Source organism: Dromiciops gliroides, chromosome 3 (assembly GCF_019393635.1).
Source record: "Dromiciops gliroides isolate mDroGli1 chromosome 3, mDroGli1.pri, whole genome shotgun sequence".
Classification (NCBI taxonomy): Eukaryota; Metazoa; Chordata; class Mammalia; order Microbiotheria; family Microbiotheriidae; genus Dromiciops; species Dromiciops gliroides.
In genome coordinates this window covers 270,968,195-271,036,605 of record NC_057863.1, presented here as the reverse complement: position 1 = coordinate 271,036,605, position 68,411 = coordinate 270,968,195, and the positions used below count along the sequence as shown (strand labels likewise).

Below are 68,411 nucleotides of genomic sequence, written 5' to 3'. Positions count from 1 at the left end.
TAATCCTCCAAATTATGGTTGAAACATGGTGGTTATTTGAAATCTACTGTGCAAGACAATGTGTAACATCCTCAATCTTTATCTTCTTCTCTATTCAGTGTCCTTTGAGTTCAGATGGAATAGACTCATAGGAAATAAGTGATAAAGCCATATTTACTGTTTTCAGGCCTATTTCCTTTGCCTTGGTCTTAGAAGATATTAGCTTCTGCAGCATCAAGGCTTCATTCTCCTCACAAGTGCATATATCCTTCATATGGTTATCTTTCCCCCAGTTATAATGGAAGCCATTCTGGTTTTCTTCTGATGGTGATGGTTGTATATTATCCTAATATAGTCCATCCTTTTGTTTCATTACCTTTCCAAGTATATTGGTTTTGTCCAGGGTTCTTTCCTTCACAAGGTGCTCATAAAACTGCTTTTGACTCTGTCTTTGGTATGGCTGTCTTGCTCTGTTTCTGTAGCCTATACAGTCATGTATATTCCAGAGTTATTTACAGATGAGACTTTCCAGTGGAAATACTTGGCTTTGTTATTACCTTTTATTATGTTCCCTGATTCTAGCAGGCAGCATTTCAAAATCTGCTTCATTCTGTAGAAGTCCTAACTGCCCAATTGGGTTCTTATTATTTTGTAATGTAGCAGGTCATTGTGCACTCATTCTAGTATGATTGTCTTCTCTTCTTCAGACGTTACTATCCCTATGTCCATTAGCTTCTGAATTATGGAATTCATGTTACTTATAATAGAGGACCTTGCTCCTGTTATGCTGAAATGTAGATTCAATGAATGGCATTTGTTTGGGCTGGTGTTTCACTATCACCATGATGCTTAAGTTTCTGCAAACAAGTCTGCCATTTGATGGCAGACCTGAGACAACTTGGCAGACCTTATGCCTCCTATTGGCCTCAGAAATAGTCATAATTATTAATCCCTTTTGATTCTACTGCCTTCCTTTTTATCCCAGCTGTTCAATAGATTGATCCATGATGGAAGTATCCAGCAATCTATAATGTGACAATGAATCAGACATACAACAGTGATACAGTAAAGCAATCATCTAAGCAAATGACACATAGCAAGTAACAGGGGAGCAGATATGTAAATTAGTAACAATGGAACAGTAGTATTCCATTTTAACACTAACACTGGCACTAAATCACATTTAATGGCACAATTTATTGAATAGCAGACTTTCATATTTAAATTTGACATAGGAATGCAGCAGTTTGAATACAATAGAGGGAAATACAGGAAGCCAGAAAACAAAATGTAAAACAAATAAACCTAAAATAGAAAAATGGTTTTTTAAAACTTAGGCCTTGGGGAGGGAGGGAGAAAAATTTGAAACTAGAAATCTTATAAAAACAAATGTTGAAAACTCTTTCTACATATAACTGGAAAATAATAAAATACTTTTATAATTTTTTTAGAAACCCAAAAACTTAGGCTATAAAATTTCAATAAGAAACAAAAATCAATTTAAAAATTGTGTGTCAAAAATTATAAAATTTGGAAACCAACAATTCTTCCCAAAATAACAATAAATTGTACTTTAAACACAAAGTATCAAAGGAAAATTAACACATAACAAAATATTTTTTTAAAAATAGAATTTTTGTAAGTAGGGTATCTGCAGGGATTACAGCAAGAATGCTGGAAAATTTTGCTTAAAAATAACCACCAAGAGCTGTGAACTGATCAGCCATTCTGGAGAGCAATTTGGAATTATACCCAAAGGGCTATAAAGCTGTGCATACCCTTTGACCCAGCAATACCACTTTTGGGTCTTTTTCTCAAAGAGATCATAAAAAGGAAAAAGGACCCACATGTACAAAAATATTTATAACTGCTCTTTTTGTGGTGGTAAGGAATTGGAAATTATGGGGATGCCCATCAATTGGGGAATGGCTGAACAAGTTGTGGTATATGATTGTGCTGTAAGAAACTATGAGCAGGCAGATTTCAGAGAAACCTGGAAGGACTTGCATGAACTGATGATGAGTGAGATGAGCAGAACCAGGAGAACATTGTACACGGTATCATCAACATTGTGTGTTGATCAACTGTGATAGACTTGATTCTTCTCAGCAATACGATGGTCCAAGATAGTTCCAGAGGACTCATGATGGAAAAGGCTCTCCAAATCCAGAAAGAAAGAAAAAAAAAGAACTGTGGAATATGGATGCAGATTGAACCATACTATTTCTTTTGTTTTTGGTGCTGTTTTTCTTTTTTGAGGTTTTTCCTTTTTTCTCTGATTCTTCTCTTATAACATTACTAATGTAGAAATATGTTTAATGTTATTGTACATATATAGCCTATATCAGATTACTTGCTGTCTTGGGGAAGGGTGGAAGGGGGGAGAAAAATTCGAAACTAGAAATCTTATAAAAACAAATGTTGAAAACTATCTCTACATGTAACTGGAAATAATAAAATACTTTTATAATAAAACAAACAAAAACATTAGCACCATATAAAAAATAATAACCACCAAGAAATAGGAAATAAAATAGTATCCAAGCTCCCAGAGCAGAGGGAAAAAGAATCCAAGATGGGCTCCCACTTCTACTGGGGGTGGGAATGTTATGTTTTGCTATGCTGAAGAAGTCTAGTAGTTTCCTACTGGACTCCACCTTGGATCTTTACTTCCCAGCTACTTCCTCAGTTTTCCCATTGGGTGTGAATTTTCAGCAAACTCCCTTGACTCTTATGCCCAGGAATGCTTTGGTTTTCCTTTCTAGCTAACTGCAGGAAAGCAGTTGTGGGAAGAGGAAGTACGTAGAAAGCCACCTCTCATACCAATTCCACATGCCCACAACCAAAGTTATTAAACTTCTTTTTAGGAAGATCCATGTCTAAATTTTCTTTCTTTCTTTCTTTTTTTTTTGCAGGGCAGTGGGGGTTAAGTGACTTGCCCAGGGTCACACAGCTAGTAAGTATCAAGTGTCTGAGGCCGGATTTGAACTCAGGTACTCCTGAATCCAGGGCCAGTGCTTTATCCACTGCGCCACCTAACTGCCCCCAGGTCTAAATTTTCTATCCCTGCTCTGGGAAGTAACAAAAAATGAATTAATTTTCCCCCTACCTTGAGCCCACAGGCTGGACAATTGTCCTAGAAATATATGTTTTAGTTGTGAAATCTATTTCTTTCTGTTCCCTTACATTGTCTTTGCTACTTTTGAGTATTGAAAACTGTAGTTCTGTAATACAATACTCATCCATATTTATCTTAGAATTTGTGTGTTGTTCAGTCATTTCAGTTATGCCTGATTCTTCATGACCCCATATTGGGTTTTCTTGGTAAAGATGCTGGAATAGTTTGCCATTTCCTTCTCCAACTTATTTTTACAGATGAGAAACTAAGTCAAAAAGGGTTAAGTGATTTGCCCAGGGTCATATGGCTAGTAGGCCAGATTTGAACTCCTTCTGACTCCAAACCTGGTGTTCAATCCACTGTGCCTGCCCATTTACCTTAGAAAACGGGCTTTAGGAACAAAAGGGAAACAGAAGCTCTTAAATAATTATTTGGGGATAATACACCTGTTCTCCCAAAAAGAGGTGAGAGAAAGGAATGAGGACCATGAAGAATCACCAGCCTTGGTTTCAACAGTTCTGTGACTGGCACATGGCTTGATCACACAATCTCTTGTCCTGTATCATGGCTAGTCTTCTTACATAGTTTCTTGGGGCACTTTTTTTTTTTTTTTAGTGAGGCAATTGGGGTTAAGTGACTTGCCCAGGGTCACACAGCTGTTAAGTGTCTGAGGTCGGATTTGAACTCAGGTACTCCTGACTCTAGGGCCGGTGCTCTATCCACTGTGCCACCTAGCTGCCCCCTCTTGGGGCATTTTTTTTGGTCTCTGACTCAGCTATTGGTGGTGGTGGTGTTGACAACTCTGCTTTCCTGAAGCCCCAAACACATTCCTCTCATTCTGGTAAGAAATTCCCCTAAGATTACTTTCCAACTTTATTTACAGTTGTCCTTCTCCTTTCTGGGAACGGGAAAGGGTAAATTTTGAACATTTTTATCTTGATCAGCAGTCATCCATATGCAGTGTCTATATCTCTTTGGCAACCCCAAAGGACACTATATATTCATTTGCCTTTGACTGTCATTTCATTTTATTTGGTTTTTTTGTTTTTGTTTTTGTTTTTTTTTGCGGGGCAATGGGGGTTAAGTGACTTGCCCAGGGTCACACAGCTAGTAAGTGTCAAGTGTCTGAGACTGGATTTGAACTCAGGTACTCCTGAATCCAGGGCCGATGCTTTATCCACTGTGCTATCTTGCCGCCCCCTGTGCTCTTTTGATAATGTTTTGATGATTATTTTAAACTCCCCTCAGAAATGGCAGTATTCACAATAAATATCTTTACATACATATTTAATTCCACTTAGTAAATTTGCCACATTCTGTCTTATTGAGAAATTTTTGGATTCTGGTTATCAAAATATTTGTAATCCCTTCTAATTTTGTGTAATCTGCACATTTTAAAAACATGCCATCTAATCCTGTGTGACAAAAAAAAAGTTGAACATCAAGAACAGATCCCTGAGCATTCCATTAGAGAATTCCCTCTATGTTGATGCCCATCTGTTAATGACTACTCTTTGGATCTGTTAATTCAACAAGTTCAGAGTGTACCTCTGTTATCTAGAATTCAGAGATGTCAAATTCTCAGGCAAGCAGCCCATAAAACTCCCAGGAAAACAGATTAAAATGTAATTGGGAAATGTCTAAAAAAATAATTAAAAATACAATACAACATTGGTAATGTTAACTTGCTATTTTTTAGTATGTGGCCTGAGGGAATCCATTTCTGTCTGAGTTTGACACCACTGATTTAGACCAACTGTTTCTTTCTTGTTCAAAAGAATACCAAGAGAGACCTTATCAAGTACTTTGCTGAAATTGATGTCCAAGATCAAAAGTGTTTCTTCATGATCTAATCCTGTCAAAAGGAAAGAAAGGTCATGTGGCATGATGTTCATGATGAAACAATATATTTAGCTTTATATCCCATTCTAGTCATCCAACAAAATACCTGGGCCCGATGAGTGTGGGCCTCTTGTTATTTGCCCCCTGCTCCTTTCATTTCTTGCCTTTGCTTTGGGAACAATAATTAAAATAGTAATTACATTGCTGCTGGAAAGCTCATATTGCCCTATGCTTTCATTCACAATCTTTGTGAGTGCCTATACAAAATTCCCTTTCCTGGCTATCCTTTTTTTTTGTGTGTGTGTGTTTTTCTTGTTGTTATTTTGGGCAGGGCAATGGGGGTTAAGTGACTTGCCCAGGGTCACACAGCTAGTAAGTGTCAAGTGTCTGAGGCCAGATTTGAACTCAAGTACTCCTGAATCTAGGGCTGGTGCTTTATCCACTGCACCACCTAGCCACCCCCTGGCTATCCTTTTTATGTTGCATCCCCTTATTAGAATGTAAACTCTGGGAGGGCAGGGTCTCTCAGGTTTATATTTGTATCTCCAGTGTCTAGCACATAGCAGGCACATAAATATTTGTTGACTAATAAATGTTCACAAACCCTTTTATAACACTAAAGTTTTTCCTTGAATCATAGAATCATGGCTTTTGAGCTGAAATGAACTTTAAAGGTAATCAAAGATCATTAGATCATAAATTTAGAGCTAGAAGTGATGATAGAGGCCATGGAGTCCACCCCCTTCATTTTATAGATGAGGAAACAAGCATAGAGAATTTGTCCAACCTTATTATTATTATTTTTTTTTTTGCAGGGCAATGGGGGTTAAGTGACTTGCCCAGGGTCACACAGCTAGTAAGTGTCAAGTGTCTGAGGCCGGATTTGAACTCAGGTACTCCTGAATCCAGGGCCAGTGCTTAATCCACTGCGCCACCTAGCCGCCCCAACCTTATTTTATAGATGAGAAACTAAAGACCTGAAAAGTTACTTGTCCAAGGTCAAGTTCAGCACTTTGTAGTTTGAAAGATCCATTCTCTTCCCCTATTTGAAGATCAGGATAGCATTTAGCCATCTTCCATAACTACTGTGTCTTTTAAATTCTCAACAATTTACTAAAGACTACCTACCAGTAATGAATCAATCACCTATCACATCAACCAGGTCTTAGACTACCGTGAGGGCCAAAATTTAATATACGGGTTATCACACTACCCTGGATTGTAGTCCATTTACTGGGGGCAATTGAGTGATAGTAGTTAGATGCCCTGTTACCACTTTTTAATTTTTTCCTGAGTTACAATTCTGAATTAACCATTTGTTTTATTTTTTCTGAACCCAAAGACTGACCTTGACTGTGTTTAAAATATGTGTAAGAATTTGGTCAGGGAACTTCCTTCAGTCAATTTAATAAGCCTACATAGAAGTTATTTCTTTTCCCCTATTGACCTTGGACATACCTATTAGCTCCTGGAAAAGGCAAAGACGGGGGGAATCTCATTCAGTCTCATGACTGGGGATGCCCCAAGATGAATTAGATGATTGAGCCATTCTCGATGTCTCGTAGGGGATAGGCTTCAATGATTGGGATTGCCTCCACAATGAATTTGTTGACTTGGACTCTTGGGTAGACAGACTTTGGGAGTAGCTACCCCTTTTGTAATGGCCTATAAAAAGGAGCTGAAAGAACTTCCTTGCTGTCCTTCATCATCTACCTTTCTTCTGCAGAATTTCACAGAGCCCAGGAGTAGAGAGGATTTTCACACACACAATAGCCTAAGAGCCTAGCGGTTGTGTTGGAAAAGAGTAACATAGGTGCTACACATGCTTGGTCAAGCAGTCTGAGAAGGGAATTCTTGACTGTGTTTTGCTTTTCTTCTTTTCTATGAGCAAATGTCAGAGACCTGAGAGTAGACTTGTCAGTGATGAATGATCCTGGGAATTGCAGCAGAGCTATGTACATTGCACATGTGGCTTAAGAAAGACATTTATAGGGGCAGCTAGGTGGCGCAGTGGATAGAGCACTGGCCTTGGACTCAGGAGGACCTGAGTTCAAATCCAGCCTCAGACAATTAAGACTTACTAGCTGTGTGACCCTGGGCAAGTCACTTAACCCAATTGCATCACCAAGAAAGAAAGGAAGGAAGGAAGGAAGGAAGGAAGGAAGGAAGACAGACAGACATTTATAGACAATGTCTTCCCTAAACCCCTGACTCCTGGTTAGAGGAGGTGTGATTTCTTAGTGCTATCTTTAGCAATTTTCTCTGTGAGTAACCCAGGTGTTTAGAGGTCTGGGCCTTCTAGCTTGAAAAAGGGTATTTCCTACACAGTGCATTTTAGCTAAGGGAATTGTCTGAACAGCTATTCTGAGAAGAAGATGAACCACATGCCTGCCCCACCCTAGCACTGGGGCTAATAGTAAAGACCTTGGCCCAGAGGAGCAAAAAGCCTTGGCTTAGTCTTACTGTTATTGTTATTAAGATACTGCAAATGGAAATTCACTGAAATATTGGGGCATTTCTCCATTGACAACCCCAAGATCGGTTTCCTTGTGAGTGAAGTCCAAAGCAAAGTCTAATAATTCAATTACCGTGCAGTAGTCACCTTGACTGTCTTCTCACTATAGACTACAGCATAAACCATCTCTCATTGATCAGAAAAAGCGTTGGAAGAGACATCGTGTGGGTTCTTCAAAGAAAAACTATTATTACCACTGGAAAAATAATTGAAAGCCGTAATTCTAGAGCTAAGTGAATTACTAGAATTTCTTTTGAATTTGAAGGACAGAATATTTGACCCAGGGGGAAAAAAAGACTAGAGGTCAGCCTGACACAGAGTAAAAGATGAGGATGTATATTCTGGCAGCAGTGAAGATGAAACAGGAAAGATGACTACCATGATCTAGTTTGACTGGCTCTTCTAATTATCATACTGGGGGAAATGGATTGGGAATTCTCTGATCAATTGAGTCCCCTCCCCCCAACCCATTTGATGAGATTACAGAATATAAGGGGTAGACCATATTTGGGGTTTTCTTGGCAAAGATACTGGAGTACTTTGCTATTTCTTTCTCCAGCTCATTTTACAGATGAGTGGGACAATTAGGGTTAAGTGACTTGCCCAGGATCACACAACTAGTAAGGGTCTGAGGCCAAATTTGAACTCACTAAGCTGTCTTCCTGACTCCAGGCCCAGCACTTTATCCACTTCACCCTGAAACTGTCCTATAGGGTAGCTAGCCATTGGTTTGCTGAAGAATCGGCCATACTTTCTAATAAGTCAGTACAGACAGGAGGAGCCCAGTTAGTTGAGGGTGGTTCATCCCTGGCAATGAAGAAAGCCAACTATCCTCTTGGGAGGATATTATTGTTGCCTCTTGGTGAGGAGCAGGCTTTCCCCCTCTTTCTTCCCCCAATCTCCAACTAGTAGTATTTTTCAGAGGAGCAGTTTACCCCAGAGAGACCAGGTGTGGCATTGCAGAGAGTAAGCTCAGGGAACCCAGTTAAGTGACTTACCTAGCAGACATTGTGCCTGGGGGTAACAATATGAGAACAACATGAGAAAAAAATGGATATCAGGGTCTTAGAGTAGGAGCATAAATGGCTTGATCACATGTGTTTCTAAGTATGTGTGTCTATACTACTAGATTTGTACATGGGTATTCTCATGTATGTGTTTGTGGCAGAATATGCTATGGAAGAAATGTTTTATACTATTTTTCCTGTTCCATGATTTCAGTAAATATTTCTGTTTTGAGCTAATTGTGTCAGTTGGCCGACTGTTGAAGGCAAACACATCAGTGGATACCTGTGATCCATAGTTTTAGGAGTTCAGACTTGCAGAATACCCTAAACCTCAGGGGACCAAACCTGTGAATGTGACTTGGGAGAGAGTAGCCCAAGAGAAGGTATTGCATTACTGTGTAACCAGGACTGAGTTACTCTCTTTAAGCCTTAAGTTTTCTCCTTTGCAGAATGAAGGGGTTGGACTAGGTCAGTGACTCTCTCTCTCTCTCTCTCTCTCTCTCTCTCTCTCTCTCTCTCTTCTCTCTCTCTCTCTCTCTCTCTCTCTCTCTCTCTCTCTCTCTCTCTCTCTCTCTCTCTCTCTCTTTTTTTGGTGAGGCAGTTGGGGTTAAGTGACTTGCCCAGAGTCACACAGCTAGTAAGTGTTAAGTGTCTGAGGCCGAATTTGAACTCAGGTCCTCCTGAATCCAGGGCCAGTGCTCTATCCACTGCGCCACCTAGCTGCCCCTATCACTGACTCTCAAAGTATGGTCTAGGGACCCCTGAGTGTCTTATCGAAGTTCATGAGATTAAAACCATTTTCATAATGATACTATGATGTTTTAATTTCTAATACAATAAAACCAAGAGTGTGCTGATAAATGCTTAACAACCAGCTTTTTCTAAAAAAAAAGTGTGTACAACATATTTTGAAGTCTAATTTGCATTACTGACATTTTTCTCAATCACTTTATTAAATCTAGAATCTGGACAATCCATTAAATAATAAATAAATCTGAATGTAGCATTTGTGGATTTCCAAGGTATAAATTCTCACATAGAAAATTTTAAAGTTATTTTAAAAATAATTTTTAAGAGTTTAAAGGAACCAAAATCCTTGAGAACCTTTGGAACTAGATGATCTCTAAATCAAATCAAGACCTAAAATATTGCGATTCGAAATTTAAAGAGTAAAAGTCAGGGAAACTTGACTATAAGTCTCCAAGGAGTGGAGACATATACATGTATAATGTATCTTTGAATGTATATGCTTTGTGTTCATTTGTGTCCCATGCTTTGTGACTTGGCCATTGGAACAAATTTTTCTCATCTGCCCATTCTTCTGGGGGACATCTTCATGTGCTCGAGGTAGCCTTAACATATTGACAGGTTTGAAGCCTGTCTGTTAACCTCTACCTGGTTTAGCCCATCTGCTGAGATAGTTTTACCAGGGTGTGGCCAATGCACATGCTATAGCTTCTTGGCAAGTCTTCAAACCAGAGGTGTTAGTCCTCCCTTAACACCCTTTGCCAAGAAAACCCCAAATGGACTCTGGAAGAGAGAGTGAGGCTGATGGCTTTGTGCAATTCACTTAAATCTAGTTTGCACATACAACACATCACCCTATGATGTCATTGGTCCTCTTTGAAAATGAAGAACAAACAACAACAACATGAATATGCACATATACCTATACATTCAGACATATATATATATATAAAACTATGTGCACGTGCAGTTTTATGTACATTCATAAATTATATACATATATGTACACTGCTATACTCAATGGATTAGACATTCAAATGCATGCCATAATTTGGACAATGACTATTTTTCACCCATCTAGTTTTTCCCGTATGAATGGTTAGGCCATTCTATACTGATTAATCATGAATGTCTTGTACTGTTCTGGGATTTGATGTGTTCAATACAGTATCATCTCCAAAAGGAGCACATGAAAGAGCCCACCATCGATAAGGTATCACTCTTCCATTTAGAACTTGCAGAATAACTCCTCTGTAAAAGGGAAATACACCTCTGGCAGGCATTTGTCTCTGTTTCATCAAGTAATAGTAACATATACACAAGGATAGGTGTTTAGTCTGTGTTTTCCCTGATGCTTTTTGTAACAAACAATATAACTCACTAACACTGTGAGCCCTTGTATTCTCTTAGCCTTTAAGTCAATTGTCTGACCATAATGATGTAGTCTGCTGGAGAGCTGTATGTGAAAGCTTGCCTCTTTTCTTCATCTATACATACATACATACATACATACATACATACATACATATATGCACACACACATATATAAAATCAAGAATTCCTTTAATACATATGTAGACCATTCTCATAAAATTGTCAAAAAAATAAGAAAGTAGGCATATGGATTTGTGGTTATTGTTTTCTTGATTGCCATTTTGGATATGAATATATGTGATTTTTTTCCTGTTTTTTAAATCTTTTCCTCCCTGAGCTATTTTAGAAAAGAATTCCTCAGTTCTTTAAAATTTATGCCCTTTTCCTGCACTGATTTCTTTTTCAGTATGTATGTAGGTTTGGTATGGCTATTCTTGAATTTATTGTAAGTGCCATTTCTATATATAATACACTGGGAACCAAAGTGTTAGAGTCCAGTTATGGTCACTTTGTCATTGATGATTAAAATAGATACTTTATAGAAATGTGGTACAATTTGTTTCATTCTATGGCTCTTTGTGGTCATCCTGTTATTTTCATTTTTGTATGCTCTTAGGATGATGTGGCTCATTTGGGTCTCATGCCAAGATTTTTGTAGCTTTATTTTCCCTTCTGTTGCTTTTTGCTCATAATTTTCCACCATCTTACTTGGCAGCATTTTAGAAATGAACTTGTAGTATAAATTGACTTCGCTTTTGGTTCCCATTTCTCCCTGCATGGCAAAGGTATAATAAATAATAATTTCTGAAATCTTTTAGCCTACTTGTTGTAATTTGTAAGGGGCTAAAATTCTAGCTAGTCTGTCTAAAATATCTAATGAGTGGTCACCAATAAATTATAAGCTTTAGCAAGAGTTAGACTTTTAAGCATTTATTAAGAAGAATAAGTATTTGGTGAAGAGAGAGAGAAAGGCATAGATTCATCTATCTATCAAAGGGAGAGTGCATCTTTAGCTCCGCTCTCCACCAGAGTCCTCACGAAAGAGAGTGAGAGTGCCAGCCTCATCCCCTCTTCCTCCCACAAGCAAGTGTCACTTCTTGACACCAAAGAAAAGCCACATGTCTTGCCCTCAGGTGCCTTCTCCTCATGGCGGAGCTTTCCTACAGTAAGTCTCCAGCAGGTGGCATCATTCCAATTGTTACAAATTGTTTTATGTTAAACTTTTGCAGAAAATTATGACAATTAAGATTAGTATATTTTCCTTTATCCATTTCCCATTTCCTAGCATCAATTTTAATAGGTTGAAGTTGTTAAGTTGTAGTTATTTACCGTGGCATCTCATCTTTAACCTTTTATTTAACTTGATGTTGATTTTGACTTTTTAATTTTTTAATTTTTTGGTGAGGCAATTGGGGTTAAGTGACTTTCTCAGGGTCACAGCTAGTAATTGTTAAGTATCTGAGGCTGGATTTGAACTCAGGTCCTCCTGAATCCAGGGCTGGTGCTCTATCCACTTTGCCACCTAGCTGCCCCCGATTTTGACTTTTGCCCTCTTGTTTTTTTTAGTCTGTGGTCTGACTGTACATAAGACAGTTGATTTTGATATTACACATCAGTAACTAGTAGTTCTCTGCCTGTTGAGATACAGTTAGCTTAATTTTCTTTGGTGAGTTTTTTGGAGTTTGTTTTCTCCAGTAGCATCACGCTCTCTTTTCATATCTCTATCTCTATGTCTGTCTCCTTAGAGAAATTGATAGAGGTATAGATGCATATATGGGTACATACATACGTACATACAGAGAGACAGAGAAGAGGAGAGAGAGAGACACACAGAGACAGAGAGAACATATTTTAAGCATTTAACTTCGTCAGGCACTCTGCTATAGATACAAACAAGATAATCCCTACCCTCATGGACCTTACATTCCTGGAGGGAGAGAACAACGCATAGAGGGGAGCTGGAAAACAAAGGGGCAAGGCAACGTGTTTGTGGGTATTTATAAGGTCAGAAGTCCCTCAATGATCTATGTCGTACAGATTAACCCTATTTTGTTAATATTTCCATCGAAATTGATCACAATACAATATCAATAAATGAATGTAACAATATAGCTTTTGTTGCTTGGGATGGAAAACATTTTGAAGTAAGAAAGGTAAGGAAAGTTATTTGTGATACTGGCAACGTTTTCAATACTGTATGATTTCAAAGAAGATTCCCCATTGAAAAGAGCTGTATCCAAGAATGAAACATATAAAAATGTTTGCCTGTCTGTGGACAATTTAGGCTTATCTTCCTTAAAGTCCCTGTCACCACTGCTGTGTATCAGTAGGCTTTGCTCTGGGAACTGATCTTTGACTTCTGTGTTGATTCGAAGTCTCTTCAGTCCCCAAATAGCCAGATACTCTGTTGGGAGGGTAGTGGTGCTGCATAAGGAGAGCTTCAGGTCCCTAACCAGTGTAAAGTTCAGTAGGAAGCCCAGTGCAGTGGTGTCGGTGAACCAGATAGTCAGATCACTGTCATAGCTGGCTCGCTCCATTGTATAGGGTAAAACGGTTTTACAAGTGCACATCAAATTGGCCAAACTGTAATCACAATCCCGTATATCAGCAGAGCAGCTGCAGTTGCGAATGATGTTTTCCTTGGTGAAAATCAGTGTGTTGTTCTTTTGACCTCTTACAAAGCTGCTGCATGCAAAGAAGCCAAAGAAGCTAATTAGAAGGAGGTGCTGACCAAAGGGCAGAGCCATCTTTTTCACAGATAACACAGTGACACTCATTTCTTGGGTTTTCTTTCATTCGGTGAATCAAGCCAATGCCAACCACCTGGGAGAAAACAAATAACCTCATCACTACAAATTCCTCTTAAGAAAATAATTTGAGAAAATGAAGCACCTGTATATTCCAATTCTGGCCTTCAGTTTCTGGTTCTAATGAGGGCATAGAATACTGAAAATACCAAACCACAGGCAAGGGGCTATTCCCAGAACCATACACAGGATTACAACCACTTTATTGTGCCTTCCAAAAGCCCAGGACACCACCCACTGATAGCAGCTGTCATTGCAATAATGTGCCAATGAAGGAGAAAGAATGCCAGAGCTGAAGTCTGCCTTGGAACTGCTGAGAGAAGCTTTTATTATCTGTAGGGAAAACAAGTGATTTGCAACTATTGGAGTAATGCATCTTACAGGCATCTAATTGTTAAGGTTTAGTAATTATTTGATCCACGGATTACTTTCTTCCCCACTTGCCCTAGAACACAGCTTTTTGTTGAATTCATCTCATTCCCCATATTCTTCCTAGTGTTAAATATTAGACAACATACCACCAATGCCAATTAAATGTTTAGTTAATGGTAAACTTTAACTTGATTCGCCCTGATTTTTTTTTTTAGTCGTGCTCTATTTTTCACCCCTTTGTGTTATCTAATGATCTAACTCACTATCTACTTGGTGCTTTCTCAAGGTGACTAAAGATTGAAAAGTGGTGGGTTGAATTAATATCTTACATTTGTTACTGTGTATAAATAAACAATGACAAAGCTAATGAAAGGATAATAAACCATAATTACCTTTACCCGTACCATTCTTTGCTCAGAATAGTATCATGCATTGGTTTTTATATCTATATTTATATGTATACATAACATATATGCTATACACAATCCATATCTATCTATTGGGCAATAAGTAGTATTATTGTTGTTCAGTCAGACTCTGTGCAACCCCATTTGGGGTTTTCTTGGCAAAGTTACTGGAGTGGTTTGCCATTTCCTTTACAGATGAGGAACTGAGGCAAATGGGTTAAGTGACTTGCCCTAGTCACACAGCTAGTAAATGTCTGAGGCTAGATTTGAACTCTTGAAGAAGAGTCTTGCTGACTTCAGGCCTATAACTCTATCCACTGCACCACCTAGCTCCCCAAGTAGCATTAAGCATTATGTAAAATATAATTATTGTGGGGAATTACAAACCTTTCTCTTCCTGCCTTGTGGGGTGGGAGAGTTGGGGGGAGGAGTGGAGAATGAGGGGAAGAGAAGTTCCTGGCTCCTTATTCCTTTTCCTAGATAATTTGGGAAATAGCTCTGCATTTTAATCAACACTCCTACCTCCTCCAGGGGAAAGATAGGGAACCAAAAGATGTTTGGGAAGAAAGTGGAGTGCTGTCTCCAAAGTCTTAGACCCAGTGGAAAGTGTTGACGTGAGTACCACTCAGGCATTGGGGGAGAGGGAATGCAAATTGTCCTAAGTTGCTTTGAGCCAACTGGAGGTCAGAGAGACACCAGCTTATAAGGTACATGAGGAAATGACTCTTTTCACCCTTGGAATATTTACTTATTCATGAGGCTTTGGGCTGTGAGAACCAATGTAAAAAAGGCTTTTTAAAAATGGAAGTATTCTTGTGTGCAGATATATTTTAACTTATAAACACTCCGGGGCAAGACAGAGAGTCTGAAATTTTCTTCCCTAACCATTTTGGACAGCTGGTCCTCTGGAAATGGGAACAAGTGCCATATGCTAGAGGCCAAGGAGAACTCTAGGGAAAGAGATAGTAGGAAAAACTTAAGAGCAACAGAAGATAGACACGGGGCCCTGCAATGAATGATCATAACCTGCTGAGAGATGGAAAGAATTGTAGGACAAGATGTTACAAAGGAGAATGACAAGGTGCAGTGAGCGATAAGAAAAGTAACTAGAGTTAAGAGCTACTGGAAAATAGCAATGAAATTCAGACATGCAAAGGACCTGAGGCAGGAAGAATGAGAATGGAGGATCATAGTCAGATGTCTCTTTCTGAAGCCTTACTAAAAGCTGTATTATAATGAAACTTTAGGGTTTGGGGACAGGATTGCTTTCAGGTGGGGATAATTTTCTGTGGGTTCTGATTCAAGTCCTACTTGTTCTCCTTGACTTGTAAATACATCTTCTTATGATTTGTGCCCTGGGAGCCTATTTGCTGGTGAGGACAGTTGGTGACATATACCCTTAAAGTGTAATTTGGGTGGGGGCAGAGAGGCAGATAAATGAGAGGTCTCCAAAGCCTAACCTTGCTCTTTCTATCAGGTGGAGCCTGTCACACAAAGATTACATAATAAATAGCAAAATAGTCATATTAACAGCAAAATCAGTAAATATTGTTAACACATACTTCATAGTCTCTCCAAGGCACTTCTTTTCCACACTGTCAGGATTCTGTCAGAGACAAACTCCCTAATACTTCCATGTGAAATGGTTCCATCAAGCAAGGAAACTGACGGGGTCTGTACATTTGCCACACCCCAATTACACTTATTTAAGGGTAGAGATATTTGTGATTCACTGAAAAGTTGGCCAGTGGGTGAGGATTTCATGAAGACCTATGAAATGGAAAATACAAACCAATACCTTTACCTCTGCCTTTATAATAGTAAAAGAATGATGGAAAAGGGAGCGAAGAGTATTAATTCTCTTAGATCATCTACAAACACTAATTTTCTTTATGGTACTCCTAATGCAGTTGTCCAGTCACTGAGTCAACATGTTCCTGGATAAAATGAACCACATTCAAATTTTTATTTACTTTATTCCTGCTTATTGAAGATAGGGACTTCAAAGGAGAAAGATGAATATAGGAAGTGATCAATAAGGTAAGAAGATTCTGTCTGAAAATGGAATTTGGGTTTCTGTATAATAATTTAGGATGTCACTTAACATCTCAGCTTCAATTTCTTCCCCTATAAAATGGGGGTAATAAGACTTTCTTCACAGGGCAAATAGGATAGTGTCTAGAAAGTGCTTTAAAAACCTGGAAGTGCTGTATAAATATACTTGTTTTTATAATCATTCTCATATTATTCAATTGGGTTCAGATAGAAGTGGTCCTGGGGCAAATAACTATCCTACTATTATTCTTTTCTATTTAATGTTCTACAATAGTGTTACACAGGTAGATAAAATAATTGGTTTAGGGGTTTTTTGTAGTTAAACAAAAGTATTGGTACATGAACTTACCTTCCATAGGCTTACTGAGGATATTATTTTTTTTTAATTTTTATTTTTTTGGTGAGGCAGTTGGGGTTAAGTGACTTGCCCAGGGTCACACAGCTAGTAAGCATCAAGTGTCTGAGGCTGGATTTGAACTCAGGTCCTCCTGAATCCAGGGCTGGTGCTTTATACACTGCGCCACCTACATGCCCCCATCATCTACACCATATTTAAATGACATTATTAATATAACTCCAGTAGGGAAACAAAGATGAATATACTTCATTCTGTTTCCACAGAAACAGAAGGGTCTATGCTGCTAAGTTTGCATTTTGACAACTTCTTGTTTCATGTAGTTTGGAGATATCAGCCCCCCTATGCAATAAATTCCAGTGGCTCCTTATCACTTTCAGGATCAAATATACAATTGTCTGTTAGATTTTTAAAGTCTTTCATAACCCGGCCCCTTCCTACATTTCCAGTCTTCTTACAGTTGCGGCCTGTTAAGGGCTAAAATTCTAGCTAAACTGTCTAAAATATCTAATGAGTGGTCGCCAATAAATTATAAGCTTTAGCAAGAGTTAGACTTTTAAGCATTTATTAAGGAGAATAAGAATTTTGGTAAAGAGAGAGAAAGGCCTAGATTCCTATCTATTAAAGGGAGAGCACATTTCTAGCTCCCTTCTCCACCAGAGTCCAGAGGAAAGAGCGCGAGAGTGAGCGCCAGTCTCTTCCCTCCTCCTCCCACTAGTCCGCGTCACTTCCTGATGCCAAAGAAAAGACTCCTGGTCTTGCCCTCAAAGACCTTCGCTTCATGGGCAGAACTCCTCTACAGTAAGTATCCAGCAGGTGGCGTTATTCCAGTCGTTACAGGCCCACCATGTACTTTGTGATCCAGTAACACTGGCTTCCTTGCTTCCTCTCACAAGACATTCCATCCCCAGACTTTGGGGCATTTTCACTGGCTGTCCCCCGTGCTTGGCATTATCTCCCACTTTATCTCCCTCTCCTGGCTTTCTTCAAATCTGAGTTAAAATTCTACCTTCTCCAAAGAGCCTTCCTGATCCTCCTTAAGAGGGAGGGCCTTCCCTGTGGGATTATCTGAAATTTACCCAGTATATATCTTGTGTGATAATAGAATTTTGTGCTTAATTTTCTTACCACCATTTACCCAGAGCCCACAGAATCAAGCAGAAACATCAAATTTTAGCTCCAGTGTTAATAGTCAGTTTGCAAATTCCAGCTATAACCTTGGTGTTTACTGCCTAGTTTACCATTTTACCTGATATAGATCTTCCCTTTCTGCTATCCATTCTTTGTATAAATCATTATATCCCCTTCCCATAGAATTTCATTGTACTCATCCTTCCCATAGCTGAAGCTTCTGCTTAGGGCCTACTGATTTTTTTTTAATACAGTGAATCTATGCTCTGAACATAAAATACATCATTTTTCCAGATCTCTCTGTTGATAGATATAATTGCAGTACTTATCAATGAACCCTTGGACAATTTTTGTATGAATTGTTTGTGTATAGTCACTTGTATATTGTTGCTCCAATTAGACTGTGAAGTCCTTGAAGGCAGGAACAGGTTGTTGTTTTTAATCCCTAGCACTGAACCCAGCACCTAGGAGGCACTTAATAAAATGCTTGTTGATGACTTGAGAGTATGAGGATTTGGTATGGAGACATCTACTAAAATGTTGCTAAAGTTTTTGTGGATCATTGTTATTTCTTGGTAGTTTTGGGCAAAAATTTTGTCTAGTACGATTTATTTGTTGAGTATATATATCTATATGTATATAATGTGTATGTGTGTATGTGTATATATACATACACATACATTTTTGAGACTATGTGAGGACTTTGAAAGTGGTGTTAATGTGTCTTGTTTCCTTGACTTTTATTCATAATTTACTAATTGGTGTCCCAGAAGGTATTTGTCATTTTTCATTTGTAAAAGTACTGACAAACCAGAAGGAACAGGTTTCCCCTCAAAATCCCCATCATTATGAGAAAAGGATAAATCCAGTGCTGTGCCAAAAGCAGCTCCCTAATCAATCAACAAACAGTTATTAAATGACTACTATGCACCAAGCACTGTGCTAAGTGCTAGGGGATACAAAAAGAGGTAAAAGATAGTCCCTGCCTTCAAAGTAGCAACCTAACAATCTTATAATCTAGAGAAACAATTTTACAATGTAGAGAAAATATCCGGGGCTGAGAGATGGAATATCTTGCTCATGTAACAGCTCAGAGACTGTTGTCACTGGATTAATGGGTATGTGTTGGGGAGTGAGCTGTAAGAAGATTGGAAAGGTAGGAGGGGGCTAGATCTCGAAGGGTTTTGAATGTAAAGCAGCATTTTGTATGTGATCCTAGAGGCAATAGGGAGCCATTGGAGTTAACTGAGCGGAGGTAGTAGTGAAATGATCTATCTAGTTAAGGGCCTGAGATTTAGGAAAAATCATCTATAGCTGAGTGGAGGATGGAGAGAGGATGGAAGATGCAGGAGGGGGAAACGAGACAGGAAGACCCTTGTACCTTCCATATGGGGATATTCCATCTCAGGTGATAGGGACATTCCTTATACCTCTATGATGTTATTTATCAGTGAGATTTGGTGAGCTATGACTAATGAATGACTGGACTATGGCTTTGGAAGGGCATACCTTATTTATTTTTATTTTCTATTTATTTTTTTGTGAAGCAATTGGGGTTAAGTGACTTGCCCAGGGTCACACAGCTAGTAAGCGTTAAGTGTCTAATGCCGGATTTGAACTCAGGTCCTCCTGAATGCAGGGCCAGTGCTCTACCCACTGTGCCACCTAGCTGCCCCCTGGGCATACCTTATTTAAAAGGAGCTGAATGATTGAAAGGGAGCAGTAGAATAATATTATATAAAGACAATAGACTTGTGTAAGGAAATCCACAAACTAGGGGGGAAAACTTGGAATGTGTTAAAAGAGAGGGACGTGAATCTTAAAGAGGGACATCTGGCAAATCTTTCCCAGCTTCTTACAATTTTTGTGCCCTTGAGGAAGTGATTTAATGGTGCTTCAAAGAGCAACTCATGCCCCTGGCAACTTTCTATAACCTGCTCTAGAGGAATGAGTTTCCACAATGAGACTTCCTATTCAAGTAAGATACAGACTTGGGTTAAAATATAACCCTATGACTGTCCAGATAACTAAAGCAGCTATTATAAATTCAGGGATTTAACCTCAACAGGGTGTGTCACTAGCTATAGACTGAGGGACCTTTGGTATATGGAAAATAAAGGGCACTATGATTTTCAACATCTCATCTCTTTAATGATTTAAGTAGGCAGATTTAACAAGTTATAAATTAATGTCTGTAGTCTTCTTTAGTATTTTTAATATAGGAAACATGTCAGATGATAGCATTTTAAAATATAGCAAAAGGGTAGAATGCTGGGTCAAATCCAAGAGGATTAAAATGAATAAGAATATTGTATCGTGCTAGGATTAGGTTCAAGTAGGGTGTTGTGGAAGTAGTGTGGCATATGGAAACAGAACCACAGCTCAGATCTCAGTTGTGCTACTTAGGGCTGGTCATTGACACCTCCATACTTCAGTTTCCTGATCTATTAAATAAGCGAGTTGGCCTAGATGACTGTTGAGGACCCTTCCATCTCTAAATCTGTATGATTTTATTCAACCAATGTTTATCAAGTGCCTGATATATGGAGGGCATTAGATGTATGGACATACAAAGATAAAAGGAGTTAACATTCTGTGGAAGGGGGACCCCAAACCTTTATTCTTCATCTTGACTTGGAGGAACTGTGGGTTTGGAAACTACTGTTCAGATAAACAATTCATCTGTAACTTTTAGTCTTAATGCTTGGGGGCACTGGGAAGTTAAGTAACTTGGTCAGTGACCCATAGCTAAATAAATAAACATAATAAATAAAAAATAAACAAACGAACGAATGAATCAATAAATACAACAAACAAGCAAATAGACAGATAAATGAATGAATAAATAGATAGATAAACAAACAAATAAATAAATGAGTAGTTGGGTGGGTGAATAAAAAAATATATAAGTGGGGCAGCTAGGTGGCGCAGTGGATAGAGCACCAGCCCTGGAGTCAGGAGGACCTGAGTTTAAATCCTGCCTGAGACACTTGACACTTACTAGCTGTGTTACCCTGAGCAAGTCACTTAACCCCAGTTGCCTCACTAAAAATATACATATACATACACACACACACACACACACACACACACACACACACACACACACACATATATGGTAAGTTGACTTGGAAAGAACAGAAGTATTCCCAAAGGCAGAGGTGAGGAAAGAGTGAATTCCAGGACTGGAGAATAGTCTCTGTGAATACATGGAAATGGGAAGTGGAATGAATACACACTAATTTTAGGGAAGTTAGTAGGGCAGTTTGGTTGAAACATAGCCTAGAGCAGGAGTTCAGAGAAACCTGGAGGGTCTTGTGTGGGCTGATGATGAGTGAGATGAGCAGAACCAGAAGAACATTGTACACAGTATCATCAACATTGAGTGTTGATCTACTGTGATGGACTATATTCTTCTCACCAATGTAATGGTACAGAAGAGTTCCAGGGAACTCATGATAGAAGAGGATCTCCAAATCCAGGAAAAAAAAAAAGAACTGTGGAGTAGATGCTGAATGAACCATACTATTTCTTTTGTTTTTGGTGCTGATGTTTTTCTATTTTGAGGTTTTTCCTCATTGCTCTGATTTTTCTGTTATAACATGACTAATGCAGAAATATGTTTAATGTTATTATGTATATATATATATATATATCCTATATCAGATAACCTGCTGTCTAGGGGAGGGGGGAGGGAGAAAAATCTGAAATTAGAAAGCTTGTATAAACAAAAGTTGAGAACTATCTTTACATGTAACGGGAAAAAAATGCTTTATTAATTAAAAAAAAAAGAAACATAGCCTAGAGGGCAAGTTGGAGTCATAACGTGAAGGGCTTTAAATTCTAGGGAGTTTGTATTCTTAGAGGCAACAGGAAGCCACTGAAGATTTTTAAGGAAGGAGTGACATGGTCAGACCTGTTCTTTAGGAAGATCTTTTTTGGCAGCTGTATAGAGGATAGATTAGAGAGGGGAAAGACTAAAAGTAGGAAGGCTTTTCTGAAGCCATCCTGCTCATTTTTTCTTATTGTACAATGGCATTCAATCACAATCAAATACCACAACTTGTTTGGTCATTCCCCAATTGATGGGCATTCCCTCAATGTCCAATTCTTTGCCACCACAAAAAGAACTGCTATAAATATTTTTGTATAAATAGGTCCATTTCCTTTAAAAAAAATCTATTTGGGATACAAACCTAGTAGTAGTATTCCTGGGTCAAAGGGCAAGCACAATTTTATAGCCCTCTGGGCATAGTTCCAAATTGTCCTCTGGAATGGTTAGACAAGTTCTTAACTCTACCAACAGTACATTAGTGTGTTCCAATTTTCCCACATCCCTTGTGACATTTGTAATTTTTGTTTTCTGTCATATTAGCCAATCTGATAGATGTGAGGTGGTACCTCAGAATTCTTTTAATTTGCATTTCTCTAATCAGTAGTGATTTAGAACATTTTTCATATGACCCTAGATAGCTTTGATTTCTTCATATAAAAACTGCTTTTTCATATACTTTGACCATTTATCAATTGGGGAATGACTTGTATTGTTATAAATTTGACTCAGTTTTCTATATATTAGAGAAAGGAGACTTTTATCAAAGATACTGTATTTTATGTAATCTTAAAATATGATGTCTAAGCTCTTTTTTGATCATGGCTTTAAGATAATCCAGTGATTCTTAAATTGTTTCTCCTAAATCTGTTTTCTAAGTATTTTTTTTTCCTTTCACTTGTTTAGTCTTTTGACTTTGTTTTAGTATTTCTTGATATCTCATGGAGTCATTAACTTCTGCTTGGAAAATTCTAATTTTCAGGGAGTTTTTTTCTTGAATAAAGTTTTTTACCTTTCATTTCAAGCTGTTACATCTTTTTATGTCTGTAGCTCTTATTTCTTTTCCAAATTTCCCTCTTCAATTCTCATTTGTTTTTTTAATCATGTTTAGCTCTCTTATGTCTGTGATGCATTTTTCTTTAAGGCTTTACTTGTGGATGTTTTAAAGTGATTCTCTTCTATGTGTCTTGAACTTCCCTGTTGCCATAATAGCTCATTATATTGGATTATTTTTTTCTCATTCTTTAGTCCTACTTCATAACTCTCTGCTTTATATTAGGTTTAGACTGAACACTTCTTGGGGATGGGGTCGGGGATGTCTGACCTGAGTTTCTATCTTGTTATGTCCTTTTGCTGCTTTCACAGATCACACTGGAGGCCTGAAAGCTTTCAGGGCTCTCAAAATAATGTGATCCAGGACCAAGGCTGCTTACTGACTCCTCATATGAGCTTGACAGGTTCCTAAATGAAGAACTTCCGTGTGTGGGCTTATCTCTTATGATGAATTTCAGTAGACTACTTCTGGACTCAATGACTACGACCAACAGGAATGTTCTGCAGGTTCATAACAATTAAATGACAGGTTCCCCTTTGGTGTTGGGTTTCTGCCCTCCCTATGCATAGTAGGCTTTCACCCTGGGCTTGAGGCTAGAACTAAGTCCCCACTCTATCCTAGGAACAGAGATACATAGCCACTGTTTGCTTCTGAATATCTTTCTTGCTTAATACATAGTGAAGGTCCACTAGCAACCATTCTTCACCACTTCTAAGTCTAATGTAGAATTGGATAGTGAGTGACAGAACTGCCAGATGGTACCGGTTCTCATACCTTATGTAGTCTCCTGCTATCACTTCCTGCTCTGGTGTTTCCTGCCCTGGTGCCCAGTCACTACTCTTTCTCAGTCCCTGGTTTCTGAAATGCTTTGGGTACTCTGTTAAACGCTGTCCTCAGTGTCCCTGGATCTCTCTGTCTTTCTCTCTAAGTCACTATGGGCTGGAAAAAATGACTCACTTTGACTTTTTCTTGGGTTTCCTGATCAGAATTCAGTCTGATATATTTTCTAACTCTTTGTGTAGTAGGTATGGTGAGGGAGCTTAGCTCTACTTCCTGTTACTCCACAATTTTGACTCTACCTCTGTGGCAAATGGTTATGAATAAGTAGTTCTCAAAAAATTTGCAAACTGTTGCTCCAAATCATTAGTAATAAGAAAGAGAAAGGCAAATAAAAACATCTTATTCCCAACAAATTGATAAAGATTGCAAAATATGAAATAGTCAATTTGGAGGGGCTGCAGAAATGCAGGCACAATACATATTGGTGAAATATTCTTGAAAGGAAATTTGAATTATACTAAGAAAGTGGCTAACATATCTATATCCTTTATTTTAGAGAAACCCCCTAACTATTAAATATATTCCCTAAGGAAGTCAAAGACAGAAAAAAATATTCCATATATACCAAAATATTATAGCAGCATTCTTGTGAGAACAAAGAACTGGAAACAAAATAGATGCTCATTGACTGGGCAACAACCAAGCAAACTGTGGCACATGAATATAATGTAATATTACCAAAATGTAAGAAATATCACTGAAAAATTCAGAGAAGCCTGTGAAAACATATATGAACTGATGCAGAGTATAATAAGCAGAATCAGGAAAGCAAGATACAATAACTACAGTAAAGAATAAAAAGCACTAAATTGAAAACTGTGCAATTGTATTGACCAATATTGATAATGAAAAAAACACTTCCCTTCCTTCTTTGCAGAAACAGGAGAATATGAGTATGGAATATTTCAAATACTGTGGATGTCCGTTGATATACTGGTTAGTTTTACTAAACAGTTCTTTTTTCTCTCTTTTTTAAAAACTCTGTTATGTACTGGGAGATTGGTCAAATGGGCCTCATCCCTATGGGCATGTACAGAGTACCTGGATACAATTTTCCACATGGTGGGGGCTAAGGAGCCCGCTGCCAGAGAAGTTGTGAAGATATGTATTGGGAATGTCTTGGAGAGACTTTAGGAGCTTGTGTAAATGCTCTGTAACAGGTTCCAATATGCTAACTACATGTTGAATAGATGCCTCTTGATTTTCTATGACTTTGGAATTGGAACTAGGGAACAAGGGATATTCAAAGGGATATTCAAGAAATATCAAGGGATATTCAAGGCCTTAATTGGTATTGATCTCTTTCCTTTGGGTTAGGACTTCTCATAGTTTTGACTTCTTCCTGTCTGGTTGTATCTGATGAGAGTTAATGTTGTAAAGGTAGTGACCATGTGCTCTCTGCTTCCAAGACCAACATTTGGCCCTGTGAATAGGGGCCTTAGTTCTTTGCCTTGGCATTTGCCCTTTCATTTTGAATGAAGGAAGTTGGAGGCTATGGCCTTCTGAGTTTTGAAAGGTCAGGAGATCAAGCCACCCTGGTCCAGGAGTCTGAAAGTGTAGTCCATGCTAGGTTTTGCAGCCAGCTCAGTACAAACAACTTGAAAACCTTCAGGATCCAGCCCAGAGATAGTTGAGACTAGGACTCATCTCTACCACAATACCACATTTGGCATCAGTGAACATGGTGGGACCAATGCTCTGTAAAAACTGTGCTAAGGAATTATGTTTAATGTGATTGTACATAAACAACCTATATCAGATTGCTTTTGTCTTGGGGAGGGGAGAGGAAGGTAAGGGAAGGAGAAAAATTTGGAACTCAAAAGCTTATAAAAACAAATGTTGAAAACTATCCTTATATGTAACTGGGAAATAATAAAAATAGTTTTAAGATTTTTTTAAAAGTAAACTGTGGGGCAGCTAGGTGGCACAGTGTATCACCGGCCCTGGAGTCAGGAGGACCTGAGTTCAAATCTGGCCTCAGACACTTAACACTTACTAGCTGTATGATCCTGGGAAAGTCACTTAACCCCAGTTGCCTCATCCAAAATAAATAAACAAACAAACAAACAAATAAATAAATAAACAAACAAACTATGCTGGGGCAGCTAGGTGGCTCAGTGGATTGAGCACTGGCCCTGGATTCAGGAGGATCTGAATTCAAATCCAGCCTCAGACACTTAACACTTACTAGCTGTGTGACCCTGGGCAAGTCACTTAACCCCAATTGCCTCACCAAAAAAACAACAACAACAAGACAAAACAAAACTGTGCTAAGTCTGAGCCTTCTTTCCTCAGAGACAACTTTTAAATATATCACACATGGGAGTGATATATTTAAAAATGAAGGTGACGTAAAAACAGAAGATAGCAATAAAAATGGAAAAAAAACAAAACAAAGAATTCCTAGCTTCCTTCAGGATTCTTAGGGCTTAAATCTCTTGCTTATACCCTTTCTTAATCCCCCTGATGATTAGTACTTTCTCCCACCTCTAATAACCTTATATTTCCTTATTTGTGTACCTTTTCTTTCTTTCTTTTTCTTTTTCTTTTCTTTTCTTTTTTTGCTTGAGGCAGTGAGGGTTAAGTGACTTGCCCAGGGTCACACAGCTAGTAAGTGTCAAGTACCTGAGGCCAGATTTGAACCCAGGTACTCCTGAATCCAGGGCCCATGCTTTATCCTCTGTGCCACCTAGCTGCCCCCTCTGTGTACCTTTTCTATTCCTCAGTAGAATGTAAATTCTTTTAGGGGAGGGACTTTCATATAATAGGCTTGAAAAATGTTTGTTGAACTGAATTTATGTATGTTGAACTTGGCCTTCTCAAAACCTTTGTCTGTGACTCTGGTCTCCCCAGTATGAGTTTATCTTACCCTGGGAAGACTTTGCTTTTTTGCTAGAACAGTCTACCAGGACTTTTCTCTCATGAGGCTTCCCTAATTCTTGTTCCAAGTCTTTCCTCTTGAGTTGCTCCAGTGGAGACCAATGGAGGACTTCCTTTACCTTTACATATCAAACTAATTTCTAGTCTGAATCTTATGGTTATTTAGAACTGCCTGCTTTTTAGCACAGCTTTCTTCTTGGTAGGCCCTGTTTGGTCCTCTTGTTTTCCCCCAGATTCATCATTTGGAGTGTTCTCCAGATGCTATTCAACTTGTAAATAAAAAATTACTTCTGATTTGAAAGTGGCAAAGAATATGAGCCCTGGAATTTTATAGCTATGTCTTTCTGCTTTTTATTTCAGAGTGAAGCAGAGTATAACTCAAAACATGATTTCTGAGAATTTCACATCATTTTGCTAGGCAAGTCGTCCAAATGATATCCTCCCTTTGACAAGATATCTCCTTACAAGTATTATCTTGTGCAAACAGTACCCATCCTATCTAACTAACATTCCTTTTCAAGACAGATATAAATATTATCTAAAAAATGCTGTTTAAACCTAGATTTAGAAGGAATCTGGTATGGAATTTGTTTCAAAATAAGTAATATGTGTGCCCACCCATGCTCCAGGGGGGCACAGCTTCTTCTACAATGCACAGCAACTCAATTCTGATGTCTAGACGTCATCTCACTGTCACGCAGACTCATACTCAAACTGCATTGTGTATAATATTTTGTTCTGAGGACACTTGTAATGCCCAACTGTATTAGTGTTTCAAAGGCTTTCAAGTTCAAGTCATGTTCTATAAGAGTAAGAGACACTTTCAGTAACGTAAGTGGAAATATTGTGAGATCTACACTGCTTGAACATTTGTAATGGTTTGGTATAGCATCATTCCTCTCAGGCTAGAGAAATGCCTCTTCAAGTTTTCAGGGAAAATAAAATATTCCTTTAGTAATTTTAAGAAGGGCATCAAAGCAGAGAAAGAAAAAAGAAGGTGGAGGAGGAGGAGGAGGAGGAGGAGGAGGAAGAGGAGAAGTGGGGATCTGAAGAGGCAGAAGAGATTCCTGACCACTATGGGGTGGCTGGGAGGTGGAGGAATATGATCCAAAGGAGGATGAGAAAAAGAAAAAAAAATCAAACAACTGGAGCTAAGTATTGGGTATAACCCATGACCACCTCTCAAGTATGAGAGCACCTGGGTTGGATTTGATATTGGTGTGTACCCTCAAGAATGGTTCAGTTACCACCATGGGTATCCCCTGGGAACATAAAAAAACCTTGGCTTATGTCTTTCCCAGAGCCCTATTCCCTGCTCCCCTGTTATTTCCTATGAGCTGTTTTTGTTGTTGTTGTTCAGTCATTTCAGTCATGTTCTACTCTTCATGACCCTATTTGGAGTTTTCTTGGCAAAAACACGGGAGTGGTTTGCTATTTCCTTCTCCAGCTCATTTTACAGTTGAGAAAACTGAGGCAAACAGGGTTAAGTGACTTGCTTGGGGACATATAGCTACTAAGTGTCTGTGGTTAGATTTGAATCCAGGAATTCCTGATTTCAGGGCTGGCACTTTATCCACTGTGCCACCTAGGTGCCCCCCTATAAGCTATGTCTCACAAATATTTCACAAGGACTAGGCTTACTATGGAAAAGAATAAAACAGGAAAAGCAATAGAAATACCATCTTTGAGCTCCCTCTTCACTGAGGTTTCAGGACTCACAAGCCCCTAACTCACACTCTTCCTTTAGTATCAGTCCAATTAAGGGCTTTGGGGACAGCCTTTTGTCATAATTTGCCTGCCTTATTCTACTACTCTTGGGCTGCTCACTTTCTTCTCATTTCAGTTGCTGCCACTGTTATGCTAGACATCCCAACTCCCTCTCAGGCTGAAGTCCCTGCATCAGCCAGCTCAGCTGTCTGTCTTGGCACTGTGGTCACTTTAGTGGCATGGCTCCTACAATGCCAATGTATTTATAAAAAACTAGGTAGAATTGGAAGGTACCAGAGACTTACATGGTATAGGAAAGGATTATGCCCCTACATGTTGCAATGGTTGTATATTTGTTCTTATTTTATCTTTAAAGCAAATATTCCTTTGTAAAAACTAATTTATTAAATGATTAAATGGAATGGGGGCAGGGAACCCTTAAAATTGGGGGGACACAATCAGTGGGAGCTTGAACCATTGGCAAGGAGACTAGATACCCTCAAACCCTTCTTTTGTACAAGAGAACCCTTGGGAATGGGTAAAATGTTACATACCTAGCCTTCAGGAAGTAATAATCCAGGGTAATCACTGTTACATGTTCAAGAAAGAGCAAGGAAGCCAGTGTTGCTGGATCTTTGAGTATATGGAGGGAAGTAAAGTATGAGATAGAGAAGATGGAGGCATACAAAGGGACCTTTTCTACATGGGAAGGGGTCAGGTTATAAAGGACTTTAAATGCCAAACAGGTGATTTTTTTTAAATCCTGGAGGTAACAGGGAACCGCAGGAATTGATTTAGTAGGGGAGTGACATGGTCAGACCCAAGCTTTAAGAAAATCACTTCGGCAGCTGAGAGGAAGATGTACTTGAGTAGGGAGGGACGTAAGGCAGGCAGGCAGGCCAATCAAAAGGCTATTGCAATATTCCAGAAATGAGGTAAGGAAGGTCCATACCAGGGTGCTGCCTACATCAGAGGAGAGAAGGTATATATGAGAAATGTTGGGAAGGTAGAATTGATAGGCCTTGGCAACAGATTGCATATGGGAGATGAGAGTGACAAGGTGAGGGTAGCACCTGGGTTGTAAACCTAGGTGACTGAGAAAATGGACATTATCCAACAATCATGAGGAACTCAGGAAGGCGAGAGGGTTTTGGAGGAAAAATAATAAGTTTAGTTTTGGACATGTCGAGTTTAAAATATTTACCAGACATCCAGTTCTTAATATTCAGTAAGAAATTGAAGATGCAAATATGAAGGTTAGGGCTGTATAAAGAGCTCTAAGAATCATCTGTATTTTAAACCATGAGAGCTGATGGAATCATTGAGAGTATAGGAGAAGAAGAAAAGAGCAGCTAGGGCAGGGCCTTGGGAGATACCCATAGTCAGTGGGCATCAACTGGATAAACATCCAGTAAAAGAGACTGATAATGATGCATCAGACAGGGAGGAGAAGAACCAGGAGAGAGCAATGTTACAAAAACCTAGGAAAAAGAGAATATCCATCAAAACAGCATGATCGGGGGCAGCTAGGTAGCATAGTGGATAAAGCACTGGCCCTGGATTCAGGAGGACCTGAGTTCAAATCTGACCTCAGACACTTGACACTTACTAGCTGTGTGACCCTGGGCAAGCCACTTAACCCTCATTGCCCTGCAAAAAACAAAAAACAAACAAACAAAAATAGCATGATCCACAGTGACAAAGGGGGCAGAAAGGTCAAGAATATGAGGTCCTTTCCTCATCAAGTAGCCCAAAATGTGTCCGTCAAACAAGTTTGTAATGCATTATGTGAAAATAATGCAAGAAGTTTTATGTATTAATATGAAACAAAATGAGATAATATATGGTAAGGGCTTTGTAAACCTTAAAAAGATATATAATAAAAATTATATAAAGATAAATAATAAAGACAAAGTTTGTTTAGTTGGAGTGTTGATAATGCTCATTAGATCCTAAGCTCAGATATTTCTATGCTCCTTAAAGAGTGTTCCCATTGTCCTGCCCTAGTTGTGACTCTTCCTGGAAGGGCTAATTCCTTTCGTTTGGGTGAATAATTTAATATCAGGAAATTTATTCCTCCTTTTGTATGAGCTATTTTATCAAATAGAATTTATTTCTACCTGATGCTGAGGGAAAAGAAACTTGAAGAATATATATCCTTTTAAAATTCCATACATAATGGGTTTCATATCCATTAAGTTATGAACCTCTATACTTTCCTTAAAACAAAGTCCATAATAGTCCCAATTCTTTCAAAGAATAAAATGTTGTTGTTTTTTTAGTTGGAGGGTACTTTATTAGCTTATCAAGTTCAATTCCTTTATTTTGCAGATGAGAAAATTGAGGTTAGCTCATTTATTTAGTGATTTCCAAAACAATGCTTTTTACTATAGTATTCTCCCTCTTGGTTAAATTTATTGTTGCTTGGAATAAAAGGGGAGTCTTCAGTGACTTGAAATTCACTTGTAGAGATTTTCACTATAATTGAATTTGTTATAATGGGGTTTGATTTGTAACCTTTGTTCTCAACTATCCATATTTAATTGTTATAGTTCACAGGAGGCTATTTGGCAGTGTGGATAAAGGGTTAGATTAGGAATTAGGAAGTCAATTCAAGTACTTTCTCTGACATTTACTAGCTTTGTAACCATGGAAAACTTCCTTAACCTCTCTCTGAGCCTAAGGCAACTCTCTAAGACCAAAAGTTTTAAACAGGTTGTGATCTGCCCAAGACTAATTTTCTTTCTTGGTTCCATGCCCCCCCTTCCCCCTCCCCCCAAACATCCTCTTGTTTTTTTTTCCGGGGCAATGAGGGTTAAGTGCCTTGCCCAGGGTCACACAGCTAGTAAGTGTCAAGTGTCTGAGGCTGGATTTGACCTCAGGTCCTCCTGAATCCAGGGCCAGTGCTTTATCCACTGTGCCACCTAGCTTCCCCCCATCCTCTTGCTTTTTAAACTTCCTTCAACTAAAATCATTTAAGAAGGTCTCCTGTTGTTGTTTGTCCTTCATACTCAAAGAACAGCAATAACATCACAATGTCGAGGTCAAGGTACAGTGTGTTCGGCTGTGGCTGATCGGTCCAGCATGAGCTTGGAAGGCACTACCACAGCCAGGTACGAGTAGTCCCTTATAATATTTGGGATGGAGATGTCTCTAGATTTGCACTTCTTACATTTCCTTTGTGCTACTGCAATTCTGTTTTACTCTTGGAATACAGCATCTTCTTTGATGCTGGTACTCCATGCTGGGGGTTCTGTGCCAGGGTGCCCCATGTCTCATAGTTGATTCCAATGTTCTTCAGAGAGACCTTGAGAGTGTACTTGTACAGCTTCTTCTGATCTCTGTGCCAGTGCTTGTCTTGTCCAATTTCTCCATAAAATAATCTTTTAGGTAAACATTTGGGCTATGTGGCCAGTCCATCAGAATTGTGCTCTCTGCAATAGAGTTTGAATGCTTGGCTGTTTAGCTCAAGAGAAGTGTCAGGTATCTTATCTTGCCAGGTAATCTTCAGAATCTTCCTAAAATAATTCAAATTGGGAACAATTCAATTTTCTGGCATGGTGTTGGTAGACTTCCAGGTTTCACAGGCGTACAACCCTGAAGTCAGCATAATAACATAGTTTGGTATGCAGCCTAATACCTCTTCTCTCCCACACTTTCTTTCAGAGCCTCCCAAATGCTGAACAGACTCTGGCACCAACTTCATCATTTCTGTGGCATCCCTGGAAAGCATACTGCCACGGTAAGTGCACTTATCCATAGCATTCAAAATTTCTTCATTTGCTGTAACCAGTGGTTCCACCTATATATGATGTGGTGCTAGCTGGTACAGAACCTCTGTTTTCTTGGGATTGTCAGGCCAAAATTAGCACAAGTGGCAGAGAACTGATCCCCACTCAGTTGCATCTCAGTCTCAGAGACTATATTGAGTACACAATTATCTGCAAACAAAAAATCTATTGCTATGTCCAAACAAGCCACATTTTAAAACTACTTCTCTTCTTAACTTTCTCTTCAAATTTCTCTATTACATTTTCATTGCTTGTGGATTTTCCAGTCCTTTTCTATTCCCCTTTCCACTTGATTTACTAGGTCAAATACATCTGTTTCTCCCTTCTCTGCCTTTCCCTCAATCAACCTCCATAAATTCTTCCATGTCACCACATTGTCATGTCACATTCCATTGCTCATTTATATATGTTTTCTTTTTTGTTGTTTTGGTTTTTTGTAAGGCAATTGGGGTTAAGTGACTTGTCCAGGGTCACACAGCTAGTAAGTGTCAAGTGTCTGAGGCCGGATTTGAACTCAGGTCCTCCTGAATCCAGGGCCAGTGCTTTATCCACTGCGCCACCTAGCTGCCCCCTAATTTTTTTTTTTTTTTAGTGAGGCAATTAGGGTTAAGTGACTTGTCCAGGGTCACACAGCTAGTAAGTGTTAAGTGTCTGAGGCCAGATTTGAACTCAGGTACTCCTGACTCAGGGCCGGTGCCCTATCCACTGAGCCACCTAGCTGCCCCCATTGCTCATTTATATAAAAAGACCACTTTCAATTAAGAAGGCTGTTCAACACAATGATCAACTATCAAAGGACTAATTATGAAGAATTCTACCTGACAGATAGGTGATTGACCTTGAACATGTAGAATGGGACACATTTTGAGGCATGATCAATTTGGGGATATATTTTGCTCAACTATGCATGTTTGTTACAATGGTTTTGTTTTTGCTTTTTCTTCCTCTAAGGGGTAGAAAAGAAATATCTGTTAGTTGAAAAAAGTCAAATTTAATTTAAAAATAAAAGAATAAAGAGTTACTTTTTATTTATTTTTTAAAGTAATAAACATTTTTATTTATAGTTTGGGGTTCCAATTTTTATCCCTCCTTCCCTCCCCCCTCCCTGAGGCAGTAAGCAATCATATATGGGTTATACATGTACAATTATGAATTTTTTTTAAATGCAAGAGATCTCATTCTTCCTCAGGAAATGTCAATCTCTGCTTTGACAGAGAAGCTAGAATGATGGGCATGCTCATAAGATGGGGAAGAGTAAGTTTAGTGTCAGTAGTATCCTAGCCTGCCTGCCTCTCTCTTGTTAGGGGTGGGACAAAGTTGTATTAGATTAGTGAGAAGTATATGTCCCCTCCCCTCTTTCTGTATAAACCAGAGATTACCATCTGGCTGCCAGGAATTCTTTCTGCCATCAGCTCCTTTGGATCATCAACTTCTTTGCTGCTGTTGGGGCCACACTACTCCAGTAGCCATGGACAATGCTATTTATTCATGGCCTCTGGGAGTACCTTTGAAAGGGGCTCTGAATCACCCAAACTCACAATGTTACCTGGGTGCTTTCATATCAAGCTACGTATCTGCCTAAGATCAGGAAAGAATAAACACAAAGAGAAGTGTCACAGCCACCAACTGAGCTGCCATATTTCCCCCAGCTCACTTTTGGGGTTGATTCTAAGAAGTCCTGCCTCCTTGTTTTTTTGTTCTGTGGGACAATGAGGATTAAATGACTTGCCCTGGGTCACACAGCTAGTAAGTGTCAAAGTATCTGAGGCCGGATTTGAACTCAGGTCGCCCTGAATCCAGAGCCAGTGCGTTATCCACTTTGCCACCTAGCTGCCCCCACCTCCTTGTAATTGTGAAGGAAAATAGCCAGAGATGAGTGTGATACCATTTTTATATGCACACTCAGTTCAGCAACTCTTGAGTCATCAGTTTATCCAACTACTGAACCAATTGGATGACTTCACATCATCACACAGTGCTAACCCTTGAGCAATCATGACCAGGAACTGGCATTTCCCTAAATTTCCATGTGGTCATTTGGAATGAAACCACACAGGAATTATCTATACATACCTCAAAGACTAGCACTCATATGCCAGTTCATCTCATTATACTCTATTTTTACCTATTTCAATATCAATCAGTTCTTTTGTTGTGGTGTTGTTGAATTAGTTTTTAATTGTGTCTGACTTTTCATGAATTCACTTGGGGTTTTCTTGGCAAAGATACTGTAGTGGTTTGCCATTTCTTTCTCTAGCTCATTTTACCAGTGATGAACTGAGGCAAGCAGGGTTAAGTGATTTGTCCAAGGTTACATAGCTAGTAAGTATCTGAGGATGGATTTGAACTCATGAAGATAAATCTTCTTGATTCCAAGTCCAGTGCTCTATCCACTGCACCACCTAGCCGCCCTCATGTACTTACCTGAGATATATTTTATTTTCAAAAGAACAGTGAAGAATTATGGAAAGACTGCTGAGCTGAAAGTCAAAATACGTAGGTTCTTCTCCTGGCCCTTTCATTTAGCTTTAAAACCATATGTAAATATTCTAGACTTCTTATTTAGACAATGGTGACCATAATATTTTTACTTTATCTCACAGGGTTGTCATGAAGTATGTACCTGCTAGGTGGTGTAATTTACAGCACTGGTCAGGAAGACTTGTGTTCAAATCCTGACCCAGGCATGTATTAGCTGTGTGACCCTAGGGTCTCTTTCAACCTCAGTCTCCTCATCTGTAAAAAAAGGGGGGAAGGGGGCGGCTAGGTGGCGCAGTGGTAAAGCACTGGCCCTGGATTCAGGAGTTCCTGAGTTCAAATCTGGCCTCAGACACTTGACACTTACTGGCTGTGTGACCCTGGGCAAGTCACTTAACCCCCATTGCCCTGCAAAAAAACCAAAACAAAACAAAAAATTTAAAAAAAGGGGGGAATAATGGGGCACCGGCCCTGGAGTCAGGAGGACCTGAGTTCAAATCTGGCCTCAGACACTTGACACTTACTAGCTGTGTGACCCTGGGCAAGTCACTTAACCCTCATTGCCCTGAGCCCTCCGCACCCCCCCCCCCAAAAAAAAAAGGAAAAAAGGGGAATAATGATAGTACCTACCTTACAGTGCCATGAAGATCAAATGAGGTGATACATTTAAAGAACTTTATTGTTGTTGTTGTTGGTCTTTTGTTTTTGAAAACTACCAATAAAGTCACAATGTTAAGGTACAATACTGTATGATGGGTATTGTCTTGACTTGAGTGTGAATTGGATGAAGTGAGTCAGAGTTACACAAAGTCATCAGCCTCATTCTCTCTTCCAGAGTCATTGGCGTCCAGTGGCATGACAAAAGACAGGATGACTGGCAGTGGCCAAGGATTCAGTGGATGACCTTGGCATCTTCAATGTCTGACCAACCTCTAAGTGCTCCATAGCACCTGCTTCAGCTGCCTTCATGGCCACTGGAACAAATTATTCTTTTTTTTTTTTAGTGAGGCAATTGGGGTTAAGTGACTTGCCCAGGGTCACACAGCTAGTAAGTGTTAAGTGTCTGAGGCCGGATTTGAACTCAGGTCCTCCTGACTCCAGGGCCAGTGCTCTATCCACTGCACCACCTAGCTGCCCCCTGGAACAAATTATTCTAATCTGCCCATTCCACAGGGAAAGTCTTCACATGCTTGGGGTAGATATCTTCCTAACTCATCGATGGGTTTGAGGTTACTTTCAACCTGGTTTAGCCTATCTCCTGAGACCATTTTGCCAGGGTGTGGCCGCTGCACATGCTACAGCTTCTTGGAGCCACAGGTGATAGTTGGGGTGAAAGTGGACAATAGGAGCAGCTAGGTGGCACACTGGATAAAGCACCAGCCCTGGATTCAAGAGGACCTGAGTTCAAATCCAGCCTCAGACATTTGACACTTACTAGCTGTGTGACCCTGGGCAAGTCACTTAATCCTCATTGCCCTGCAAAAAAAAAAGTGCACTCCAAAGGTGGATGAGCAGCCCTGAAAAGGGCTCAGCAAGTCCTTACAACAGAGGTTCTAGTCCTCTCTTAACACCTCTGTATAAAACTTAAAACAATATAGAAATGCTAAATATTATTTTCATTTTTATTGTGAATATCAAATGAGGATATGGATAGAGAGGCACTTACAATGTAAGGTGTTATTTAATAGCTAGAAGGAAGGAGGAAAATTGATGACATTGGGGGACAAGTACAACCAAAGTAATAAAGAGGAAGAAGCAGATGGTGGGAAGGAAGAAGGCCAGCACTGATTTGCACTGAGCCAGTGGATCATGCTGTACTTCACAGCTCTTTTGGAACTTTCCTGTGAATCTGATGGTGGTTAGGCTGCCAAGTTTGAGAAACCAAGGATGGTTGTAGAAAGTCATAGTCTCCATATCTCTGCTCCCCACATCTCACTTCTGAAAAATTTCTCTGGTTTAAGGAGACTGAGATGAATAAGCTTCTCATTTCTTTCTTTCTTTTTTTTTTTTTTTGATGAGGCAATTGGGGTTAAGTGACTTGCCCAGGGTCACACAGCTAGTAAGTGTTAAGTGTCTGAGGCCGGATTTGAACTCAAGTCCTCCTGACTCCAGGGCCGGTGCTCTATCCACTGCGCCACCTAGCTGCTCCAAGCTTCTCATTTCTAACCCAATTGAATATCACAGTACTTCATTGACCAGGTCAGTGAACACCAGATCAATACTACGAAAGGCCAAATGCTATTGATTCCATCTCTGGTTCTTGAATGAGAATAGATACAGCTTTGTAGTTTTTCCACAAGTCTGAAATTCAAGAGCACAATTCTCTGGGAACTCTAAGGTAAATCTTGGTTAGGAAGGAGGAAGTCAAGGAAAATGAGTCAAATGCTATTCCAATCCTTTTGGTAAGTAAAAAGTAAAAAAGTGAAAGAAGTCAGCAAACTAGAACAATTTAATCACTCCTTTCCAGAATAATAAAGGAGAGTCCATTTTTACATTCTCATAAACTTTCTCTATATATTTACCTCAGGATAGAAGTATGCGGATTTATATTTTTTTCTTTTCCTTTTATTCTTTCTCTTTTTCCTTCTCTTTCCCTTTCTCTCCCTCCCCCTTCTTTCTTCCCTCCCTCCTTTCTTTCCTTCCTTCCTTTTTTCCTTCCTTCTATCCTTCCCTTTTCCCTCCTCTGTTTTCTTCCTCTCTCTCTCTCTGTGACCTCTCACTCTCCCTTTTTCTTCTGCTTTACTGAGGTTTTTCCTCCAGTTTTATATAAGTGTACAAAGAGAAATTCAACTCTGTAAGTAGTTGAGCCCAAATGCAGCATCTGAAGGCCATCAGACCCTTGCTGATTTCTTGAAAGGTTCCCTTAGTGTCTTTGTCCAAGTACAAATGCCCTCTCTTCTCATTGATCATTTTATAAAGGCTATTTTTGTTTTGATAGAAGGATCCAAACAAACTTTCTGGGCATTTTTGTTTGGACTAAACTGTGAACTTGTGAAATGATGTCCAGGCAGGAATCCAAGTGAGCTCTGCTGGATTCCTGGCAACTGAGAAAGGGATTCTGGTAGTTACAAGGCCTCTCTAATGACCTTTGAGACCAGGCCTTTCCAGATGCAAAGTAGATACTGATCCAAGTACTTCTTTTATGGGATACTGATCAAACTCATCCATTTCCTAACCATTCACTATATAACAAAAATTGTTGTTTTCTTGTGAATTTTGGGAATGAACTGAGTTCAATCACCACCTCCACCCCTTTTTTGGTGGGGGGAGGGGAAAGTAAAACATATAACAGTAATATTATCTTTTCTAATTTCCTACTCCGCTCTACAAGTCAATTTAATATTGCCTGGTGCTTTGAGGGAGCAGCATATTTCCCATCAACTAAGATACTGCCTTTCCCTCATTTATACCTTTCTCCAATCCCACCTCTTTCAAGAAGTCTTCCTAGACTCATTGATAGATGCTTACCTCTCACAAACTGACATGTTTAGCCATTTACCTTCCCAGTGAGTACTAATCAAGTCTAGAAAATTAGAAATATCTGAGGGAAAAACAGAAATCCAAACCAGAACATTAAAACCAATCATCACAGAGTAAAGATTGTGTGTGTTTCCTTTTGCAGCATCCTATCAATACTCTGTCTTCTTGTGTTCAAATCTGGCATCACACACTTACTTGCCAAGTGATCCTGGACAAGTCACTTAACACTATTTGCCTCAGTTTCCTCATATCTAGAATGAGCTGGAGGAGGAAATAGCAAACCACTCCAATATCTTTGCCAAGAAAACCCTGAATGGGGTGACAAAGAGTTGGACACAACTGAAATGACTGAACAACAAAAATCATATTGGGTCATGCTACTTTAGCCTGTATCTCATGCTACTTTTTTTTTTCAGGGCAGTGAGGATTAAGTGACTTGCCCAGGATCACTCAGCTAATAAATGTCAAGTGTCTGAGGTTGGATTTGAACTCAGGTCCTCATGAATGAGGGCCAGTGCTTTCTTTATCCACTGCGCCACCTAGCGGCTCCTCATGCTACTTTTGAATATAAACTTTCCATGGGAAGAATTCTAATCACCAGACAAACATTAAACAGTAATTATGGTAATTTCACATCTTAATAGGGAATAGTAGGCACTTTAATTGCTATTTTACATGTAAGGAGAACAGAGCAAAGGAAAATTCTAACTCTTAAATGAACTAAAAATATTTTTTTTTAGTTAAAGTCAGAGAAAGCCAGAATTATTAGGTTGAAATTTGGTTGCTCTTTAAGGCTCTCTTCCTTTAAGCAAGCTTAGCCAACCGCTAAGAAATGGTTGTTAATGAAAGGCAATATCCTTTAAAAACAAGGAGAAAAAAAGGTGAAAAGTAGATGCAAGTTGTTTTTGAGGTGTAAACTGAGACTGCAGTATATCCTATTGCAAAGCTCCCAGTAAACTGTGGATAAACAGATGATGGTTATCTGTCCTTAGGACACCATGAAGACAATGATGCTGTGCTTATATAAGAATATGTAAGAATTTGTACTAAGATAGTGGCCAAGTGAGGTTCTATGGCTTTTAGCTCACTGTTCTATTCATTACTGGATACTACTAGGGAAGGGAAGGAAAGGAAAGGAAATTTAAAAGGGAAGGGGAAGGGAAGGGAAGGAAAAGGAAGGGGAAAGGGAAAGGGAAGGGGAAGAAAGGAAGGGAAAGGAAAAGAGTGCATGTGTGTATAATAGTCATGTTCACCTGGGGGTGGCACATAGCATGTTCAGAGCTGCTCTTCCTGCTTCTGATCTGCCATGTGCATGACTCGATGTTGATAGTACTTCATACTTTGAGAAAATTATGTGTCTCCAGGCTAACTATCAAAGGTAAATGCAGTGTTGAGTATTGATGAGAAATATTGACCCACAGAGGAGAGAGAACTTCGGGGAGCTGCGCTAGTCTGGGATATATTTAGGTTGTCCACTTATAAGGGCCCACTGGAGAGAGTCACCAACTAGGATCTTCATCTGAAACAACCTAATTTTTCAGGGATCCACCCGAGTCAAAAAATGCTTTTTTCATTTTTCTATATTCTTTTGTTTTCAGACAACAACTAGACAGTTTTTTCATATGTTTCTTTTATAAGTCAGAGCATTTCCCTTTTTTATACTTTTTTTTATGAATTGAATGCTTAAAAACTGCTATCTGTTGCATTACCTTGTCCATTCCAAGTAAAAAAGCCAATATGAGCAATATAGATGTTGCCTCCTTAGGATGATGTTGCCTGGCAATTTGCCTAGAAGCACATTATGGGAATCCATGCAGGTTTATTTTTTCAAAAATGCTTTTGAGCAGGTCTTAACTGCTTGCCTTATTGGGACATGTGTGAGGACAATTTCCATGAAATCCTTATGTACCACAGGATAAAGTGTGCCTGATGGCCTAAAAATCCCAAGGAATCAACCTCAAATCCTTAATAGATTTTTTTTTTACTGATGCCCTATTTAGAAAAAAAACCCCAATACCTTCCCCTCCCTTTTCTACAATGCCCTCCATGTCCTTGTGTCTACCAGCAATAGAAGTGACACTTAGTCCCTGGTGAAAATAAATCACTCCAACAACCACAAAGCCCATAGGTACAATGTGCTCTTCTATACTTATTTTGGTACTTTTCTGTTAACATGACTATGTATTGTTGGGGTTTTTTGTTGTTGTTGTTGTTTTGTTTGTTTGTTTTTTAACTTGTCCTGTCTTTTCTCATGCCCTGAAATGTTTGGTCTAACTGTAAAGTCAGAATCTGTAAGGCTGAAGTGAGGAATATGTTTCACATATATGAATCATAATATTACTGGAATTCAATAGATTACAAATAGATCATATGCTGAATTCCTTTGTAACACTGAATGATTTCTCAAGCGAATCTCTGCCAGAAGGCTATTTGAATGGCAGGTATGTTCACTGTGTATGCTACCTATCAACTGCTACCATGGCTCTTGTCACCATAGCACTTACTTCTTCTGCTATGGCAGCCAAAATCCTTAATAGATTTTAAAGAGTTCCATCCCTCTTTGGGGCTTTTATGGGTTTGATTTCTTCATAAACTAGAGACAGCTAGGTAGTGCAGTGGATAGAGTGCTGGGCCTGGAGTCAGGAAGACCTGAGTTAAAATCCATCTTCAGACCCTTACTAGCTGTGTGACCTTGGCTAAGTCACTTAACCCATTTGCCTCAGATTTCTTGTTTTATGGAGATAATAATGGCATCTACCTCCCAGGGTTGTTGAGAAGATCAAATGAGATAATAATTGTATAGAAAGGATTTGATCCTTACTTCTTGGATTGGCCATGGATTTTGCAGTGGTGCTATTCACCAGTCAGAGGAACTAGCAGCTAGTAAGCATTTGAGGGGTGAAATAGCTTTGAGGAGTCCAGAAGACAGCCTACTCCAGCTGTCAGCAGTTGAGCTGCATGAGAGGAATAGGCCCAGGGAGCCCAGCTAAGTGACTTGCCTAGCAGAGATGCTTCACACAAGGAGTGAAGCATGAGGACACCATGGAAAGGGAAAAGACATTAAAGACTTTGTGGGCCCTTCAGTGTCAGAGATAAGAGTTGCCTTGGCCACACTGTGTATTCCCTAGTATCTGCCTTTTGACTAGTGTGTGTCCACTCTTCCTACTGACATCACATGCAGTTGTGGGAAAAATGCAACCCAGATTTATTGGGGGGAGTTTCATTATTTTCGTCCATTCAATGATATCTCAGTAAAATCCTTTGCTTTGAGCAATTTGTGTCTACTGGCTGACTAATAAAGTTAAGCACACCATGAGGACTACTTTCAGGGTATATCCACAGAGTACTTTGAACCTGAGAGTACTTGCCTCCTAGGGACCCAGCGTGTGAGCATAAGTTAGGAGTAACCCAGATGGAGCATTACATATATGTAGGAGGGCCTGTCCCCTGGGGGAGATGGATTTTCTCTAGCTCAGCATATAATTACAAATGATGATGTTTTAAACTAAGTATAAATATAGATGTCTCACAGAAAGCAAAGAAGGTGACAAAGATGGTATTAATGTGTTAACATTCTGCTAATCTTCTATAAAGTATGAATTCCTGGCTGATCATTCTAGAGGGGCAGCTCACTGGTTGCCTTTAAACAGTGAGTTTGCTAAATTCTGCATGGCCAGGAGCAGCTTTGTGGAGTGTGGTCCCTATGTTTATACCATAGAGCAACAGGAATAGGAAAGGATTTCCTTCCATTCATTGGACTTGGCAGTGGTGTTACTCCACAGGGACACAGAAGGGAGAAGAAACACATCTTCTCCAGAAAGACACAGTCACATACACAGAGAGGGAGTTGAGTCAAGCCACTTGAGACAGAAAGTAGTTTCAAGGATCAAAGACTTCTGGCAACAAAGAAGGGAGCCCATTATGGACACAAGAGAGAACTAGCCTTGGCAATCGAGAATGGAGCTAGGGGGAGGAAAGGACTCTGGGAATCTAGCTATGTGGCTAGTACAGCAGAGACACTGTGTCTGGGATAGGAAATGAGAGTCGTAGTCTGAAGACTCATCAAGTAGAGAAAGGATATTGAGGCTTTGAAGAGCAGAAGCCATGAGGCCCTTGGTGATATTTGTTACCTAAATGTGTGTCTCACTACAATTATACTCTAAATTTGTGCCTATTATCCTTCTGGACACTGTTGGGAATATCCAAATGCTGAGGTGCCTTAGAACTTAGGGGTAGCATCTTCCTTCTGGTAATACAACCTTCAAGTTAAGGAGAGGGCAGTTACCTAGAGGGTCACTATGTATACAACAATATGGTTTCATTTGTTCAGTGATTGTCTATATCATACACATTCATTCAATCAATAATCAACCAATCAGTAAAGATTTATTAAGAGCCTACTATGCGCCAGGCATATACATTGACAGAAGGGCATCTGCACATCAATTATTTTATTTTATTTTATTTTATTTTTTGCGGGGCAATGGGGGTTAAGTGACTTGCCCAGGGTCACACAGCTAGTAAGTGTCAAGTGTCTGAGGCCGGATTTGAACTCAGGTACTCCTGAATCCAGGGCCGGTGCTTTATCCACTGTGCCACCTAGCTGCCCCCTGCACATTAATTATTAATGGTAAAGTTGTATGTCGCCTTTAGGTGATTAAAATAAAATTGTATGTTAGAAAGGACATCTGGAAATACAAGTTAGCTGTTGAATATGACTCATTTCCTCAGAGTTTGTTGAAACTGTTAGTCTCAGTTATATGCCAGATTTCTGACAGAATGAAAACATCTCTCTTCTTCCAAACCAGTTGCATCGTTTTGTCTTTAGCAAAGAATTCTTTTCAGAGATAATATTAAGCATCATCCTTATCCTTCAGTTAATTAAAATATACATACACACAAACACACACATGACCTGGTGTTGTTCCTGGTGGTTAATAAAGGATTTTTTTTTCAGTAAATATTATGCCTACTTTTTATGCTGTTGAAGCAGCTTCTTTGATAAACAACATATGTATCACTATATAATGATGAAAACCTAATTAACTGAATTTTCAGATATATCTGTGTTTAAGGATTTTGACTGACCAAAAAACAGTCTTAAGAGCTCTTTTTATCATCCAAATATATTTTTTTAAGATTGAAAAACAATTTCAAAACCCATTTGAACTGCTACAGTCAGATATTCATCTAAATTTCCCTATCAAGTATTTTCAATATTCATGTAGCAATCATTAGCTTGTCTTCAAGATGGAAACAAAGCTAAGAATTTGTAAGTCAAAAAGATGCCATGGAAGTTTGTTTTCTTTCAGGGCTCACATAAGAAAAATATCAGATAGTAAGAGTTATTTTTAAAGTCGTGATAACATCTTATCAAGGAGAGACAGAAGTTTTAAAATGAAAACCATAACCTAATTTATTTCAATTCAACAAGCACCCCATAAGCATCTATTATTTTCTGAGTCAACATGCTAGAGATTCCATGCCTGGTACTTAGTACATACTTAATAAATTATTTTTGATTTTTTGATATTTTGGGATCATTGAGGAATTTCCTCACTTGGAGACTAAATGATGAGGTCCATCCACTTTTTGGCTTAAGGTATGGAGTTTAAGACTAAAGAAAAGCTGTTGACTTTTTTATTTTCTCTGTTACCTCCTTCCTGGGTTCTGTTTTAAAGGCAGAATTCCTAGAGGGAATAGTTTTTGTCTGTAAATATCTTAAATGTAAGCTATTTAAACATTTCATGGCAAGAATGACATACTAGCTTATAAAACCCACATTCAAGTAACATAAACTGTCCCGCACAAAGAAACCAAAAGGAGTGAATCTTAGATCCAGGAGAAAACTTTCATACTCTGCAACATGAACAGGAGATGTTAAAAATGGTCCCAGTTAAAACTAGACATGCCTGTCTGAAAATGAGAAGAAAGAAAGTACTTACATATAGGGGTTAAAATTATGGCGCTCCCCTTCTTCCCTTGGAAGATCGGTCTGACCATTGAGGCTCAATTTTGGCCCTAGAGCTTGGTAAATCTTCAAGGCTGTGTGGAATGTGTGGTCTTGCATTTGCTGTTGGTTTATGCTAACAGAGGGCCGGCAGCTCTTGTCGTTGCCATGACAACAAGGAAGGAAGCCTTCAGCCTCCTGCTTTCATTAAGGACCCAGAAGGATCAGTACCTGTATTATTTTGAACTTGGGTGTGCACAGCTTGAAAGTTTACAGGGCAACAGGGGAGGTTGTTGTGATAGGACAGCCTTGAACAAACTCACTTTAGTACAAGAAAGCTTACTTAACAGGAAATTGCATGATTAATTTTGGAACACTAAAACTCCTGACATGTTTTCCTCATATGACTATTTCACTGTCTGACAATTTGCTTTCTGAGTTATCCACAGTAAATGTCTGCTCTCCAGCACTAATTGTCCCTTCACAAATGCTCTGTTGATTGTGTTTATTGCCATCTCTAAGGATCTGCCTACTTCTCAGTATTTTCTATTTCAGTTATATGACTAGACAAACATTCTATTTCATTTACAATCTTTTCTCAGTTTTTCTTCATCCTATATATTTCATAGAAAGTTAGAACTGGAAAAGAACTTAAAGGGTATTTGTACCCACCCAGTCACCTTAAAATTAGAAAAATGGGGACTGGAGTGATCATGACTTCTCCAAGGTCACAAGAATAAATTTTTTTTAAACAGACTTGAACCCAGGTTTTTGGACTTTCAGGCTACAACTCTAAATGCTTCCTTTCAATATTTAAGAAACAAAGCTTCTCAAAATATGCAGGTTAGTCAGTTGGCAAGAGTAAAATTCATTCAACATACTTTTATTGAGCTTTATTTTTATTTGGTAATATTGATTAGATTACAGTTAATTTTGCTTTGATTTTTTCAAAGTTTTTTCCTTTAAAATAAAATTACACAGTTAACTCCCTGTTATGACAAAGGGCTAGTTAAACAGATAAAATATGGCATGAGTTGAGAGTGTAGAAAGTTAAACATTTACAGTAGGATTTCTATTTCCTCATGTTTTCAAGCATCTGAGGTTACTCTATTTGTTTTCTGTATTAGCTAAAGTAAGCACTTAAAAGTTGGTTCAGCAAGAGTGCTGGAAAGAGGAATAAGCCACTTACTTGCTGTGTGACTGTGAGCAAGTCATTTCTCCTCTTTAAATCTGTGTCTGCCTCTATAAAATGAGGGAAATAATGTTTTTACCTCCTTCCTGACAGGATTCTTCTGAGGAAAAGTGCTTTATAAGCTTGAAAATTTAAGAAGCTGCTTTGGGGTGGGACAGATCCTGCTCTCCCATGATGATTATGGGAAATGTAGGTTGAGGTTTGGACAGAATGACCTTGACGTGAACTAGATTTGGAGGCTGGAAAGCAAGCCAGTGGAATCTGGAAGGAGGAAAGCAGCGAGAGAGGGAGAAACAGAGGCACTATGGGAAGAAATGGGACAGTGGCTGAAGGCAGTTAAGTTCTCATTCCCCAGCTTGGGAGACAGCAGTGGCCATAGGTGAGCTTTAGAGACTGAAGGTTCACCAGAGTGTGGACCAGCAGGCAATGGGGAGGAATTCAACTGTCACTATCCCAAACCGCCCCCTTCTCCAACTTGTTTGTTTGCAATTCGTACTCCGGGTATAAACTGTTCCTTTTTACTGCCTCTTGACTTTTGTTGCTATAAAAGTTTGGTCTACAAAGACGTGCCTTTGCTCAGCATGACTGTAAATGTAGACTAAGGATGCTAAAGGGGGTGAGCAACTCTGAAAAGTATCTGAAATAATATTTCCAAGAATATACTAAAGAGGACCCCATAGCCTGGCTTTGTGGTCGAGGGGACCACCTGGAGGCATATTTTCAAGCCATTTATTCTATTTGTGTTTCACAGTGTTTTAAAATCCAAAGAGCAGAAATGAGGTGAAGTCTGAGTCTTTTCCTCCCCTGCCTATCCCTCAGATTACAAGAGCTGGTTTTTCATTTTTATTGGTTCTAACAACCAAATGTGGGTCGATGGGAGAGAGCCTGGTGGGCCCCTGAGGCTGTGGGAGTAGGAGACACATAGCTGAGTTGCTACAGTGACACCTGGGGGTTATAGCTCTATAAATGTAAATGTAACAAGTTCTGGGATATTTGTTCCACTCGGGTACTTTTCTTTTTTTCAGTAGCTGAAAATAAATTGTCACCCCAAGGGCTATGCAAGGGGTGTTGCTGGTAAGAAGGGGGAGTGGGGAACTAAAGAAGGCAGTGGGGAAGAAGGGCTTTATGGAAGGAAGGAGTAGCAACTAGGAGAAAAGCAGACAGGAGGGTTTTCACCCTTATCTTCCACTTGGACTTGGCATGGTAAGCTTGGGCAATGGCACAGTGGAGGAAACTGTGCTGGAGCAAAGCTTCTTAAACTGTGGGCCTCTATGCCATTGAATGTGGGGGTTGGGAAATTTTGGCAACAGTAAAAGGTAATGTATACCTATTTTATATACCTATGTATTTGGAGTCACATAAAAATTTCTTGAGCAAAAAGGGGTTGCAACTGGAAAAAATTTAAGAACCCCTGTGCTAGAGAGCTATGAGAAGTGGCAAAGAAAAGTGGAGAGGGGTGAGAAAGAGAGGAGAGGAAGGAGACAGAAAGCCAGAGACAGAAAGACCTCCCTTCCCTTTCCACAAGGAAAATCCAGGAACTGTCAGGACAAGGCAACAGGAATAGTGGCAGAAAACCTCTTCCAGAAGAATCCACATACTTAGGATTGTAAGTGATCCTGAGGTTCATATTCGTAATAGCAAGTCCCAAGGTCATTCTAAGGCTTTGGCCTCCCTGTTTATGAATATCAAAAGGCCATAAATGCTGTTATATAGTAGGCAAGTGGCCTGGTTGCCCGGCTTTAGTCCACTCATCTACATGGAACAACAGAAGAAACTTAGGCAGGGCTATACTGGAGTCAATCTGAACCTGGTCAAGAGAGCCAATTATTAAATTTTCAGTGTGAGGATGCAACCCTCGGAAATGAGGGAAAGTTACAAATGGGGTTTGATTTGTTGTTTTCAAGATTGTCTAGAATTAAGAAAATAATGGAGAAAGTGTTAATATTGCAAATTACACTTAAAAGTATGTCACATACATATGTTATAAGGCAGGTAAGTAGTGAAGTGAATAGAGCACTCTACCTGAGCAAGTCACTTTACAGCCTCAGTTTCTTCATCTGTAAAATGGAGATTAATGAGGATAAAATGAAATATTGTTTATAAAGTGCTTTTCAAAATTGAAGGCACTATCTAAATGAGGTCATCATCATTGCCATTGTATTTTTTTGTTTTTACAACAGCCTGACATGCTTCCTGATCATGTACAAAATAACTCAGATATAGACAGTCTGACAATATACTCAGAGGAATGGGGTGGAGTGATACTTGTGCATGTGTGCCCAGGAATAAAGGTGAGATTGAATGAATATGAGATGCTTTTTTCCCAGAGGGCACTCAAGCTTCTAGGATTCAAGCTTTCCTCCCCACATTGTTGCTAGCTTGAGTTCTACATGCTCAATAAAATACAAAGAAAAATTTAGGTCTCCTCTTTGTTATTCATAATCCTGTGAATTAGAACTATTTTCAGTATGAAGGAAAGAATTTGGGCAGGGAAGATGATTAATGTCTCCTGCCCATATTATTTCCTACAGCTTTCATTTGCCAACAGCTGCTTTACTTAGTTTCATCACCAGGAAATTCATCACCATGGAGATTGCTTCAGCTTTGTTACTAACCTCTTTTCAGTACCCTCCGTTGCTTCTGCCCCTCTGATTGGAGGGCTAGAGAGTGGGGCAAAAGCTCCTGCCATAACCTCCTTTTTTTTTTTTTTTTTTTTTTTTTTTTTTGGGCAATGGGGGTTAAGTGACTTGCCCATGGTCACACAGCTAGTAAGTGTCAAGTGTCTGAGGCCGGATTTGAACTCAGGTACTCCTGAATCCAGGGCCGGCGCTTTAACCACTGCGCCATCTAGCTGCCCCCTATAAGTCAAATTTTTTTTTTTTTTTTTTTTGCGGGACAATGAGGGTTAAGTGACTTACCCAGGGTCACATAGCTTGTAAGTGTCAAATGTCTGAGGCTGGATTTGAACCCAGGTACTCCTGAATCCAGGGCCTGTGCTTTATCCACTGTGCCACCTAGCCGCCCCATAACCTCCTTTTAAAGAGGGCTTGAGGGGGCTGCTAGATGGCGCAGTGGTTAAAGTGCTGGCCCTGGATTCAGGAGGACCTGAGTTCAAATCCAGCCTCAGACACTTAACACTTACTAGCTGTGTGACCCTGGGCAAGTCACTTAACCCCCATTGCCCTGCCAAAAAATAAATAAATAAATAAATAAATAAAGAGGGCTCGAAATGCCAGCCATCTCTTCATTTGCCACCAGCTGCTGTGTTTGGTTTCACCAACATTATCATCATGCCCCAACAGGAGGTGCCATTTAGTAGGTCCCTGCCCCTTGTCACCTTCCTTTAGTATGTGTCTTCTCATATTAAAATGTAAGCTCCTTGAGGCCAAGATCTGTCATTCTTTTTCTTATTTGTAAACCCAGCACTTAGCAGAGTGCCTGGTATGTAGTAGGCATTTAACAAATGTTTATTGGGGGCACCTAGGTGGTGCAGTGGATAAAGCACTGGCCTTGGATTCAGGAGGATCTGAGTTCAAATCCGACCTCAGACACTTGACACTTACTAGCTGTGTGACCCTGGGCAAGTCACTTAACCCTCATTGCTCTGCCCCCTCCAAAACAAACAATAAATATTTATCATATTATACATCTGATGGTAAATGCCTCTCTGAGTGAGAAATTTTTGTGGGGGTGGGAGTGGGTGATAAATTGGTATTCATGCTAACAAAGGACAAAGAGATTCTACACATAAAATGTTATATATCTAGTAGAGATTTTTGGAAAGATATTCTGTACAGCTGTTAGAGTTTTTCGGAAGACTGGAGACAAATGTTCAAGTCTGTATCTCAAGGGTATTTCTTGTTATCAGATTAGTGACCACTGAAATCAAGTTGTTCACGCCTCTCTCATATCAAGTGGAACCATCAGTAAATCAGGAAAAACCAGCTTTCCTTGGGAGTCAGATCTTCATAGGCAGAGGCTTATTAGATCAGTGGGGGATGTAGGGAATCAGGAGTTTGACTGAAAGCCTTAATCTGTGGCAGAGTCACAACTTGCTCAAGAGTCCTAACACCTGAGGGACCTGAATGAGTGATTTTGAATCGACTATTCCCATTTTAGGATAGACTTCTCCTGTGCCCTACCTACCTTGTTAACAGGGCCATTCACATCATCCAACTCATAACTGGCATTTCTGGATGAAGGATAGTTATGTAACCCTGCATCCTTCATTCATGCAAGCATTACTTTTTTTCTCTCCCAAAAGTAGTATTAAGGGCAGCTACTTCGGGAAGCTTGAAGCTTCAGAAGCCTTATGGCCATTTGTCCCACCTAGGTACCTGCCAAAAGGCTCCACTAAGCTTGGTATTTATGGACAACGACCTTTGAAAATATGGGCTTCATGGGGAGAGGCTGATGGACAACTTTCTTTAGGTTTTTTTTGCTTGTTTTTTTTTTTTGTGGGTCAGTGAGGGTTAAGTGACTTGCCCAGGGTCACACAGCTAGTAAGTGTCAAGTGTCTGAGGCCAGATTTGAATTCAGGTCTTCCTGAATCCAGGGCCCGTGCTTTATCCACTGCACCACCTAGCTGCCCCAACTTTCTTTAGGTTTACACCTCATTTGAAAGAGACAGATTTCTAAGGTAAATGGGGACCCTGTTATCTACATGGAGAATGTATGTTCTCCAAAGTCCAAAGAGTCCAATAAACCTCTGTGTTCCCTTTTAGCCAGGGAAATGAGTGTCAATACCTTGCTCTGGACTAATTAATTGAGAATCATCTGGGTTCTCCCCATCCATTATGTTCCCCAAAACTTTCCTGAGTAATATAGATCCTGAATTTTCTTAGAGTTGATTTCCCATTTCTTGTTCTTTAGATAGGCCACCATTCAATTCCAGAGTAGACACATCCAGCCTATACAACACGCCATCAGTAAAATGGCGTACACCAATGCCCTGAGAAAGAGAAGGCTTTTTTTCAGGCTACCCACCAGAATGTGGCAGGATGAAGGAAATTTCAAATAGACCTGCAAAGGATGATGAAGGTATACTAGACTCCTCAGATGAAATCAAAGTATTCCTGATTAGTTTTAGTCACAGGGATAACAAAAAGAGCCATTTGTATGAAGAGTCACTGTGAGTCGGGGCTGAGCCTCATCCACCATATTGATGAGGTCAGGACTAGCTGCAGCAATGGGTACAATAACTTTGGTTATCTGTAGTTCACTGTAATCCACTTTCCTTATGGGCAACAAAGGGTTATTGTAAATGGAGTAGGTAAAGTAGGTGAAGTACCCCCAGTATCCTTCATCTACATTACTAGAAAGAGAATATCTTTGACCTCTTGGGGACCTGATATAGTTTGGTGTTAACTACAGGGGAAGTTTGAGGCAATTTCATATTTTGACAAAATATAAATATAAACTATTTCATATTTTAAAAAATATCAGGTCACCCAGAGATTTCAAAAGTTTCCATTTGACTCTACCAATAATGACTCACATAGAAATTGCTAAAGGGTTTATGTAGATGCCAACTCTCAAGAACTCATGATAGCTCTTTCCTTAGTGTTCTGCCCTCTATAATCCCAATGGAAATTGCAATGCCCTGATGGGCCCATCACTATGACAGTAGCCTAACTGCCCATATCCAGTACACATTGTGTCCAAATTGGGGGTGGGCTTTGGGGGGGTGCTTTAGGCTTGGGTGAACCCAAATAGCTTTTACTGCCCCAGTGCTAGAATTCCCATTACAGTTTTACCAGTAGTCTCATAGACTAGCTATCAATTGTTTTATTATCAACCCTGTATTTCAGGAGCCACACTCAAAGCTCTATATACCTAATAAAGGGAAGGGAGGGGATAAGTATTTATATAGGGCCTACTATGTGCCAGGCACTGTGCTAAGTGCTTTTTTAGGGGAAAGGGAATAAACATTTATATAATGCCTTCTATATTCCAGGCACTCTGCTAAACACTTTACAAATCTTATCTCATTTGATATTCACAACAACCCTGGGAGGTGGGTGCTATTATTATCCTCATTTTACATTTGAGGAAACCGAGGCTAACAGAAGCTAAGTGACTTGTCCAGGGTCATATAGCTAGGAAGTATCTAAGGCCAGATTTGAATTTAAGTCTTCCTGACGCCTGCTTTATCCACCTCGCCACCAGCTGCCTCAGGGACACCTTGGGCAGAGGCATCGCATCTCCTATTCCCAGGGTGCATTAACATCAGTATTTTCCCTGGCCACCACTGTCCCAGTGTTCTGCTCAAACACCTTCAGTTGCTCTCCTGTGCTTGTATTCTGTGTGTGTGACCTGATTTAATTCAGCTGGGCCCCCTCCAAGAAGGGGAGATATAGTTACCCCTAGAAAGGCAGGTTATAGGATGTGGCAAGCCATAGGGGATACCCTTGCAATCCAAACTATTAAATCTATTTCCTCTAGGAACTTCATCACCTCCCCTCCAAATCCCCAATAGGAAAACAGCTGCAATATGAATCCATCTTTATGGAGCCAAGGATGCATAATTGCCCATCATAGCCACCTAAAAAGAGTCAGAGGCCAAGTCTCCATTTGGCATGTTTAAATGACTTAAATGACTCTTCAAACATATGTTTTCTGAGAGCTGCCCAAGCCTATGGTACTGTGCTGATCTTCTCCTCAGGCTCCATTGGACCATTTTCTCAGCAACCACCATTCTGGTCAGTGACTCATGTTGTTATTTAAACCTCTCTTGCAACCTCCCCAGATATTTCAGGGGTGAAAGCCTGCCTACCTTCTTTCCCTCCCAGAAATTATGTGGAGGGCTTGGATAACTTTTGACTTGTTATTACCTTTATTTCTTTTTTCTTTCTTTCTTTCTTTTTTTTTTGGTGAGGCAATTGGGGTTAAGTGACTTGCCCAGGGTCACACAGCCAGTAAGTGTTAAGTGTCGGAGGTCGGATTTGAACTCAGGTCCTCCTGAATCCAGGGCCGGTGCTCTATCCACTCTGCCACCTAGCTGCCCCCTATTACCTTTATTTCTGAAGTCTCATCTTCACTTCCACTTTCAGTCTTGTTTTCTGGCTTGCATCTCAGAGGGAAGCCACAATCTTCCAACAAAACCTCTGGGTCTTGAGTTGGAGACCATACTTCCCACCCACAACCTGTGAGTTCCAGTCTGAGGACTCTTGGTCCCTACCTCCATAAGCATCATCCCTCTCACTTTTGTGCTACCACCAGCTCCAAAAAAGGCCCCTACACTTTCATCATAGTCCTTAAAAATGAAATATCAGTCTCTAGCTCCTGAAAGTATCAGGCCAGCTTACCTGAAACTTTCTTTTGATAGTAGTCAAGATCTTGCATAACCATTAACAATAAATAACAAGGAATGGTAGACCTTTTACAAATCAGGGCTTGACTTATTTTTTGTTGATTGTCTAGACTTAAGGAAATGATGGAGAAAATGTTATTAATGCAGGTTAAACTTAAGAGTGAATCCTGCTTAAAAGCATGCCACTGTATATTTGTATGTCTGTATGCTTGTATATATTCCTAGTAAGTAATGCTAATTAATTTGGATTATTAAAAGACAGATGACACAGTTATAAAAATCCTAAGCAGCAAATACATATTTACATACTTTATTGCCGGGGTCACTGTAGCTCCAAAAGAGACATTTTGGAATAAATTGTGGCAGTCATAATTTATTTGTCCCTATCACAGAAGGCCATGGGAGAGTAGCCCTGAGATTAATATGAGTATTTTCTATGAGTTACCTTACCAAGCAGGTGTCCTGGATACAGAGTAGGCCTGTTTGCCGAGAGGAGCCAATCAAGAGCCTGAAATGAACCAAAGTCTTGTTCACTCCCAGATATCTTTGTTGGTGTTCACCGCCTGACCTTGCAGAACTGTGCACCTCAAACCAGCCTAAACCAGCCTTGCAGTCAACTGTTCTTGCAAAGCATCCTGTTCCTGTGTACCACCTGTTCCTAGGAAAGACTGTCCATTCTTTTTCCCAACCCCTCCCTGAACCTCCCCTTTGTGGTTTTCAAGTTTAAATTGCCTATGCCTCTCCTGGGTTGTGGGCTCCTTTGTACTTTGTACTAGGGTGCCACAGCACTAGCATTTTCCTCCTCATAAAACTTTTCTGCTTTCAACTCAGCTTGGACACCTCTGCATTTTGAAGGGTTGATTTCACCTGGTTAACAGTCATGACAGAAGAAAGACAACAGCTTGTCATAGGTGGAAGGATTCCTGACCAACACTTGTATTCACTGGAGCCTACAGATTCCAGGGACAGACTTAATGAATGCATACAATGAAAATCCTTGAATAAGATATTTGATGCCAAGAATAAAGCCATCTAGGTCAAGGCGGGACCTCACTGGGGCAAATGTTTTGGATGATATCGGAGCATCTTGGGAAATGTGGCTCTTTCCCCTTAGTCCAGGAGAAGATGGAGGAAACATTCGCTGGTGTTTGGGATAGGGGTATGAGATCGAGCAATGAGTGAAGTTTTAGTGAAAGGGGACTCAGGCTGGGAGTGATGTTTGGCAGAGGGAGAAGTGGGAGCTTAGTGATTAGTTCAGTTTAGAGAGAGGCAAGAGATATGACTGAGGAGATGGGTGGAGAGGAGAAGAGGCAGTTCAGATGAGGTGGAGAGTTGTCAGGCTCTCCCTGGGGCAGCCATCCTGGTCCATGGCAGTTAGATGAGATTGCAACAATATTATCAAGGACTCTAGACTGTGGATCCAAGAGCCCAAAGGATGCCTTCTTTCTCCTACTCTCTCTTCTCACTCTGTCCATTTAGGCAGAGCTGGAGGGAAAAACCCTCATCCTATTTTCTTAGCCCCTCTAATGCTGATATTCACTACTCTTTTTTATAAATGAATTTGTTCCTGTTGTTTTTCTAGGCATGCCGTTACTTGTGTCATGGGGCTTTGCTGTGCATGCCCAGATCACCTAAAATGGAAGCATGCACATGGGAGGCACCAAGGACCTGCTTCTGGGAGAAAATGTTCTGTGTTCCCCTACCATGTGGGTGAATAAGAACACCCTTTTCTGCAGGCTGCAATGCCAAAACAGGCTGCATCTTAAAAACTACCAAACTGTAACAATGCCTCTGTTTTTCCTGCAGTATCCTTGGGGGTGAAAGCCATGAACTTGGGGGCAGCTAGGTGGCACAGTGGATAAAGCACTGGCCTGGATTCAGGAGGACTTCATCCACTTGATACTTACTAGCTGTGTGACCCTGGGCAAGTCACTTAACCCTCATTGCGCCCCCCCCCCCAGCCAAAAGCCATGTGGAAATGCAGCCTCCGTTCCCCCTTATTTTAGGCCCTGTGGCCCTGAGGGATTGATTTGGGCTTTTGGTCTGTTTGATTTGTCTTTTTTAGTTCTAGAAGCATAGGCAGAATCCATGGACCTGGAAGCTAGAACTGTGAAGACTTTGGAGGCAGAATTCCAGACCAGATATTGCTGCCAGCCCCGTAGGGAAGCCCTGAAAAGTCCTGATTCAAGTCTAAAGGGTGGGGGTGTTTTTGTTGGATTGAGAATTTTGTAGGACCACAGTAGAGAGGAAGGAATTAATTTGTGAGCCTAATCCCTTTCCTTTCCTCAGAGACTTAGGTAGTGTAGGGAGCATTATGCTCCTACATATTAGGGGGACATTTGTATATTTGTTCTCATTACACCTTTGAAATAAATATACCTTTGTAAAAGCTCATCTGAATGTTAAATGGATTTGGGGGTAGGGAACCCCTAAAATTTGGGGAACAGCCCATCAATGAGGGCTCACCCCATCAATGGTAGCTTGAGTGAACTGGATATCCCTCCCTCCTTAATAGAGAACCCTATTAGAGGGGTGAAATGTAACACACCTGGCCTTCAAACAGTAAGGACCAGAGTTGTCACTCTTACACCTGAAATTAGAGCCTGTATTTGTGGGTCAGCCCCGAGGGATTTTGTATTTCACAGACTGTGTTAATAAGACCCTTTTACCAGAAGCTGGGGGTGAGAAGGCAGTTAAGAGGGACTAAAGGAGAAAGATCTAACCTTGGGACTGTCCTCAATAGCTTTGGTCAAAGAGGTGTTGGTGCTACACCTTTCTCTTTGGGAGGGTGAAGTGAGGAGAGCACAGACCTCTCTCATTCTCCACAGTGGCACCTAGTGTTACACAAGTGTTTGACCTCCTTTGTCGAATAGCTGAATGGATCACTTGGGGGACCCCAGACATACCCTTTGGGGTCTAGGTAGAATGATTTTAGGAACTGGTCAGTAGTTGCCTACATTCCTAAGGATTCTCATAGAGAAGATAAAAGGTTTTTACCCCCTTAAAGATCCTGATGGAGGCGTTCATTAAGACCCCAGGAAATTGGCAGAACATGATTATAATTTTGAATCTAAATGTTCTTGCTTGAAATGTAAAGGACTCATTCCACAAGCCTTGGTAGGGGAGGCAGGATTCACACTTTGTGAGCAGCAACCCTTACTCTCAAGGGGCATAAGCATGGACTAGGACAAGAGTGAGTAATGGCATGTACTTACATTCCAGTTAATAATGAATTCAGGGGATTTTGAAATTTAAGGAGCAAGTGGAATAGAAAAAAAGAAACTAGAATTTGGAACTGGTGACATAATTGTTCTGAAGACTGGAACACCTGTATAGTGAAGGCAGCAAAATCTTGGGAGCTAACTTGATGTGGGGAGGGGAAGTGTTCGGCTGTCAGGGAATCGCAGAAACCTATTCATTTTCCTTAAGGTAAGGAAATTAAAAGACATTATTAGATACAAAGGAAAATTATGAAAGATAAAAAGTAGCTTTGAGGGACCCCAAAAAGGGAGGGGCCTTCTAGTGATGTTATATATTCAGGAAAATTGGCTAATGTTTAACCTCCCTCAGGCAAATGACTTTGGAATGTTTATGGTTGTGTATGTGTGTGAACACAAATGCAAATAAGCTTACTATTTAAATATGTGTGTAATACCCTCCTGTATGCCCACCCCCCACCCCCTTCCGTGCTAACTGGATCCAGCGCTGGAGGCCTCAAGGAGTAAATATATTTGAATTCCAATTGTACTCTCTGTGTATGTATGTGCTTATTCAAGTGCCTATGTGACCCTAACAGAATTCTATAACACAGAGTTGGTGGGCAGCTTTGTGACAGATAAAGCTAATTTTGATTAGGTTTTGCTTTTACTAATGGGCATGCACATTTAAAATGGAGTCCATGGCTTTTCTTTTTCCTTACATGGGCCCTGGATTTAATCACTGGTTTGATTAAGGCACCAGAGGCTAAGAAGACACAGTCTTAGGAGAAAGAGATAAAGGGGAGGAGATTAAAGCAGGAGTAAAGAGAAAGTCCCATAACAAGTTAGCTGTAATTGGCATAGATACTGATAATGCATGAGGATCTTGACTCCAATCTGGTCTGGGAAGAGGATTAAGGAGAACACAAGCAGCTGGCCATTACAGTGATACTTGGTGTTATTATGTGTAACACTTGTATATTAGGATATGATTTGATATAAGAAAGTAGTGTTTTTCTAAATTTCTTTGATGAAAGGGGGAATCTGAGCATCTTTTCACATGGCTATTTCATATGGCTTACATGTATATTATATAATATTATGTCATATATCACATGGCTTATATGTCTGTTTAATGTGTTTTTGTGTCCAATTGGTTGTCATCACATGGTTATTAGAAGTTTATACTTGCAAATAAAAATTGGTCACATTTTGGAAGTAAACCCTCTTCACTTCCCTCTTTTAGAAGTATTAAGAAATAATTTTAAAATAACATAATCTGAAACATTTAAATTTACAGGAAAGAAAAACCTTATTAGTCTTTAACTATCCATTCCTAAATGATACCCTTCTTCCCTTTCTCCAGATTAGCCCAAGAAGGACTCCTCAATGAAGGAGAATAGCTTGAAAAGGGCAAGGGGTCTTTCAATCCCTTTCCCCAGACCCCGAATGGATTAAGATAATAATCAGACTAATAGATCCCTTTTGTGATTACTTTTCATGAGCTAGAAAGGAAACCTATAGATGAAAGCAAAGAATGGTTTTAGGAATGGCTTTAGGAAAAGATTATTATTATTACTACTACTACTACTACTACTACTACTACTACTACTACTACTACTACTACTACTACTACTACTACTACTACTACTACTGCTACCATTTTAGGAAAATGATTCTCTAATGTGTACTGAATTTAAAGTGACTGTTCTTTGATGAAGTAGCTTGCTTAATGAATTGTTACCTAAACTTTGGACACTAGCTCAATCTTGACTGTCAAGTTAACAAGCATTTATTAAGTGCTTACTATGTGCCAGGTACTGTGTTAAGTATTTGGGATACAAATATAAACTAAAAAGAAAGTTCCTCCCTCAAGTTGTTTACATTCTTATGAGGAACACCATATAAAAGGGAGCAGAAAAGCAAGGGGAGGGGCAGCTAGGTGTCGAAGTGTATAAAGCACTGGCCTTGGATTCAGGAGGACCTGAATTCAAATCCAGACTCAGACACTTGGCACTAGCTGTGTGGCCCTGGGCAAGTCACTTAACCCTCATTGCCCTGAAAAAAACAAAAGAAAAGAAAAGAAAAGAAAAGCAAGGGGATGGGAAGAGATGGGGCATGATGGCAGTCTGGAGAGTCAGGAGAGAAGCCAGGAGATGAGGGAAAGATGACTGGCTTCTTCCCACTTTGTCATTCAAAATCCATGCTTTGTCTAATCTTCCTTTCTCATCTTTGCTTCTCTCTCTTTCTCAGAAGTCTCTCGGTCAATCAGGAGACATTTCTTCCTTCCTGATGCAACATCCTTTAGGGAACCATCGAACCTACAGGGGAGAATGAAATAAAGAAACACGTAAGCTTTGGATTTAACAGGAATCCTGGATGTGGAGATGAAAAAGAAGGGAAAGGACAAAAAAAAACCCCATTATCTGGTGTCAGTTTCTTGAATTGAAAGTTCACTCATCTGTTCAGACACCTCTCTGTCTCTGTCTCTGTCTCTGTCTCTCCCTCCATAAGGAGAGGATGGGTGGAAGAGATAGTTACAGCAACTGAGCCCCAGTGACGGCTTAAATACTAGCCATGCCTTCCAGCCCATTCCAGTCTCTTGAAATTCTACTGTATGATGCTGCAGCCCACTCTTGCCTCCTGGAATGCCTTTTGTGAGATGTCTCTTTTGAGCAAGAGAAGGTTAACAAGATCTCTTGAAATCCATAAGAAAAAGAAACATCACCCACTAGACAAAGCACATGAATAGGCAGTTTTCAGAGGAAGGAATCTAACCTATCAATAGCCATTTGAAAAAATGTTCTAAATTGCCAATCATTAGAGAAATACAAATTAAAATAACTGAGCTATCACCTCACATCTATCAGATTGGCAAAGCTGGCAAAAAAGGGGAAAATGACAGATGCTGGAGGGGCTGTGGGAAAACAGGTACATTATTGCCTGGTTGTTGAAGTTGTCACTTGGTCCAGCCATTCAGGAAAGCAATTTGGAAATATGCCCCCAAAGCATTTATCTATGCATATCCTTTGGCCCAGCAAAACTACTAGTGATTCTATACCCTAAAGAGATTAAAAAGAAGGGGTGAGAAAGGACTCAAAAGATCCAAAATGTACAAAAATATTTATAGCAAAGAACTAGAAATTGAGGGAGTGCCTATCAGCTGGAGAATGGCCAAATAGGAATACTATCATGCTATAAGAAAGGATGAAGGGAATGCTTTCAGTGGGAAGACTTTATGAACTGATACAAAGTGAAGTAAGCAGAACCAGGAGAACAATTTCAATTTATACTCTATAGTATTGTAAAAACAAACAACTTTGAAAGACTTAGGAACTCTAGCAATGCGAGAACCAACTATAATTATAGAATATTCATAATGAAACACGCTACCTATCCCCAGATAGAGGCGATGGACTCAGAGTGCAGATTAAGGCATATGAAATATATAATATTAAATATAATATCATATCAAATGAAAATATTTTATTAATTTATGATAATAATACAATATATAATATATTTATATGCCTCAATTTGCACTCTTTTTATATATCCAGAGAAACTATATATGTAGAGAGAAATATATATCTAAATTGAGTCTATATATAAATTCAATATATACACACATTTACATATATTTGTAATATATGTCTATATATGTGCATATATTCAAAGTTAACGTGGGAATTTGTTTTACTTATACATGTTTGTAATGGGGAAAAAACAATGACTCTTGAAGAAACATTTTTTTTTTGGCAGGGCAATGGGGGTTAAGTGACTTGCCAAGGGTCACACAGCTAGTATTGAAGAAACAATCTTGAAGATTTATCACTGATCATTGATCAGTGGATCAAATAAAATTAAATATTTGTCTTCCCTGAGTTCCTTCCTCCTGGTATGTATATCTTCTCAGAAGAAGGGGTAAAGGGCAGGGTGGTGCAGTGGATAAAGCACTGGCCCTGGATTCAGAAAGCCCTGAGTTCAAACCTGGACTCAGACACTTGACACTTACTAACTGTGTGACCCTAGGCAGGTCATTTACCCCGGGCGCGCCCCCCCCCCCCCCCCCCGTTGCCCCGCAAAAAACCAAAACAAAACAAAAGAAGAAGGGGTAAAGGGAAGAAATTCCCTGAAGTCTCTAGAGAGCCAAGCTGGAAATGGGATGTGTTGACCAGCTGGTTTCACCTACATACTTGCTGCTTCCAAAGTCTTTTTCTCTTTCTCATCTGTGGAGTTGTGCCTGTACATGTCAGGAATGAAGAATGTCCCTCCTCTCCAAAGGTGTGCTCATTCTGTCCCCTCACACAAGCAAGCAGCCTAGAGTCATCATTCCCTCCACCGGTTAAGGAAGTTTTATGCAAAATGCTCCCGTCTTGGCTGGAAATCTGGGTTACACTAGTGTCTATATATTATTGGTAAAGGGCACATGATAAAATAACAGAACAATAAAAATAGGAAACAAGTAAAACACTGTCTGAGGCTAACAAGGGAAAGTTTATGAAGAATATTAATAGGCCTCAATAGAGCTTCTGCTTTGACTCATTTCTTGTTTCTGTGTTATCTTGCCAGAAACCCTGCTACCAGGGCAGATGAAAATCAGAATTATTCCAGCTGCTGCTGACACACTAAAATTGAGGATCTTTTCAATTCAATCTGGTAACATTGCCTCAGCCAGCACTCACTGTGAACACAGAGCCCTGAATGGTGTCATGTGGGATATCAAAGAAAGATTAGAGCTTCTCTTCACAAGGGCATAGTTAGGGGCAACTAGGTGGTGCAGTGGATAGTGCACCAGTCCTGGAATCAGAAGGACATGAGTTTAAATTTGGCCTCAGATACTTACCTGTGTGACCCTGGGCAAGTCACTTACCAACTGCCTCCTAAAACCCCTCAAAATATGAGGACATAGTTGAATGGAGAAGACAATAAATACACAGTTGAGAAAGATTTCAATACACCATAAAAGTAACATTAATGAAATTATTATTTTGTGCTTTTAAAAGATAGGGTGAAGATGATTCCACCCTGATCCCTAATCTTTTTTTTTTTTTTTTTTGCTTGACCTGTGCTTTCATCAGTGCAGGAAATTCCCTTTACCAATACAAAACAGCAAGTATTCTGCAACTTATATGTAGTCTTAGAGGGTTGCTTGAGGAACTATGAAGATAGTAGTTCTGCTGGGGGGCATGTAGCTAGTATGTATCAGAGACAGGATTTGAAACCAATTCATACTGATTCTGAACTCAGTCATCTATCCCCTTCACCTCCACTATACCTTTCCTTTCAGTCTTGTTAAGCAAAGTCCCTGCCATATTTGTATGGACCAAGACTAGCAACCAGGGCATCATGGGAGTTGAGGGCAGGAGTTGTTTCATTTTGGTTTTCATTCTTCCTAGCACCTCGAGTAGCTGCTGGCATTTGGTGGTACTTAATAAATGCTTGTTGATTGAGTGACAGGATCTTCATAGGCTAAATCTGATAAGATGAAATTCAATAGGGATAAAAATGCAGTTGTGTCTTTATAGGTCTTTATATCTACATGGGATGTCTAAACACATAGAAAGACAGCTAGAGAAGAGATGCTGAGAGGTATCTCTGGAATTCTGCACAACCCAGTACAAGTTAGACTTTGATTTCTGCCTTTAATAGAAAAGAAGACTCCACAAAGCTTGCTGCTCTGAGAGTTCTTTCCTGGTCCCTATCCTTTAGACCAGGGCTTCTTAAACTTTTTCCACTAGCAACCCCTTTTCCTGGAGAAATGCTTATGTGATGCTGGGTATAGAGGTATTACGAAATAGGTATGCATAATCCTTTACCATTGCCAAATTTCCCAACCCGCAGTTTAAGAAGCTGTGCTTTAGAGGGGAGGAGCATAACCCTTAATTTACACTTGCTAGTTTGACTCCTTCCCATCAAATGCTAGTTATAGAAAAGATAGTCTCCAATAGTAAGCAAGCCCATTTATCTAAGCAAATAGCAAATAGAAATGGGAAAACTTATAGAGATTAGAATACAATTTCAACAAAAACAAAAAGTATGGGGCAGCTAGGTGGCGCAGTGGATAAAGCACTGGCCCTGCATTCAGGAGGACCTGAGTTCAAGTCCAGCCTTAGATACTTGACACTTACTAGCTGTGTGACCCTGGGCAAGTCACTTAACCCTCACTGCCATGCAAAACAAAACAACCCAAAAAGTGAATGAACTCTCTCGTTGGGTGGGGGAGGGGGGGATATTTTACATAAACCGAAGAAATAAACCCTGATCTCATCAAAGGGGAAATTCTCTGAAGTCTTTAGGAGGTAAGTTGGAAATAAAGACATGTGGAAACACTGGCTTTTCCTGCATGCCTCCTGCTTCCAAAAACTTTCTTTTTCTCTGCATATGTCTGGAGTAAGATCCCAAGAGAATCTGGAACTGCATATGTCCTTTCTTGGAGAAGAAAAAAAGGAAGCACATCTCTCTCATCTCCAAATCTCTTGCACCAATGGTTCCCCTCAAGAAGTCATCCTGTGTTGCATCAGCATTTTCTCCACCAATTAGGACAGTCTCATGTACAATGTCCCAGATTTGGCCAAAAACAAAAACCTAACAAATACAAGAAGGATAGGAATGGTTAGACAGGATTATGACTGAAAAAGATCTCCAGGTTTTAGTGAGATGCTCTTTCTGTGTGTTTGTATACACACATATACATATAGTAGATATGTAATATACTACATACACACATGTGTATGTGCTCACACATATTTTATATATGTATGTGTGTGTGTATATATAATATGGTGGTAAAAAAACTAGCACAATATTAGACTACATTAAGAAAGGTAGAGCTTCCAGGAATGAGGGGTGATAATCCCACCATCAAAACATCATGTAGCGGGGTAGCTAGGTGGCACAGTAGGTAAAGCACTAGCCCTGGATTCAGGGGGACCTGAGTTCAAATCCAGTCTTAGACACTTGACACTTACTAGCTGTATGATCCTGGGCAAGTCACTTAACCCTCATTGTCCCACAAAACAAAAAAACAAACAAAAAAGACTATGTAGAATATTGTGTTTAGTTCTGGTACTAAAGTTTGTTTATTTTATAAAAGGATGTTGACAATTTGGAGAGCATCCAGAGGATAACCATGTTGGTGAATCACCTTGAGTCCATGTCCTAGGAGGATTAATGTTTTTTGTTTGTTTGTTTGAAAGCAGTAATTTTATTGACAACCTTTTTTTCTGCCCAATCCCAGGACTCCAGTGCCCTAGAACATGGCTCCTCTTGTTTTTGAGAGCTAAAATTAATATCTATAGAATGCCAACTCCTGGTTGTGCCCAACTCCTCCATTTCTCGAAGCCTATCAGGAAGCAGCTCCTCAGAGCTCCTTTCTTATAGAAAGGAGAAATAGGAAAGGAAAGTAAGACTTTAGCAAGAAAAAAAGTAGTAGTAACTTGCTCCAGAGTTCAATTCCAAGTTTCTTCACAAACCAATAAAAAACCTCCAAAATAAGGTCAGTAACACAACAGATGTACATTTGCATCATGAATTGTTTTGAAAGTGTGCACAGCTTCATGGACTCAGACAAGGTCTCCCCATTCAAGAGTCCCTCTGACTTATTACAACAGTAATAAATAACCACGGGGCCCTGGGCAGCTCTGTTGCCTGACCTGCCCCTTTGCCTGTTGCTACCGCTGTGGAGCTAGTCCAGTCTCATAGCCCTCCGTCTTCATGTCATTGAGGTCAGCTCCTCATTCTGGTCAAATGTGCGTTTATAGTGCTCTATCTTCATCTCTGGGTCATCCTCTGGGGCATACACATTCTGCAAGTAGCCGTTTCCTGCTGGATCATCCAGAATGAAGTGAGCATTCATTTTGCCTTCTATAATCTGGTCCAGCTTCTGGCTAAACTCCTTCAACTTTTCTGTACTGTCAGGGCTGGAGCTGTCGCCCAGTGTAAAGGGGTTCCTGGACACCAAATCGCATGTCTTTCAGCAGTCCCTCTAAGGTGATAAACTTGCCCCCTAGGGCACCCATGCCCAGTTCGAACTCCAGTTCTGGGATTTCTACACTGCATGTCTCAGACTTCAGTATATCCCTGGTTATGTCTGAGGGATCCATGATATGAAGGGTGATCCAGGTGCCCAAGGGCTCCGCTGCTCCTCCTTCCTGACTTTACCTCATTAGTCCGGTGTCCACAGTTCTCACAATTGGTTGCCATGATGTTAACCTCTTTAAAGTGGGGAATTTGCACTCATTTCATGTTGGTGGTGGCAGGAGCATTGCATTCAGGGCAGTTTGTGTTAAATTGTAACATTTCATTCCTGAGGTCTTCGAAAGGGTCAGTGGACTTCAGGCTCTTCAGTCTTGAGTCGTAACATGTCCCCCTGCTGAGGAATCCTCGTGCAGTGTGTAATCACCAGAGGATCATCTTTCCGAGGAGCATACGGATTCTCCACAAAACTGTTCCCCGAGGGATCATCAATGATAAAAGTGAACGGGGAGTCCACCCGCTTCAGCTTGACAATAAACTCATCATTTTTCCCAGCCATGGTCTCTCCTTTTGCCCTTCGAGCTGGTTGGTCCTGCCCCAAACCAGAGCTGAAAGCCGGAATCTCAAAATCTAACTCTGGGATCCTTGCTGTGGCACAATCTGTTTTCACCACCTCTCGGTTCATGTCCTCAGGGACCCTGCCCGCAGACTGAATCTCTGTGTTGGACTAGCCACAATGCTCACAGAAGAAAGAGCTCACGATGATCTCTTGGAAGAAGGGAATCTTAGTTAGCAGAAGGCGAGTCATCCCGTTGCCATAGCAGTTCATGCACAGGGACTCGATCTCCGTAGGCTGCTGCTCCTCATCCTCAGCGCTGATGGGCTGAAACAGATTCCCGGAGGCGAGAGAGGGATCCCCCGGAGGGCCGGAGGCGGCGGCGGTCGTGGACCCCGGCCTTAACCCGGCCCCGACACCAGGATCCAGAGCCCTGAGCGCCGACATCGTCACCACGTTGGTCCCAGCCGCCTCCACTTCCGGCTTCCGCCCTCGGAGGATTAATTGAAAAAATTGGGCATATTTAGCATGGAGAAAAAAAGATTCACTGAGGACATGTTAGCAATTTTCAAGTATTTGAAGAGCCATCATATGCAGGAGGGGTTCACCTTGTTCTATTTGGCCTTGGAGGGCATAATCATGAGCAGTTGGTGAAAATTTCTCTGTCTGTCTGTCTGTCTGTCTGTCTGTCTGTCTGTCTGTCTGTCTGTCTGTCTGTCTGTCTGTCTGACTCTCTCTGGCAATCAGGGTTAAGTGACTTGCCCAGGGTCACAGAGCTAGTAAGAAACCAGATTTATACCGATCCTCATTATTCCAGGGCTACTGCACTACCACTGTGCCACCTAGCTCCCCCTGGTGGAAGTTTCAAGGATGAAAATGTCAGCTTCGTGTCAGGAAAAATTCTCCATAATTAGAGCTGTCCATGAGTGAAATGGTCTCCTTCTTCCATGGAGGTCTTCAAGGAGAGGCAGGATGACCCCTCATCAGGTATGAGAGAGTGGAAATTCTTTTCTGATAAGGGCTGGATTAGATAGTTATTTTAAAAGTCCTTTCCAACTCTCAAATTCTGTAATTCTATGTAATTCAACCTGATAATAATAATATAAAATCTGTTCTCCTGAGTTTTAACTATATAAACCTAAACTGTAGTCTTTGTAATTACAGTGTCTTTAATATACTCAAAAAGAGCTGCAATATCATTAAATTGGCAATTTCCTCCAATAATGAAATGGCTGCCTATCCATACCTGCCCATTCTTTGTGACTGGTTCAGATCTTTCTAGAAGTTCAACACAGGGAGTCTGCCCAAACTACTGGAAACCTTCCTTATTTTCTCCTTACATCTAGAAGGGGCCAGTGGAATACCCTGACCTGTTCTCCTTGGCTCTTGCCACAGACCCATCTTTTTCTGTCAAAGAATTCCTTAATGACATCTTTTATTCCTGTTTTTCAAAGTCCTTATTGGTTTTATGCTACTGCCAATTTACACATTGTATTTATTTTTCCATTGCCTTCTGTGTGATGCTAATCTTTGGTTCTTTGGAGGTACCAGTGTTGCATGTCTCATTGCCATACTGCAACACTCCTGTCTTTATCTAGAAATTAAAAAACCCCAATGTTGGGAGCAGCTAGGTGGTGAAGTGGATAAAGCACTAGCCGTGGATTCAGGAGAATCTGAGTTCAAAGCCAGCCTCAGACACTTGACACTTACTAGCTGTGTGACCCTGGGCAAGTCACTTAACCCTCATTGCTCTGCAAAAAAACAAAACAAAACAAAACAACCAACCAAATAAACAAAAAAAACCCCAATGTTGTCCAGGAAATACCTCTTCACCTATACAGAAGACTAGGGTCTTAGAACTCCTATTGGGCACCTGTGTGTGAAAGTATTTGCAACTCCAATTTACCTTTGCCCTAAATCAGCTATTAATGGCTCCCTGAGAAGAGTTGGGTAAGGCTGTGCTGATGCATCATCTTCCCCCATGATCCCCTAATGTGGTCCACTCTTGGCTCTGCTGCTCTTTGGTCTATTCTCCAAAAAGGGGAAAGCTTTTGACACTCTTTTAAAAATAGGCTTCACATAAAGGGTGGTTCCATCCTCTAACAGCTTGAGCCAACCAGTTCATTCTCACTGAAAGTGGGTCAAATGGGCATGTCTATATACCTGATAGGGAGATGTAAACAAAATGCTAAAGATGGACACACACACACACATATCCACACATACATACATAATACACTATATATGTTTGTGTGTGTATTTATGCATGTACATATTGTCCTAATCAAGTCCCTGTAGATTATTACATCAATAATACCTGGATGAAAGAGGAAGTTACAAAATTACTAATAAATTTTTGCCAAAGATAATGACAATATAAATACTACATTTCAAAATAGTTGTAATCAATGTGTTAAGGACTCTGAAGCAAATTCATCAACAAGAGAAGAATTAATTAATATTGCACTTAAACATGTAGAAAAGGAAGAAGTGACAAACCAATAGACAATAGAAGAGAAGTTGACAAGGTGAGAGTAGAGACCAATATAATGAAAAGAAATCATTAAACCTTTGTTAAGAAGACTAACACGATTATTAAAAATTAGCAGGTCTAATTTAAGAAAAGAGAAAATACAAATAATTAGAATTAGAAATGAAAAAAAAGAGAGATTTAAAGGGCAAAACAAATTAAAAATACCCCCCCCCACCCCGAGATTATTATAACAGATATAGGACAATACTTTTGAAAAACAGCATTTGTTAAGGAATCAAATCTCAAGAAATTAGAGGTTTTTCTTCCACTAGGTGGCAATGTTTCTCTGAAAATCTCATCTATCATTTTAATTTTTTTGGGATGGTAAACATGAGGCTCAATGATTTAAGTGATCAACAGGCTCCAGTGGAGGTAGAACTAAATCATCTTGTGCTTGCTCTGGTTCCAAATCCAATCCCATAAGGAAAATCTAGGGGAAGGTTACAAATTTTCTACAATATTACAGCCTTTCCCAATACTTAATTCTAATGCCTTCCCTAATTATTTCTTATTTATCCTGTACATATCCTATTTGTACATAATTGTTTGCCCCCACTAAATTGTGAACTCTTTGAGGGCAGGGACTGTCTTTTGCCTTTCTTCATTTATCCGGCATTTAGCACAGTGCCTGACACACTTAATAAATGCTTATTGACTGGCTGATAGGCTGTTGTTTAAAGAAGGAGGGATAAAATTTGGAACTCAAAATGATAAATAAAAATGTTCATTATTAAAAAAGAGAAAATAAATTGAACTGAGGGGGTAGAATAAAGAAGAAAAGGAATTCACCAAGGGATAAAAAAAGACCTAAAAGGTTAAAGATTTAAAGAGTACTTAAAGAAACAGTATAAAAGAAGAAAAAACTCAATTAATTCATGACTCCCTATCAGTATCATAGTATTCTAGATTCAGAGTTGGAAAGACATTTAGAGATTATCTATTCTAAGCCTGTTATTTTACAGATAAGGAAACTAAAGTAGAAAGACTTTTTCAAGTTTATAAAGGTATGTGGCAAAGCTAAGATTTGGTCTTTTGCCCCAAACATTCTTTCAGCATTTTTTCCACTGAATCAGTTTATAAATCATTATCTTTTGTGGGAGGGAAGTTATGAAAATTAGGAGAGAGGAGACAGAAATACACCTTGACCCAGTTCATAGGGGAGCAGAGAAGGCAGAGTAATTTTTTTAGCCTCTCAATAAGCATGGCGGTTGTGGGAGAAAAGGATAAAAGCAACAGGGATGATGGGAGGGGGAAAGGGGAATAGAGAGAGATTTCTTATCCCAGAAAGGATAAAGGAAAGAATACCACTAAAAGCTACCATGGGTGGGAGGAGGGGTATGTCTGTATTAAAGGCAAAAGCTTTATAATGGGCTTTTGTTGGGGTGTGGGGGGGCATATTAGAAGATAGCCTTTTCTGAGGAAAAGTTGTATCTTAAAGGAATACATCTCACCCCAGGGAAGGAATGTATGAGTCTCTAAAGGCAGTTAGCTCTCAAGAAAGTAGAAGAGACAGAAGCAACATTAGGAATTTTAGGAGGGGAGAATGATCATGCTGAAGGCAGGAGATAAGACCAAGGCCTCATGCCTTGGTCCTTCCACCACATGATACTACTTTAATTTAACATGACTATCTTTATGAATTGGTGTTTCTAAGTATGAGGTACAGCAGAAAAAAAGAGAAAGGGTAGGGGTAACATTTACAAATGCAGCACCAAAGAAGTGGGATAGAGGAGGGAATTCAAATTTCATAAACCAGAAACTCTATTCTATTTTTTTTTGCAGGGCAATGAGGGTTAAGTGACTTTCCCAGGGTCACACAGCTATTAATTGTCAAGTGTCTGAGGCTGGATCAGAAACTCTATTCTTATAAAAGACACAGAATGAAAGGGGGCCAAGTAAATCATGAACTAGAGGATAGAATTA

General features: G+C 39.8%; 1 protein-coding gene and 1 pseudogene across 1 annotated transcript; both read right to left on the bottom strand.

Moving 5' to 3' along the window:
- Window positions 1–11,664: 11,664 nt before the first annotated feature.
- On the bottom strand, window positions 11,665–43,967 carry C3H21orf62 (chromosome 3 C21orf62 homolog). The gene is made up of 2 exons (XM_043991261.1): window positions 43,717–43,967; window positions 11,665–13,405 (listed from the first exon to the last, which is right to left on the bottom strand). The coding sequence occupies exon 2, from the start codon at window positions 13,357–13,359 to the stop codon at window positions 12,670–12,672; it is 690 nt and encodes a 229-aa protein (XP_043847196.1). The 5' UTR covers window positions 13,360–13,405; window positions 43,717–43,967; the 3' UTR covers window positions 11,665–12,669.
- An 18,808-nt stretch (window positions 43,968–62,775) lies between these two features.
- LOC122745808 lies at window positions 62,776–64,416 on the bottom strand (annotated as a pseudogene).
- Between the last annotated feature and the right edge of the window lie 3,995 nt (window positions 64,417–68,411).

Coding starts and splice junctions, on each gene's coding strand:
- C3H21orf62 (XM_043991261.1), bottom strand. CDS start 13,359: ATGAGTGTCACTGTGTTATCTGTGAAAAAGATGGCTCTGCCCTTTGGT.